The 72,089-nt window shown below is 43.0% G+C and overlaps 1 protein-coding gene across 1 annotated transcript; it reads right to left on the bottom strand.

The window, feature by feature from the left end:
• Positions 1–20,994: 20,994 nt before the first annotated feature.
• PHLDA1 (pleckstrin homology like domain family A member 1) lies at positions 20,995–39,553 on the bottom strand. The gene is made up of 2 exons (XM_082256492.1): positions 38,919–39,553; positions 20,995–21,985 (listed from the first exon to the last, which is right to left on the bottom strand). Exon 1 carries the CDS (start codon positions 39,457–39,459, stop codon positions 38,947–38,949), a length of 513 nt encoding a protein of 170 aa, XP_082112618.1. The 5' UTR covers positions 39,460–39,553; the 3' UTR covers positions 20,995–21,985; positions 38,919–38,946.
• Between the last annotated feature and the right edge of the window lie 32,536 nt (positions 39,554–72,089).

Genomic DNA, 72,089 nt, shown 5'->3' with positions numbered 1-72,089 from the left:
CACATTCTGCTACTCCTCCTGAGTATAGCGATACCACATGTCTGAAACTTTTACACAGTCTGGCGACATACAGAGACCCAACATCCAAGTAGCACCTCCAGGTGTTCTAGGAACATAAATTACACATATAATTTCATGTCGACCTTTTACACTTTTGAAGGCCCTGGAGCACCAGAACAATGGAAACGCCCACAAAATGTCCCCATTTTGGAAAGAAAACACCCTAACGTATATTCTATGAGGCATTATAAGTCTTTTAAACGTGTAATTTTTTTTCCACAAGATTTTGGAAAATGTGGAAACAAAATGAAAACATATTTTTTTTACACAAAGTTGTCCATTTATAAGATATTTCCTAAGATACAGCATGTACACACCAAAAATTACACCCCAAAATACATTCTGCTACTCCTCCTGAGTATGGCGATACCACATGTGTGAGACTTTTACACAGCCTGGCCACATACAGAGGCCCAACATCCAAGCAGCACCTCCAGGCATTCTAGGAGCATAAATTACACATCTAATTTCATGAGGACCTTTTACCCTTTTGAAGGCCCTGGAGAACCAGAACAATGGAAACGCCCAAAAAATGTCCCCATTTTGGAAAGTAAACACCCCAATGTATATCCTATGAGGCATTATGAGTCTTTTGAACATGTCATTTTTTTCCACAAGTTTTTGGAAAACGTGGAAAGAAAATGAAAACATATTTTTTTACACAAAGTTATCCATTTATAAGATATTTCTAAGACACAGCATGTACATGCCAAAAACTATACATTCTGCTACTCCTCCAGAGTATGGCAATACCAACATCCAAGTAGCACCTCCAGGTGTTCTACGGGCAAAAATTACACATAATTTCATGATGTATTACACTTTTGAAGGCTCCAAGACAATGAAAACGCCCACAAGATGACCCCATTTTGGAAAGCAAACACCCCAATGTATATTCTATGAGGCATTATAAGTGAAAATGGGCAGTGACAGTGTCTTCAATATATTTGAGGTAGGTGCTGGGTTGGTTTTCTGGTGACTTTTGATAGCAGATAAACAAATTAAACATGGCCATATGAAAGAGATGAAATGCAACTTTTTTATACCAATAACAGGACTTACGGGTTTATAAATATGGTTGCAGCATCTGGTCATTGAAATCCAACCCCCACCCCCCCCATGAACTGATTATAATCTTGGACACATTCAGGCTTTACAATGGGGCCGCGTCTTCTGTGAATCTCCACCAAGATGTCATTGTGGATGGTGGACATGATGTAAACATCTTTCTTGTCCCTCCACTTCAAGGCCAACACTTCCTCATTCCTCAGAAATACGGATTCTCCCCCGTTGTATCCTTTTTTTTTACTAAATTTTGTGGGAAGCCCTTCCTATTTTTTTCTGGATATACCCCAGGCCAGGGTTTTTTCACAGTACAGGTGACGAAAAAGGGGCAAGCTGGTGTAGTAATTGTCCACATATATATGATAGCCTTTTTTGAACAGGGGGTATGCCAGGTCCCAGACAATTTTCCCACTGGTCCCGATATATGTTGGGCATTCAGGGGGCTCGAGCTGGGAGTCTTTGTCTTCACATACGCGGAGGTATGTACATATCCAGTGGTTTTATTGCAGTTTATTCAGTTTCAACCCGTACCTGGCTCTATTAGTGGGAATATACTGTTTGAAGTGCAGCCGGCCAGTAAAGTGGATAAAGCGTTCGTCCACACAAATATTTTTGTCTGGGACATATACTTCAGCAAGTCGCTTTGAAAAATAATTTATTAGGGGGCGTACTTTATACAATTTATTGTGGTTGGGATGATCTTAGGGAGGGCACTGCGAGTTGTCATTAAAATGTACGAAGCGCATATTCATGTCACAGCAGGTCCTGGACATGACAGCAGAATAAATCGACATGTGGTGGATGGGCTGGGTGGACCAGTAGGCATGCACTTAGTTTTTCTTTGTAAGCCCCATATTAAATGTAAGGCCCAAAAACAATTTGAATTCGTCTAGTGTGAGACATCACCAATGGAACATACGAGCGTAGGATGAATTGGGGTTGGAGGCAATAAATTGCTCTGCAAAAAGATTGGTTTGGTTCACCATATACTGCAGCAAATCTTGTGGGAAAAATAAATAAAATAATCTAATAGCGAAAAATTAGTAGTGTTGGGCTGCACACCGGGCTGTGCGGTGAAAGGGGGGTTTATATGACCCTGAGCTGGCAGGTAACCATAATGGGTTTGCCAGGGCATCGGGAAGGTAGGTTTGGGCCCGGATTCTTTGGGTTTGGTTTTTTATTCCAGTGCTGATACTGGGCTTCCTCTTCCTGAGGTTCAGCTCTGTTTGTGTTGGTGCCGTTGGGGTGTATGGCACTGCTGGTGGTAGGCAGGTCTTCTGATCTTGTTGTTCTCCTTATTCTTTTAGGAGGGACTGTTTCCTCCTCTGATTCAGTCTCAGATCTACTACTCTCTACTGGCTCGAAATCCGAACCAGCTCCCTGCTGCTCTCATCATCCAACATAGTAAGGATTGCATATGCCTCCTCAGATGTAAAAAATATTTTGGACATGATGGCAGTACGGATGGCCTGTTGGACAAGTCACTCATGGGGGTATTGATGGTGGACCTGTGTGACAGGTCACCGATAGCAGTACTGATGGAAGCCTGTGTGACAGGTCACTTATGGTGGTACTGATGGTGGTACTGATGGCGGGCCTGTGTGATAGGACACTGATGGCAGTACAGATGGCGGTACTGAAGGCTTGTGTGACAGGTCACTAATAGTGGTTCTGATGGTGGCACTGAAGGCCTGTGTGACAGGTCACTGATGGCGGGCCTGTGTGACCAATCCAGATGGGCTGTGTGACAGATTCAAACAGATCCAGATGTGCTGTGTGACAAATCCAGACAGATCCAGATGTGGTCACTGATGGTGGGCCTGTGTGACAGATCCAGATGGGCTGTGTGACAGATTTAGACAGATCCAGATAAGGTGTGTGACAGATCCAGATGCACTGTGTGACAGATCCAGATGTGTTCACTGATGGTGGGCCTGTTTGAAAGATCCAGATGGACTGTGTGACAGATTCAGACAGATCCAAATGTGCTGTGTGACAGATCCAGATGTGGTCACTGATGGCGGGCCTGTGTGACAGATCCAGATGGGCTGTGTGATAGATTTAGACAGATCCAGATGTGGTGTGTGACAGATCCAGATGCATTGTGACAGATTCAGACAGATCCAGATGTGGTCACTGATGGTGGGCCTGTGTGACAGATCCAGATGGACTCTGTGACAGATCCAGACAGATCAGATGTAGTCACTGATGGCAGGCCTGTGTGACAGATCCAGATGGGCTGTGTGACAGATCCAGATGTGGTGTGACAAATCTCCGGTGACAGGTTCTCTTTATTGGGGGGGGGGGGGACTATGTGGTGCACAGTAAGGTGTAATGAGACCGTAAAAAAAAAGCAGTCACTCACAGATCCCAGCTCTCCTCCTCACATGGTCGGTGTGTTATATGGCGGGCAGGAAGTGGTTAAGATAATTCATAATTATTTACAATTCAGAAGACTGGAAAAACTTCCCCTGTATTGCACCTATTTGAAGTAAAAGTATGTTGGATTCAACTTGTGTGTTTTATTTAAAGTTAACCTGCCTGTGGATTCTGCCAAGTTAGCAAGGGGCCATACTGACCGCACAGACTTGCTCCATGAAAGTATGTCATTGCATATATCAGCATTTAAAACAAAACAACAATAAACACATTTCTTAATATATTACTTAGATATATTTGCAAACTACAAATACTCATTTTTTTAGTTTAGCAATTATTAGCATTTATTATAATAAAGGTGTATTTAATAAATTAAAACATAGGTGAGATACTGTACATACTGTACTGTACACTGTTTTATCTGCTAAGTGTTATTTTCTGTTCACAGTCACACGCTGCTAAACTACAGTGTATTTGATGACAATGATACTATGGTTCTATATAAAAGGTATTTTATAGCAGGCGTGTGATTTCTTTCTTTGCTCACAGTACAGTTAGGTTAATTATATTGATCTAAAAGCAAAGAACAATTCACCAACTGCAGTAATCCACAGCAGCCAATTAAAATCATCTTGCATTAATCAAATTATATTTAACTTATAGAATCTGATTTGCTTAACATCTCTACTCCTTTTCACTGTTATTAGGTAATTGCCTTAGCGTAACGATGATAGTAAAAGTAAACTTCCCCCATGGCAGCAGTCCCTAGACACAACACAAGCTATTGAGAAGGCAGCTCAGGCCTTGTTCCATCATCAATGGCCAACCTTTCACCATTGCAGTCCCATCATTATTATTAGAATTTTGGAAAGTCATTATATCATATCTTGGAAACTATTTATACCTGCTCTCATTTGTCTGCATGAACTGACCTTGAATTGTCAGAATACCTGTAAGAGGAGGTTTATCATTTGTATGTTGTAGTGATAAAAATAAACCAAACTCCTCGCTCTCCCATTCTTCTCTCTTTCTTCCTATCTAACATCCTCTCCTCTTGTTTTTCGCCCAACCCCCCTTACCCCCTCTTTCCTCTCCCTCCCTCCCCCCCCTCACCCGGATGCTCCCCTGTTCCCCCCAAGCCGCAGACCCGACCCCGCCCACGGGCTGGAACACTTACCTCCACTGACCCTTTCTGTGGGTTTCTTCGGAATTGCCCACCCCAAGACGGCCTACACGCTTATGATGGTTGCCCCCTATGCCGGATACAGCGTGTTCCCCCTTGGGGGTGTCCGGACATATGGGGGGAGCCACCACTGCCCTTGAAGGTGCCTTATCCGTTGCACACCCAACCGTGGTGGAGGTCGCAACGGTTTCTTGTTTACGTGTTATCCCCACGGCCCTGCACCAAGAGTATGGGGACCAAGATTGTCCTCACCTTACTAAACAATTTACACTGTCTGACTTGTGATGATCTTGTACATTCCTGTACTTCACTGTATGATTGTGTCGTGGTTTGTTCACTCAACCCTGTTCATGGTGCGTACTGTTGCTGTTTCCCTTGTTTTTCTTTTTGATGCACTTTGTACTGCCTAAAAGTGATGTTCACTTGTTATGTCGTTCCATTTTACCTCAATAAAATGTTTTGGAAAAAAAAAATAAACCAAACTTCCAAAACCAAGTATAAACTCAATAGTGCCAACAAATAGGTGAAATATCATTCCTCCTAAATTTCAGTGCACATATCAAAAATGTGAAACATTATATATATGTTTGTAGCACAATTCCCAGCATAGGTGCTGGCTGTGGGTCCCCCTGGGTCATCGGGTGCAACAAAAGTATCTTTAAACATGTTTCTTCAAGTGTGAGCACTGAGACAAGGACCAGTCCAGTATCTTTTAGTTTTTTTAGTTTATTTAGGAACTTGGATGGAGAAGGGATGAGTGGGATACTCCAACAAGTAAACTATACACAATTAGGCAGGGACTCTAGAAAATGCTGCTTAGCGCTGGTCAACACTGCCCGGATGCCTGCTAACGCTGACTTGACGCTGGTTAACACTGCCCGGATGCCTGCTAACGCTGACTTGACGCTGGTTAACACTGCCCGGATGCCTGTTAACGCTGACTTGACGCTGGTTAACACTGCCCGGATGCCTGTTAACGCTGACTTGACGCTGGTTAACACTGGCTGAATGCCTGTTAACGCTGACTTGACACTGCGACTTTGCCTTTGACTATCAAAGTCCTTTTTAGCTCCCGGAGCTGACTGTACACTTTGACTGCACTGCTAAACGCTTCAGGGCCCACACCGGCGCCCCCTTTACTTCCCTATCTTCAGGGCTTTAATACTTGGCACCCCTTTCACTGCCACAATCACTGGTTAGCTGGCTCCTGGATCCCCTTGACCTTCTGGAGTGGTCCCCTCTCTATTAGGCAGACCCTTGGGAAGATCTCAAGTACTCATGACACTGTTTTTCCTGGAGACCTCTGCCCCACAGCTCCACTCGGTCAGCAACTCTGGATCCTTTCTGCAGCCCAGCTCAACCTCTGGTTCCTAGGCCGACTGCCTGGACCCCCTTTACACTCAGGAGAGGAACAGCCGTCACCTCCTCCTGGGACTAATGCTCCCACCAAAAGAAGCTCTGTCACATGCTCCCTCAGGATTTATTCCCAATCCCAGGGTGCATTGCGGCAAACCCCGCCCACTGGGACAGTCATAAACCCTGGTGTGCTATTGGCTAGGTTTCCTCCACCGTCCAACAAGATCCCTCATTGGACACAGTGGGGAGACTCCCCAGACTCACCTGGAAACATGTGACAACTAGCTAACAATTCAGGCCCCCCCTGATAAGCAGACAGGGCCACATATACATTTTCCTAACTCGGAGGGTGCTTCACGTTTTTGATATGTGCACTGAAATTCCTTCTTTATTAAGTGAATCAATTTAGGAGGAATAATATTTCACTTATTTGTTGGCACTATTAATTTATACACATATGGTTTTGGAAGTGCACTTATTTTTGCTTATATTTTATCTCTATCCTGTATTCAGATTGTTTGTGTTACTGCATTCACACTTATTTTTCGCATGGGTGGAACGATCAGGTCCGCCTGTCAGTTGTTTTAAGCTTACCAGATCAGACCATCCATTACCCTCTATGGAGGGGCGGATGTATAAGGACATGTGTCCATTGACATCTGCTGACATCTGATCTGATCCTATCCACCAGGTCTGCTGATAGGGGGGGCCACCAGTCCTCCTGTAGGGGCCCCGAGCACACAGGTGGGGGGGCCCCAACAGCATGGGTAATTGGTGCGGTCGGGCAATTACAGAAGGAAGCCTTGTGAGGCTCTCTGCAGCAGCTGAAAGCCAGTTTCTCCCTCTCCTGCCAGCTTTCAGCTGCTGCGAGGAGAGACACAGACACATCACATCGTTCCTGTAATTACTTCTCCAACACTGATCTGATCCCCCTCCCTGTTCTAACTGCTTCTGATCCCCTCCCCCCGTGTGCCCCCCTTTTACTGTGCCAATCCCACCCCCCCCCCCCCCGCAGCGCTGCAGGCTTCCCTGACCTGTAAAAAAATATCAAATTGTCAAAAGAAATTTAAACATTGTAATAAATCATTTAAAAAAAATGTAAAATAAAATAATTGTAATTTTTTTTACCATTTTTAAAAAGTATATATATATATATATATATATTTTTTTTTTTTTTATGTAAAACACAATTAAGAAGGGCTAATTCATACAAGTTCTCTGTTATGTTTGTGCCCGCTGATAATAATTTTAGTGTATTTTTAGTGAAACTATTGTCTTGATATATTCGGAGGGGCCTGCCAGGTAGGCTGTACGGGGGGGGGGGCCTGCAATTTTTAACAGCAGCCATGCTATCCACTAAAAAGTGACGAATAGGGGATCTGTTGCCCATCCGTCTGGCGGATCAGATCAGAAGACAGTCAGATGTAAATGTATTGGTGGTCTGTTACCCATAGGTGTGCGCACCCTAACCACCCTGTGCAGCACAGATTCCCCCTACTGCCCTGGCTCCCCTCCCCCTTACCCCAACAGCTCTTCCGGCTTCCCTCCTCTCCTCTCCAGCCGGCTGTTGCTTTGGGAATGTTTTAGGATGAATGGGGAAAGGGGCCGATAAATATATTATTTGCCGGCCCCCTCCCTAGCTGAATGAACATTGTGAGGGATCAGTAGTGTGTGTTTGAGCTTTGGTGTGCACATCCTAATGCATTAGGCTGCGCACACCTATGCTGTTACAGTCCGACCTCCCATAGAGGAAAGCGTCTGTGTCCACTCTGCATCAGGGAAGCAGACATGGACCTGTCATCTGCCTGCTCGGCAGACATATACTCCGCTGGGCAAGTGTATTCACTGCTGGAGTCCACCTGTCTGAAAGGGGCCCTGGTGGAGTATTAATCACCAGTTTATCATAAAGTCATCTGGCATAAATCATTAAAAAGTATAAAAACAAAATGACAAGAAATGTAAACCAGATGGATTCTCGATACCATATCACGCCATACGTTGCGTTATGGTCATTGTTCATTCTGACATTGAAAGTCTCTCAGTTTGTTTTACTGTTCCAGTCATTTAGTGTATATTTACCTGGGCAAACATAACAATGAACTCTGTTTAGTCTGAGTAAACAGAAAAAATAAAAGCTCTTATAAAGTATAAGTTCACTGATAAGTCACCCAGTGAGTGACACAAAAGCTGCTATCACCAAAGTAAAGCCCAGACAGTGAAACTTCCTATTAATCTTTGACTACATGCGTGTGCCAAATACATCAGAGGAGTAGCAGTCTACACTTTGACCTGATAGCATTAGTATTACTGCAATAAACCGTCATTAAGACATCTTCGGGGCAGGCTTAGGTGTGCGCACAGGGTGTGCAGGGTGTGCCTGGGCACACCCTAATCACCTTGTGTGCATTAGCGTAATTGCTTTGTGTTTAGGCAGGGAGATGAGAAAGATCTCCCTCTTACTGGCTTACGCACTTCTCTTTTACTGTGCCGGCAGGGAGATCAATGTGCTGGGGCCATATACACGTAGACACACATACATGCATGTGTGTTTGAGCTTTAGGGTGCACACCCTAATGCCATAGGCTGCGCACACCTATGGGGGCACATAGGACCAGCTGATGTTTTGACTTTCCTATAATATCTTAACATTTTTAGGTGTCAATGTAAAGTTAATGACACCCCCAGATTGGTTCGCAGATCACAGTGCTGTGAACATCCATGAGATCCGATTCCAGTGCGAACCAAAAAAAGGGTCATGCGCCTGTTTGGTGCGAATGCAATGCAATTTCAGCCATACAGTTTGTATGGCTGAAATTGCATTGCACAGACATTGCATGTGATCTGCACAGCAATGCGGTGTGAATCACATGCGATGTCGGCTTTGCGCTAGTGTGAATCGGCGCTCAAACTGTTTGAAACTTCCGGGGCTCCAGGATCATCGATCATGTGACCACTGTCCGTAAGCAGGTCTCATCGATGACCAATCAAATAGTCCAAACCAACTTTGTTCTGGGAGCGTGCGATGGGCGTGCTCTCAACCCATAACCATCTGCCACCCAGCAACACATACACTATGATGTCAAAAGTATTGGGACACCTGCCTTTTTATACACACACACAAACTTTAATGGCATTCCAGTCTTAATCCATAGGGTTCAATATTGAAATGGCCCACCCTTTGCAGCCATAGCAGCTTCACCTCTTCTGGGAAGGCTGTCCACGAGGTTTAGGAGTGTGTCTATGGGAATATTTGACCATTCTGAGGTCAGGCACTGATATTGGACGAGAAGACCTGGCTCGCAGTCTCTGCTCTAATTCATCCTAAAGGTGTTCTATCGGGTTGAGGTCTGGGCTCTGTGGAGACATAGCAGAACAGCCTGGGAGGGCAGAGTGCCCTCCAAACTGGACTAATCCTCTCTAGGAAAGACCCAGAGCTCAGTGTGCTTACAGAATATATATGGTCTCCCAGCATACCATAAGAGCCTGTCTCTCTGGGATAGGCCAGGGCTGTATCAATATTCATGCCGCCATCTGCTTAGCTCCACACCTATCATCCAGAAACTTCTCAAACTCTCTGGATGCAGAGGGAGCTATCAGAATGGCAGAAGCTGAACACACTGAGCAGACCTGACTAACTGAAATAATCACTGAGAACAGAGAGCCAACTATGCTTTTACCTAACAAATAATCACAACCACACTGATTACAGTGTAGCAACTAAATTTACCTATCAAAACACATACTAATTCTATCTTTGCTGCATTTAGGTAGATTTGAGCATTTGCTGTATTTCAATTTTATTTTCTTCTCTCTTGATATTGTAAAGCGAGTCACATGATCTTTTCAACAACCTGAAAAAACATCTACATCTACTTGTGTATCTTCTATGCTCCCTCTCTCAATATGAGTCAGGGGGATTACAGAAAGCCAATATAAAATAAATTAAGTTACTTACACTAGTTTATTAAACCCTTCCCACCAGCTGTGCAAAATATACACTATATTGTCAAAAGTATTAGGACTCCTGCCTTTACACGCACATGAATTGAATGGCATCCCAGTCTTAGTCTGTAGAGTTCAATATTGAGTTGGCCCACCCTTTGCACCTATAAAAGCATCAACTCTTTTGGGAAGGCTGTCCACAAGGGTAGGAATGTGTCTATGGGAATATTTGACCATTCTTCCAGAAACGCATTTGTGAGGTTAGGCACTGACGTTGGACAAGAAGGCCTGGCTCACAGTCTTTGCTCTAATTCATCCCAAAGGTGTTCTATCGGGTTGAGGTCAAGACTCTGTGCAGGCCAGTCAAGTTCCTCCACTCCAAACTCGCTCATCTAGGTCTTTATGGACCTTAAAAAACAAAGTGTATGTGGGGTTTTGGGCACTAAAGCCCCAATAATTAGAGTAAGAGGAGCATATGGTGGGTAACATCCTGCAGGTCCCTTTTGAGAGCAACCTGGCGTCCTCCAGGTGTCACATTACCGGCAGCACCAATGGATTCCAATGCTTCAGGTCCCTAGGCAGAGGGAAGAGCCAAATATTACTAGGGAGACAGAGAGCCAATGCAGGATGGGTTGACAGGTGTGACGTCAGCGGCGCGTGTTCAGGGCACGCGTGCTCCTTCAATAGATCTGTTTGTCAGTGCATTCTAATAAAGTGTACCATTGCTTTTTTACTCTACACTTAGATTGGCGCTGCTCTTTGTGTTTGCTTCCTCCTTACAGAGCCCTTCCTATTCTGATGAGCTGGCTGCCACTACCATAGAGACTTTGAACTTACTGAACTTATTTGAACTGTTCAATACTATATCAGATCCCCTATATACAGTCAGGCGTCATGAAAACCCCTCTTTTTTAACCCCCTATTCACCCCAGTAACAAATGCCGCATAGGCCTATACAGCACTTGTCATATACACTCTTTACTGTATACAATGGTTCTATTGTAAACACGAATACAGTATACATAGCATACTGCCACTACAAAATACAGCTTAGCTTTCATTTGAATGAACCCAACTGTAATATACTGTACATTAGCTGCTTCTGTGATACTTTATGTTGTATGGTAAGGGATGCACAGTCCAATGTCTGAGATGTTTTTATACACTTTATACTATTTAACATGCCAAGATATACTGCCCTTTGCATTTTATTATAGCGACTACCCAAGGCAACCAAGTGCATTTTTGTTTACCAGAGTCAAATCAGTAAAAAAGGTGGTTTCTGGCTATGGAATAATGTGCACCATGCACATCATCAATGCTCTTTTCATCTCCCTATTGATTAAACACATTTGTCATATTAAAACTAATTTTTCACATGGACCTAAAGTACAGCTAGGTTCGGTATATTAGATCACCTGAACTGGAGTAATTCATGCTAGAATCAGAAAAATGATCAAATACAGTACTTACCTCAAAGCTGTAAGTACCAGGTCCCACGGGGTGCCACAGAACTAAGTTTATGTAGGTCTGCATTAAGTGATTGATATGTTTACCGCTCCTAACTTGCCCCCTTCCAGACAGCCTGGGTATGTAGAGGAACCCTAACCTTAAAGCCCAACTGAACCCTCCAGGGAAAGCTTTTCAATACATTCAGGTTGCATTACTGAATATATAATATATATAATCTGCTTTCCTACCTCTACTTTGCCTCTAGATTAGCACTGCCCTACCAGCAATCCTCCATGCTTCATGCACCATGTAAGTGAGAAAACGGCATTGCCTGCGTGACCAGCAGTCTAGTAAAAGCAGTCCATCATGCCCCCTGCCTGCTTCAGCAGGCTTCTAAGCAGAGCTTCATGGCAGATTACACACACAGTCTTTACCAACCAGTCAAGTCACTGCTTACTGCAAAGAGGAATTAGTACTGTGCAAGTGAGTGGAAATCTCCTCAGTAGAGAACTTTTTTAATAGGATAGGCAGTGAGAGGAAATCGCAAAAATGGGACAAGGTCAGCAAAATAATCCTGTTGGAGGTTCTATCTATTTCCCGCTATGTACAAAACTAAACAAGTTCCTATTGGAGTTCCACCTAAATCAAGATCCCCACCAAAAATCTTTAAAGACTATTCAGCATTAGCAAATTTAGTGTTAGCATGTTTGTTTAAAAAAGTTCCTCTAAAACAATTAACACAAAAGAAAACTAATTTTCATTGATACTTTATTTGAAATGGAATGCACTTTAAAAAATAAATCAATTCTCTTTGATATCATGAAAACTATTTACACAGAAAAAGTGGAAACATGACTGTACCCTTCTAACAGTAGGATGGCATGGAATTTTTGGTGAACGATTACAACCCCAAGGAACATTTTCGTGCTTCACTTCCATGTCATCCAAATTTACATATTGTGAATTAAAAGAAAGAACAGAAGAGAATGGGGCCTATCACACAGCCATAACATCTGACTGTACAGATATGAAAAGATAAATCCCATTATAAAATATGACTTTTTCTGCTGAAATAACTCAGATTTCCTTCTTCTTCCAGAATTCGTGATGTTACACCACCCACTACAGAATACATTTTTATAACAATTTGTTTTTGATGATTCATTGCTCATTAGACTTTATAATTCTGTTCCATAAATGGGATGGAAACCCCCAGCCATAAATATCAAGTACTCATCAGAGTAAGAACATAGAATAATATGTTCCCTGACAGATTGTCCATGGGAGGATTGGTGTCTTGGCTGTTATTTTAGCATTTGTTGGAACTGCTGTCAGGCTTGCCACTAATATCATTACTTCTATAAATGGATTATATTATTAAAGATACACACTGTAGACAGAATTCAAGTAGACGTAAGATATGAAAGACAGCATTGAAACTTGATTCCATTGTAGATGACATCAGCACCGATGGATGCATGAGCACAGTCTTCAAAACACTACGACAAGCCAGTACCAAGCACGTCACTGGAAAATATGTGTTACCCAGATATTCTGCCCTTTCTTCATTCACATGTTCTGAATGGCTCACTGTTCTCATTCTTTACATTTTGATGGTTCTAAGACTTCTGCTATATCATGAGAATACATTGTGAAATCATCAAGGCTTTATTATAGCTGAGACTCTGCCATTGAACAGCTACCAAAGTATGTACTGCCTGCAGAATGGCTGGGGACTTCCACAAATGTCAAGAAGATGGACATAAAAATGTTATATGCAATTTTGAACAATTCCCAGTTATAGCTAAACATATATTTTTTGTGTACTGAATAACTCACCATTATAACAAGACATTCACCCATTTATTTAAAGCTCTATCCAATGCCAATGTGTAAAGTAAAATCAATAAGCAAAGGAATCTTGCACATTCAAAGTAAAAAAGAAAAAAATCACAATCATAAAGAAAGCAAACAAAAACATGGCACACCATCATCCAAACTTCTATGTACAAAAAATATTGACAATATATAAAATTAAGTCAGAAATTAAAAAAAGCAAAAAAATAAAAAGATTTTTGCTTTTTTTTCCACTTACAAGAAAAAACTTTACATATTTCCATGTAGCCTTATTAATTCCTTCATCTTGTTTCTGGAACAACTACATGTCAACTAAAACATAGCAAACTGACACTTTAGCCTCGTGTCTATCACTAGTGTGCATTAATAAGCTCGAGACCTGATTGAGAGATCTGATTCAAGGTCTTTCCACAAGCAGCTTAATGACAATATATTCAAAATTACTTCAGAAGAGACAATTTGTAAAAAAAAAAAAAAACTTTAGTGCTGATCACAAGTGCTGCAGTATTTGCAGTGGTATTGCTCCACATTCAGGGTTATTAAGCAAAGCAATGCAAACAGATTTAGTGTAAAATGCCATAGCTCATAACAACCAGTCAAATATTAGTTTGCTGTAGTGCAATCCGATACAGAATGATTTGGAACTGGTGCCATGGGGTACTTCTTTTCACACTATGATTGCTCTTTCATACTTCTGCACATGCTGTAAAATACTGTGGCATAACCCTCATTACTATTACACGAGAGACATATAGCGGAGGAGAGTAAAAAGAACTCCAAGAAGTTCTTTAAGTATATAAACAGTAAGAAAGCGAGGCCAGAACACATTGGCCCCATAAAAGATGACAAAGGAAATATGGCCACTGAGGACAGAGAAAAGGCGGAAGTGTTAAATAATTTCTTCTCTTCAGTCTTCACAAAAGAATCGGGGGGCTACACGAACCTAGCTTGTATGGCCGAACTAAACAACACACCTCAGGAAATACCGCCATGGCTAACAGAAGATAGACTTAAAACTAAACTAGAGAAACTTAACATAAATAAATCACCGGGACCGGATGGCTTGCACCCAAGGGTTCTTAAAGAGCTCAGCCAGGTGATTGCCAGACCATTATTCTTGATCTTTAAGGATAGTTTACAGACGGGTATGGTGCCAGCTGATTGGAAAAAAGCCAACGTGGTACCAATATTTAAAAAGGGGCCGAGATGTATCCCGGGTAAATATAGGCCGGTCAGCCTAACATCTGTAGTCTGCAAGATTTTGGAGGGGATGTTAAGGGACCACATACAAGACTTTAGTAATGAAAACTCTATTATTAGTAGTAATCAGCATGGATTCATGAAAAATTGTTCTTGCCAAATCAACCTATTAACCTTCTACGATGAAGTGAGCTGCCACCTAGATAAAGGAAAGCCTGTGGATGTGGTGTATCTGGACTTTGCAAAGGCCTTTGACACTGTTCCCCACAAACGCTTATTGTACAAACTAAGGAAGGTAGGTATGGACCATAAGGTGAGTACCTGGATAGAGAACTGGCTCCAGGGGAGAGTCCAGAGGGTGATGATTAATGGGGAGTACTCAGATTGGGCGGGTGTGGAAAGTGGGGTTCCCCAGGGTTCTGTCCTGGGACCAATCCTGTTTAATTTATTCATAAATGATCTAGAGGAGGGGATATCGAGTACAATCTCAGTATTTGCGGATGATACTAAACTAAGCTTGCCAATATCTTCTATGCAGGATGTGGAAACCTTACAAGCAGACCTGAACAAAATAACAGGGTGGGCAACTACATGGCAGATGAGGTTTAATGTTGAAAAATGCAAAGTAATGCACTTGGGGGCCAGAAACCAGAAAGCAAGCTACTCACTAGGGGGGGAACCTCTGGGTGAGTCTAAGATGGAAAAAGACTTGGGGGTACTGGTAGACAACAGGCTTGGCAGTGGCATGCAATGCCAAGCCGCTGCAAGCAAAGCCAACAGAATACTGGGATGTATAAAAAAGGGGATTCACTCCAGAAATAAAGAGATTATTCTCCCGCTCTATAAGACTCTGGTCCGGCCACATCTGGAGTATGCTGTCCAGTTCTGGGCACCGGTCCTCAGGAAGGATGTGCTGGAATTGGAAAGAGTCCAGAGAAGGGCAACAAAAATAATTAGGGGAATGGAGGACATCAGCTATGAGGAAAGACTACAAGCACTGAACCTATTCCCTCTGAACAAGAGACGATTGAGGGGGGATATGATATCAATGTACAAATACTGTACTGGCGACCCTAGCATACGGAACAAACTATTCAGAGAAAGGAGATACAATAAGACACGTGGCCACTCACTAAAAACAGAGGAAAGGCGGTTTAACCTTAAAATGCGTAAGGGGTTCTTCACTGTCAGAGCAGTAAGGATGTGGAATTCTCTTCCACAAGCAGTCGTATCAGCAGGGAGCATTGATAGTTTCAAAAAACTATTAGATGGGCACCTTAGAGACCACAACATACAGGGGTATACAATGTACGGTTAAAAGCAAACACACACTCACATCATAGGTTGAACTGGATGGACCGATGTCTTTTTTCAAACTCACTAACTATGTAACTATGTAACTATTGGTGTTCTGCCATTTACTTGTGCCACAAACAGACCTTTTTTTTTTTTGTTTTCGATAGAGCCCTGTCAAGTTTTTAGGAAGATTCGCCCTCTCTATTTATCATGCCTACAATTATCAAAAGTAAAAAGAAAATCCCACGGGTTATCCCCAGAATAGTAATGGAGTGGAAAAATTCCATTGGAGACACTAGTTCTGGTGACAACCTAGGATTTCTTCACTTTGGAGGGATTTTCTATCGCTTCTGGTTTTGGTTATCGGACAGGAAGTGAAGGGAATCTCCCCAATTGACAACAATGGCAAAAAAACTGAAAGGGGTAATAACCCTCCATTACTCCAAAATGAGAATAAAAATGGCATTTTGTTCTACTTTAGCGCTACGGTATTGATAAATATTGATTATTAGCAGGGTTGAAATGGCTTTCCTGAAATTAAATCTGCTCCAGGCTCCCCCTGTGCTTTTCACATAACCAAACACCTAGCATTTTGTTGTGTATTCTATGCTATTCTTTACTTTGATCTTTTCTTTCTTTCAACAGAGATTGCATAACCAGTTGCCTAGGATTTGGTCCAATAGTCACGACTTCAGCAGCATCTTCAACGGTATTTCTTAACTCCTTTATATCTATCACATTAAGTCAGTTTACAAGGAACTTTTCAGGTTAGAAACATAGGAGCTGCCATCACTGACTTGTTTGATTTCAAGTACCCTTTAACTTGTGACAAGGAGCTGCCATCACTGACTTGTTTGATTTCAAGTACCCTTTATTTTGTGACAATACTTAGTAAATCACTGAACTGGAACAAGCAAGTGCATGTAAGACACTCGTAAACCTAGTATGTATTAATATTCTGGGTCACAGATTTATTAATAATAAAGCAAGGAAAGAGATGACAACTCTGGGGTTAAGCAACTAATGGCAGCTCCCTATATTCCCTTTGTATTACATTTAAAGGAAACCTGAGCTGACAGAAGCCTGAGGTTTGCTATTACCGACCTCTCTTTCTCAAAATTCTAATTGCATGCTGTCATGTTGATCTAATGTCTTTGCTTATCAAAAGTGCAATGTTAGTTTGTAAAGTCACTGATTTGACGCAAGAATACACAACAAGAGTCCTGACCTCAGTTGATCAGAGAATACACATTACTTTCAACATTAGAAACAGATTAGCAATGGCCACCTGTATGGTTTTCTCAGAAAAGATTTTGTCCAGCCTTATTTAGATAAAATAAACCCATCTAGGTCATCAATTTACATTGAAATGATTTTAGCTAACTTTAGTGCGGATACATAAATTTTTTTGGTTTGAAGAAATAGTTATTAGTTTGACTATGTTCTCTCTAGACCAATGTTTCTCAACTCCAGTCCTCAAGTACCCCCAACAGGTGATGTTTTCGGACTGTCCATTATTATGCACAGGTGATTTGATCAGTTTCACTGCCTTAGTAATTACCACAGCCATTTCATTTGAGGGAAATCCTGAAAACATGACCTGTTGGGGGTACTTGAAAACTGGAGTTGAGAAACATTGCTCTGGACTGATTCCTGAATTAGAGGGTCAGCCTTCATTATAATCAGTGGAGTAAATCTTAGTGTTCTAATGAGGAAAGCTACAGTGCCTGCAGAGGATTTAGGGAGAATATGCCAAAAATGCAACTTCTATTGCAGGAGATACATAATATTTGAGTGTAGACTTCTGAGAAAATCATTGAGCTAATTACACAAGCAGGAAATTAGATTTCTAGGGGATGAACTATACACACATTTTTTTGACTGTTTTAGAAAATTACAGAAAACAGCAGATTAAAAAAAATAGATATAATTACAATAAATTACAAAATGGAGTGTGCAGCAAACATATATGTTATATTTACCTTTTTTTTTAATAAATCCGGAGTTGTCCTTTCATTGAAAAACTGAGTACAGGTCTGGTGCAAGTTATATTCTTTTGTTTTGCTAAGTGGATTTCTGCATATATCTGACAGGTCTAAAGCCGGCCATACATAGATCGGAATTCGGCTGGTTCAACAGGAACTGAACAAATTTAGATCCATGTATGAGCAGGCTGATTGTACACAAGTCCATCTATCAGTTGACTTATGTACAACCAGCCTGTTATAAATTTCTTTCTCATTCTGCGCCGGTGGCTTCAGCCAGGGGTGCTCATCAGTTTATTCTGACAGCAGGGAAGTCTCCCCACAGTCAGAATACAATAGCTGAATGAAAAAAAAAATACATGCATGGCCAGCCTAAAGAACAATACAGTACTACTAAAGACATGTATAGAGTCCTACAGAAAAATATTAATCAGAAATATTGAGCTCTCGAATTTCATCAATCAATTAATATCTCTACAATTGTGGAAATTCCAAATAACCTATTAAGTTTCCTTTAAGGAACCATTAACACATTTTAAAGTGTAAATTTGGACAGCATTACCCTATTATCTATCAGTATGGCAGACAGGAGGTATTGCTTTTCTAATTAATTTGAAGCCAAGTTGTCCAGACTGCACTTATTAAAATGCTTTTGTGGTTGAAGTAGTTGTAGGAGGATTTGGGAAACATGTTGCTATGACTAACAAACTGAATCAAAGATGGTATTTATAGATGATGTCTGTTTTATAATAGCTATGTAAAGTCCCACTAAATGAGACACAGTTAACACCGTAATTAAAAAGATACAAGATAACAAGATAAAAGAAAAAAAAAATACATATTACGTACCGTTAAATATTCATTAGTGACCTGTTAACTATGTAACATAAATACACTTTTTCCATTTGAATCTGCTGATGTACTTCCCAGTAACAGAAAGGTTATTTCTAAAACAGCCTAATCCGGGTAAAGATGGGTTCTATCTTTGTTCCTGGGGTCTAATGTGCCTGTGTGACTGTGTGACACCAGACCAACAGACATTTTTACCTAATATGTGGTTCTGGTGCACTTTCTGAAAGTGCACGAAAACCACAGGACAAAATAGAAGTCTATGGCAAAGCGCAGGTAACCCACATGAAAACTGCGGAGACACTGCAGGGCACCCATACTGAGGGAGGAGTGCACCAGATTGGTGTGAAAGAGGCCTTAATCTCATTCGCCCCCTTCCTACCCTTCTTTATACTGTATAAGTGCTAAGTAATTTATTGTTTGGGAAGAAGGTGGAAAGTTGGGTCCCAAAACATTACAGAAACATAATTGCACAAGAATATAAATAATTTGGCAGCTATAATAGTACCCTAGGCTTTTATTGGTTGATAATCACAATTGTGCTGCCATGCAAATTGAATATGTACTTAATCATTAAGTGAAATACGCCTAACTTCCAAAATTAAATTTTATCCTGTTCTTACTAAAAGCAGCTTTAGAGCAGAAAAAAAGTTAGTTCATATTTCTGCATTCAGAGCCACTATACTGTCAAGTTGCTATATAATCAGTAACATTCAGCTAGTTATGTGACATAGCTCATATACAACATAATAAGACTGGTAAGAATTAATAAATATATGCAACTTAGGTATATATTTCCCTAAAAAGGACAGAAACAGAAGTGGTTAAAATTTTGTATTGTAATGCATTAAAACTTAAATGCAACAGCAATTTTTTGTCACTACATCAGAGTATTTGGAGGCGTCACAAAAAGAGCCTAGGAAATCAAATTTGAAAATGTCTCAAGATTATATAATACTTTCCTTTTACTGTGTAAAAATGTATGTGTTCCCACAGATCAAAGATTACAAATTATGAAAACAGGGCATATATGTGGCCAGTCCTCGTCATGGGAAACTTTGTATGGCTGGCAAAGCTATACGAAGCTGTGATTTCACAAACCAGTAAGGCAGGCCATAAACGGTGTGAATTTCATGGTTGCAGGAAAGAAGTTTGCACGATTCCCCCATCAACAAAGACAGGGGATGGTTTACTAAAACTGGAGAGTGCAAAATCTGGTGCAGCTCTGCAGAGAAACCAATCAGATTCTTATTTTTTTGTCAAAGCTTAATTGAACAAGCTGAAATTAGAAGCTGATTGGCTACCATGCACAGCTGCACCAGATTTTGCACTCTCCAATTTTAGTAAATCAACCCCCACGGTTTTGACAGGGGAATCCCTCCTGCCTAGACATTGCCTGCTCCCAGCGGGGGAATCCCTCCTGCCGGAAAAAGACAGTGATTATTGCTAGCGGCTATAGTAACTGCTAGCCATAATTGCAAATGAATCTGGCAGGTTGGTTGTACCCAAGTTGATTGATCAATCAACTTGGTTCAATCAGCTTGCCCACACACGGTTCGAATCTCGGCCGGTTCAGCAGGAGTAAGAGTCTTTCTTCCCATGCTTCATTGGTCAGTCAAGTTACAATACTGGGAATGATCAGAACTGACCTGCATTCACTTATTCTCAATTATGGTAAAGCAGAGCAGGCTTAGGACATCAAAGTTTTCTAGGCGTTGGAGTCAGGAGGTCGGCCAATTTACAATCTAGAGCAATACCACCATCTGAAACTAAAGTCAATTTGTTCATAAGTATTATATTTAGAAAAATAAATGGCTCTGCCATTACAGTCAGTGGAAATGCATGCTTACTTAGAAATGGCACACTTACTTTTTTTCTGAACGAATCAGTAGAAAGATACCTACAAATCTGATCATACACCAGTAAAATTTCATTACAAATGTTTTTTTTTTCAGAATGCTTGTTCGATTCTCTAATGGTTAGTGGGGTCAAACAGACATTTGTTTTTGACCATAGTCAAAGAGAAGATTGCAGGGTGGAATTTTTTTTTTCCAACAAATAATTTTCTAACTGTGAATGTGGTTTACATTTAGGAAAAATGGTACATATTTCAACCATTTAGTTGACTGAATGAAGGCAAGAAAGAATGTTCTGACAAGAGATCTTTCTACAAATGTTCAAACAAAAATCTAACCATGTGAGGCCAGCTTAAAGCATGATATTGCTTGTTATGGTCATTGGTGATACAAAAGGTTCATGTGTCAGTCAATCACATTTGAGAAGTCCAATTTCATTCCATAAACAAATGAACACAATTATAATCTCTATTCTCACCCCCTACCCCTTCCCATCACCTTTATCTAGTGGGAGTCAGTTACATAATGCAATTTATTTAACAAGCTTTACCACTCATTATATGAACAATGCTCATAGACACACAGTAACAGCGTTTTATACATCATTTATATACAAACAGCAATGTACTCCCAAAAATGAAGCTGGCCGCTTTGATTCAAAATGGCCATACGTTGTACGTTTGGAACAAGTGTAGTATTAGCCATCCAGCTACCAATTATGTATTCAGATTTAGATTTCCTTTTCCCTGCTGTTTCAAAGCAAAGGCTTCTTGATTTTAAATCTGACATTTACAAAGATTGAGGAAAAACAGACATTTGCCAACGAATCAAGAGTGCTTATACGTGAAGGTCTCTCAATCTCTTTGGGGCCAATAGATGTGACAAGCTGGTAGCAAAGACAGCGGCTAAAGATGCAAATCCTCCTGACAACATAGAGACAGAAAGCATCAAATGGGAATTATCAGCCTGACCAAACAGAACCATCAGATCCCTTTGTTTGATTTTATCCTCTGCCCGACTTGTATCACGCTGGATATTCTGTCTTGCAAGTCTGCTCAACGGTAAAAAATACATTTTTCATATGGTTTAACTTTATGTGTGGAGCTCAGCAGAAAATGTTGGCATCCTCCATGGTACAAAAGGCAAAAGAATTACAACCTTTGCTGTGCCTCCTTCAGTGTTGTAAAACAGTAACACTTTCAGCACAGAAAACAACAGGCAAGATATAGGTGATGTAGGCAGCATTATTTTGGACTGATTTCCTCTTAGGCAGTCATGTTTGGCAGATAAAAAGGAAGAGAGAAATAAATACATTGCAAAAATGACAGTACATCATGTCCTGACCAATTTTTCATTTGACATCATATGGTCCATGGATAACTGCAGACCTTCAAGCTGCAGGAGATGTCCACAGTCAAATATTGCCATTCCCAACCTTCTGAATGTATGTGATGAATTCAACAACAAAGACTTCTTGTACCAAGTAAAGTGCATCTTTATTCAACCTGAAACAGAGAAATAGGTAGCTGGTTAGTGAGATTTATAAAAGCACACAAACATTACGAGATCTACCCTGGAACTTCAAAAGGAATCATTTTTTTTTCAATAGGATGGGTTGGAATCTTTGTAGTGTTTTTGTTGATGTTTTGTGGCTTGTTGTGGAACTTTTTACATCACTGAGTCCCATTTCCCTCACTATCATGTTGACCATCCAAAATTAGGGAAATCCCCCCAACAGGAACTCTTTACAAATTAGAAAGAGGTTCTATCTCTTTCCCACTCTTCTCAAAACTAGAGTTCTATTAGAGTTCTATTGCTTCAATTTATTCGCACTTTAGCTGTAAGAGCCCTTTCACACGGGCGGACTGATCAGGTCCGCCAGTCAGTTTTTCAGGCGGACCCGATTGAACCCTTCAGTCTTCTCTATAGAGCGATGGGTGTCAACAGATATGTGTCTGTTGACACCTGCTTACATCCAATCCATTCCTGCCCACTAAATACAGACAGATGGGGATCTGTTCCCTATCTGTCTGGTGGATCGGATGATAGGTGTAAACGGACAGATGGTACGTTTACATCTGACCGCCCATAGATTAGAGCGGGCTGTGTCTGTGTCCACTCTTCATAGGCAGAGCGGACACGGACTAGCCATCGGCCTGCTCAGCAGGAATCACGGACAGATTCCCTCCTGAGCAGGTGGATTCCAATGAAGTCCACCCCATGCGTAAATGGCCTAAGAGGCAGTTTGAAGACAGTTCTGACACCTACCAAATACCCCAAAAATAAAACCCCATGTACGCTTAAACACATTAAAGTGTATGTCTAGGTTAAAAACATATTTAGTATACACTTGTAATTGCAACAGCAATTGTCAATATATGGCAGGTGATTTGACACCAGGTGAAAATGAAGGAAAAAAAGCTAACAAAATAAAATTAACGTAGCCACCAGATCTAATAATTGGTAAGCTGCAATATATTACGTTTTTTGTTTTTGGGTTTAATACTGCTTTAAAGATAAAAGGTGTTATAATACCTTACAACAAGCATGGAACAACCCTGAGTTTTTTATACTAAGCGTTGGAAAATATATATGCACATAAAAACAGTTGAATAAGAACTACAGGCAGCTAAGGTTTTATGAAAAACCTTGACTTTTCCTAGAAAAGTCTAGCTTGGACCCATCCCTTCCTTGGGCTCTTTATCTTTGTATGTTTTATTAGAAAAGATAAAATTTGCACTTTACTGGACTAAAAAATGTTTTAAAAATGTGCCATTTTTAGTCTTAAAGTATTTCGCCTTTCAAAATCAAAAAATGCATGCACATATTTTTTCAGGTTAAAAATTGTACATTTATTATTATTGTATTACTGCAGCCTGCAGAACATTACACTCATGATCAGCTGCTTGTAGGTGCAATTTCAGGCTCCTGCACAGTTGTCTTCTTCTAGCTTTCCGTATCCCCATACAGGCTTCCAGTTACAAGGCTAGAGGAAGAATGAACGAACTACAGACGAGCTGAGCACCTTCACAGCCCATTTACACCACAAGTCCGTCTGCTGCTGTGGCAAGCAATACCTGTAATTTTTCATTCACAGGTCTGTGAATGAGTGATGTGGCAGTGGGGGAGGAGTCTGGTACAGGGGCGCTGTTTTCAAAAAGTGACAGCGGGTGGGGGAGAAGATCCCCTGTACGCTGTCACAGAGCGGGGGAGCACTGATGGCGGCAGGTGGGTACATAGAAGCATGTTACACACTAAATATGGGTGTACCATGCTCCTAAAGCTAAACTTATCCTTTAAGTATATTAAAGAATCTATATATGTCAAAATACTTTACATTTCCTTTAACAAACACCATGGATCAGAGCTAGAAATGACATGTATCAGTTTACAACTTCTTCTGCCTTTAAAAAGACATATAAAGAGAATATAAAATGAGCTATTCAGCCTCAGCTGTAAATTCCAAAGGATGAGCACAATAGTTCTGAGCAGATTTTAAAGACCATTAAACAGAAAAGCTGATAAAGTGAGTATTTATAGTAAGATGTCACAGCATATGCTTACAATATGGAGGATTATTGTAGATAATTTCATCAAGCTTCACCTGCTAAAGAATTGCATTCTCCATGAAAATAAGCCAGTTACTAAGCAAACATTTAACCATTTGAGGGTTTTGAACAAATAAAATATGTCCTACAAAAAAATTCAATAAAGTTCTTACATACATCCAGCTCCCCTCACCCCACCACTAATACTGGCAATTACCGGCTGTCAAAATGACAATCGCTTGTATTTCACATGGTATCATAGTATTTACTTTATATCACAGAGCAGGAGCAGCTTTTAAAATTAAGTCACTTCTATGTAAAATGACACTTGCAGATAGTCTGCAAGTGTCATTGAGTAAATGCAATGAATCAATGCATGGTTTCATTGTATTTACTATTTCTTTTATATACAGATCAAAGGTGTGACCTTTGCTCTTCACATGACATCACTTATAGAAACTTTGTAAGTTATTTTTTTAATATAATTTCTATTAAACCCCTTACTTTAATCTTATATATATATATATATATATATATATATATATATATATATATATATATATATTTCTTTTTTCATTTTTATTGGTTTTGTTAGTTGCAAAATTGGAAAAATAACTGCCATGCTTTGAACCAGAAACATCATTTTAGTGGAAATTAAAATGGGAAAAATTATAGAATAAAACTAACATTTTTTACTTATAATAAAACTACTTTTTTAAAACAAAAGCCAGTCATAAATGGTTATAATCTCGGCTGATTCAGCCGGGACCGGCCAAGATCTGATACATGTTTGGCCAGGCTGATTGTACCCAAGTTGATACATTGACTTGTAATAACATACAGTTAAACACTCATTTATTAACTCATTTATTATCAAAATATTTATTTATTTTATTTAGTTCATGCTTTTTCTAGGCTACTCCCTAAAGTATAATACCACCAAACCTATACATATAGTTCCAGCACATTACTAGATCTCAACCAGTTGTACCCCATGAGTACTTTTGATTCATACAGCACGTTTATCATAATAAGAATTTGGTAAATAATAAAATATACATAAATAATAAGGGACACTGATAATAAATCTACTCAAATCAAGAGGTGTTTTAGATTAGCTGATCAAAACCATGAGGAACTCTGTGGACACTAGCTTTTATAAAGGGGTTACACACTTTAAAGAGACACTGTCACTGCAAATTAACAATATCTCTTTAAAGCCTACCCTTATACACACCTTAACAATGCTCTTCCCCTGCTCATTCCTCTGCCTCAGCCACTGCACAGTACCAGGCATTAATGGTTACCTGGGGCCACGATATCACCTCTTTCCATTATGTGACCGTTTTTATATTTAGGAATTGGCTGCTAGAGGCACTGATTAATGGGTGGAGGTCATATTATCCCCAAGGCAGGAAGCATGCATATATAGTATATTGTGGACGCTGCGATAGAAGGAAGAGCAGCAAAGAAGCATTGTTAAGATGAGTATAACTGGGTCAGGGGTTAGCTTTTAAGGAAGGCATATCCCTTTGCCAAGGATATAGGGTCTCCTAAATAAACATTGGATTTGATTACTTACAGCTCATATATATGCATTGAGCAACCTTAAAGTAGAACTATAGGCAAAACTTTTTTTCATTTTGGATAGAGTAAGGGAGGGTTATAACCCTGTTGGGTTTTTTTTTCTTTTTGCCACATTGCTCCATTGGGGAGATTTACCTTCACTCCTGTCCCATAGCCAAAACATGAAGTGGGAGGAAATCACTGCAAATTAAGGGAATCCCTTGGGGTCCCCCAGGACACCAGAACTAGTGTCCCCATTGTAAGGTTTCTCCTCTATTACTTGTCTGGGGACAACCCAAAATTGGGGGATTTTCTTTTACTTTCACTTTCAAACAGGACAGATAGACAGGTAGAGTCTCCCTAATGGGGGCTCAGACAGCAATAAACACTGACAGGTGTTCTAATTTATCTCCATTCTGTCCAAAACGAAATAAAAAGTTTTGCCTTTAGTTATATTTTAAGGGACATTTTCTTGTTTAGATTCCAGGCTCCATCTACCACACCTCCCAACTACCCCAGATTCCACGGGACCATCTCGAGATTTAAACTAAATCCCAGCCTCCAAGGGATCCAAGCTGGAGTCTCAGAGCCCAGTGCCAGAAGTTCAGGCACATGGCTCTGCTAATTCACACCACAGGGACCTGCTAGCACTGGGCACCCTACGAGGTGTCCTCAGTTCCTGGCACTGCGATTGCCCACTCTAGTATTGTGAAAGGCAGCCAGCAGGGAGAGATGCCGGCCGCCTTACACGATATTACACATAAGAGCCAAAAAAAGCTTTCTCTAGACTCTTTTCTAGGCTCTTCCTTCACTCTGTCCTTATCATCCACAACAGGAGGAGGAACCTAGGAGGAGTGACATCTATTTGGATAGAGCCGTTCTGATCTGAGGTCTGTAATGGCAATGAGAGATTTACACTGAGGGGGAGTGCCCTGGGGGGATTACGCTCTAGGGAGATCACTGAGGGTATTACGTTGAGGGGAGTACACTGAAGGGATTACAATGGAGGGAAGTGCTCTGGGGTTATTACACTGAGGGTATTACATTGGGGGATTATCCCGGGGAGGAGTACACTGAGGGTATTAAATTGGGGGGATTACACTAGGAGGAGTGCATTGGAGGGAATACAATGAGGGCAGTCTACTGGAGGAATTACACAATACACTGTGGGTATTTTATCGGGGGCATTAAACTGGGGGAGTACATTGGAGGGACTACACTGAGGGTATTACATTGGGGGATTACACTGGGAGAAGTGCACTGGAGGAATTACAATGAGGGCAGTACTCTGGAGGAATTACACTGTATTATATTGGGGGGAGTACACTGATAAAAGTACAATGAGGGTATTACATTGGGGGGGGGGGTTAAACTGAGGGTATTACATGGGGGGGATTACAGTGGGAGGAGTGCACTGGAGGGATTACAATGAGGACAGTACACTGGAGGGATTACACTGTGGGTATTATATTGGGTGGATTACATGGGGGGGGGGGAGTACACTGGAGGGATTACAATGAGGGCAGTACACTGGGGGGATTACACTGGGAAAAGTACACTGAGGGTATTACATTAGGGAGATTACACTGGGAGGGGTACACTGAGGTTATAATATTGGGGGAATTACACTGGGGGGGGGGGGAATACACTGGAGGGATTACAATGAGAGCAGTACACTGGAGGGATTACACTGGAAAGAGTACACTGAGGGTATCATTTTTTATCATTTTATTTTGTCACTGACTATGACTCTGCCCATTCACAAAAGGAAGGAGCTGGTAAATTACATATTTACCGACCCCTTTCTGGTTCTCCTTTTGTGACACATCCCCTGCAGCAGCCGGCAGAAGAGGGAAGGGAGCACATTGGGGGGGCCAGGGGAGCACACAGGGGCTCAGAGACAGTAGAACACAAGTGAACTGGATAGGAGGAGTGGCAGGGGCAGCATACAGAGGGACCAATCTACTCCATTTTCCTCCTGCAGCTACAGGAGGAAAAAGGAGGACAGGGCCCGGCTGCAACTGCAAGTTGCAACCCCTGTAGTTACAACCCTGCAATGAGAGCAGTATACTGGAGGGGTTACACTGTGCACTGTGGGTATTATATTGAGGGGATTACACTGGGGGGGGGGGGGAAGTACATTGGAGGGATTACAATGAGGGCAGTACACTGGTAAGAGTACACCGAGGGTATTACATTTGGGGGATTACACTGGAAGGAGTACACTGAGGGTATTACATTGGGGGGATTACACTGGGAGGAGTGCACTGGAGGGATTACAATGAGGGTAGTACACTGGAGGGATTACACTGTACACTGTGGGTATTATATTTGGGGATTACACTGGGAAGAGTAAAAGGGTATTACATTGGGGGGATTACACTGGGGGGAGTACACTGAGGGTATTACATTGGGGAGATAACACTGGGAGGGGTACACTGAGGGTATTACACTGGGGGGACTGCACTGGGAGGAGTGCATGGGAGGGATTACAATGAGGACAGTACACTGAAGGGATTACACTGTGGGTATTATATTGGGGGGATTACACTGGGGGGGGGGGGGAGTACACTGGGGGAACTACAATGGGGGAAGGACACTGGGGGGGGGTTACACTGGGAAGAATACACTGAGGGTATTACATTGGGGAGATTACAATGGTAGGGGTACAGAGAGGGTATTACATTAGGGAGATTACACTGGGAGGGGTACACTGAGGGTATTACATTGGGGGGGTATTACACTGGTGGAGAGTAAACTGGAGGAATTGCAATGGGGGCCGTACACTGGAGGGATTACACTGGAAAGAGTACACTGAGGGTATTGCATTGGGGGGATTACACTGGGAGGAGTGTATTGGGGGGATTACAATGAGGGCAGTATACTGGAGGGATTACACTGTACACAGTGGGTATTATATTGAGGGGATTACACTGGGGGGGGGGAGTACATTGGAGGGATTACATTGAGGGCAGTGCACTGGTATGTGTACACACCAAGGGTACTACACTGGAAAGAGTACACTGAGGGTATTACATTGGGGGGATTGCACTGAAAGGAGTACACTGAGGGTATTACATTGGGGGGATTACACTGAGAGGAGTGCACTGGAGGGATTACAATGAGGGTAGTACACTGGAGGAATGACACTGTGCACTGTGGGTATTATATTGGAGGGATTACACTGGGGGGGGGGGTACATTGGAGGGATCACAATGAGGGCAGTACACTTAGGGGGTTACACTGGGAAGAGTAGACTGATGGTATTACATTGGGGAGATTACACTGGAAGGAGTGCACTGGGGGGATTACAATAAGGGCAGTACAGTGGAGAGATTGCACTGTGGGTATTATATTGGGGGTATTACACCAGGAGGAGTACACTGAAGGGATTGCAATGAGGGCAGTACACTGGGGGGATTACACTGGGAACAGTACACTGAGAGCATTACATTAGGGAGATTACACTGGGATGGGTAAAGAGAGGAAATTACATTAGGGAGATTACACTGGGAGGGGTACACTGAGGGTATTACTTTTCGGGGGGGGGTCACACTGGGGGGGGGGGGGGAGTACACTGGAGGGATTGCAATGAGGGCAGTACACTGGAGGGATTACACTGGGAGGGAAGGACACTGGAGGAGGGGGGGGGCACAGTGGCCTAGGGGGGAGGAAGAATTATTTGTGCTGGGAAGAATTATTTTGCGGGAGGAGTAAGAGGATATGTGCTGAGAGGACATTTGGAAGGGGGTAGTGTTTGGGCTAGATACACACATAACAAAAGTGTTTAGATATTGCTCCATCCATGAAATAGGAGCTTTCATCTGTGATAAAACTGCCTGTGATGTCATTACTTGGTAGTTTGCCCTGCAGCATTTATAGTATAGAATGAAGACGACTATGTCAAAACAAATACCATCTAACCAACACAAATATAGAATGTTATCCAGTATCTCTTTACAACTTCCTCTATCTTCAAAGAGGATATTTAAAGAAAATACCAGATGAGCCATTTATCTTTAGCTTTGACTTTTTACAGAATGAGTACAAACTTTTGTAAGCAGTTTAGAGAGATCATTAAAAAGCAAAACAAATAAAAGTTGTACAGTATGTACAGTATGTAGTACTATAGTAAGACATAACAACATATACAATAGGGAGGATAGGAGTAGTTAAAGGGCACACTTTAACCTGCTTAAGAACTATATGCTTTATGAGACTGAGCTAGGCAGTAAGCAAAAAGGTACTGAACAATTCCCGTTAATGAGCTACTAATGCAATCAAACAGTGCAGAAGTGAAAAAGATGTTCCTGATTAAGCCTGGTTCACACTGATGCAATGTGGGAAACACAGTGATTCCTGTGTGTTCATGCAATCTGAATTAAGGTGGGTTGCTTTCTTCTCACAGTAATGCCTGATCCCCAAAGGACCATTCACACCAGAACATGGTAAGGGAAACTCATATTCCATGCGCGCTTCCTGCACCATGTCCAAAACGGACTGCAGCAGCGATCTGCAGTGTGTGTCAGTGTTAACTTAACGACACCATAAAGGCAGGTTGCAAACACAGTGTGTTTACTCCAACTGGATCCCATGGTACATGTGATTCTTTTGCAGTGAGTTTCTAAAAGTAGTAAATGTGCTGCTTCTGGTGTGTTTTCAAAATGAATGGACTCAAAATCACACAGCACTGAACCATATGTGAATTGCACAGGAATGAGCAGCACATTCCTGTGCGATTCCTGGTGTGAACTGGCCCTTAATGTTAGCACAACAGCAATTTCATTTCTCTTTCATCTACAGCAGCCATTCTCAACCAGGGTTCTGTGGAACTCTAGGGTTCCTCTGGAGTTTGCTAGGGGTTCCTTGAGCTGTGGCTAAATGATCTCCCATCTGATGGCGTTTGCATGGTTTTGGGTCCAACACCAAAGTCAGCTAAATTACACCAGTGATCCTTTTAGCTATCTGTAAGGCCCCTTTCACACACTCCGTCCGACGGATGGAGTCCGTTTATCTCAGCGGGGGATTGATCCGCCGATCTCCCGCTGAGCAGGAGGATGACAGCTGTGTCTTCGCGCTGTGTGCAGAGACACAGCTGTCAGGTCCTCATGCATCTCTATTGGGGAAATCGGATGGCAACGGACCGTCCGAAAATAGGGTTTCTATCCGTCCAGATTTGACGGATCGGATGTGAGCAGACATGTCTCCGCTGACATTTGATGCCCCATAGGGATGCATGGGGGGACCATTCAGATCCGCCAAAAAAACGGACAGGCGGATCTAAACAGTCCGCCTATGTGAAAGAGCCCTAAGAGAAATTTTTCAAATTGACCACTAATATAGGGAAATTCTTCCTACTGACCTCCAATGAATTATTTTCAGCAGCACTTCCCCAACACCTGAAAATCATTTTGAGGATTTCTCTGAAAAATATTGCAAACAGCTGATCTACTGTATAGTAAATCAAAACAAAGAGACTCTAAGCAGTTCTGCCCCGCCACCACTCCAACCCTAGGTGCCAGAGAAGAGCCATTCATGCAAGCTTAGTCGTCCATGGCCAGAAACAGAAAGAAAATCCAATGTACTCGGTATATCATAAATGTCCTCATTGTTTGTCAGAAACCGTCCACTGAAATGGTAGTGACAGCCTCTGCCCTAGGACCACCCACTCTAACACATTTCACCCAATCAGGGTTTAATTGTAGAGATACAGTTAGGCCCTGATTGGGTGAACACGTTAGAGGAGGCGGCCCTAGGGCAGAGACTGTCACTTCCATGTCTGTGGATGGTTTTTACAATAAACAAGAATATTTTTCATGACATTTAATTTTCTAGGTCACAATTTAACTGTATCCCGTGCTCTTTTGCCCACATCTTGGTTTTCTTTGGGGTTTTTTTGGTAAATGTAACATGTAGGCCCCTTCGACTTTTTTGTTATTCTGATACCACTATACCAGTGATGGCGAACCTTGGCACCCCAGATGTTTTAGAACTACATTTCCCATGATGCTCAACTATACTGCAGAGTGCATGAGCATCATGGGAAATGGAGTTCCAAAACATCTGGGGTGCCAAGGTATGCCATCACTGCACTACACCCTGGAAAGGGCTATATGTTAATTCAATTATTTGTTTAAAAAAAGTGTTCAACATAAAATATAAGTATACAGCAACACACCAAAAAATGTTTTCAAGTTATCAAAGGGGTTTATTTTACTAATGGATAGATGTCTGTTCACTTTGAAGGGGCTATGGGCTCTGCATTGGACTTGAGGTCAGAGGACCTGCGGAGGCCAGAGCATAGGGGAGAAGAGGCTGTTGGGAGTGGACTTACAGCCCGAAGGAAGCCTGCAGGAGGGGAAGATTGAGGAGGTAAAGCTGCTTTTTGTGGTTCCCTAGACCTAAATGACCATTTAATCCTGGGGTCCTCAAACTACGGCCCTCCAGCTGTTACAGAGCTATACATCCCATGAAGCATTGTAAAACTTTGACATTCACAGACATGACCCGGCATGATGAGAATTGTAGTTCCTGAACATCTGGAGGGCCATAGTTTGAAGACCCCTGATTTAATCCATGCTGTATGGAGCCAGCCCTATTGAAAGGGAGCATTCTCCTTTCCCTTTTTTTTATTTCCTTCACACAGAATTTGGGTATTGAAAATGACTGCAGGTTCACTCTATTTATTGACATACACTCTGCAAAGTGAACAGTCGCCAATCCTTTAGTAAATGAACCCACTTTCTAGGTCACATACTATTGCCCTCATATCTGAGGCTCCCCTCCATGCAGATAACAATCCATCCCAGAAGCCTCCTAATAAATCAGCTCCGATTTACTACTATATGAATTTGTGTCCCCGTGTCAATGACATGCACACAAAAGTGATACTGACATTTATTTTCCCATATCTCCCAGTGTCACAGTTATCTGCCTGATCATTATCTCATAACTGCAGCTTACAGCCAAAGCATAATAGATTAGAGTTGTAATCTTCTGAACGTCACTGGGACTGCTGGATCCAAGTTTTATGATGGAACTATAAATGTATACAAGAACCAGATTGCAGATTTGGCTTTATTTATATACTGAATTGTCTGCAGATTCTCAAACCAACGTAATTACTTTTTTCCAAAATAAAATTGATTTAAAGTGTATGTAAACTCCAACAAAAAAATTTCTCTGCCTTGTTCCCCTAGGTCTGGTAAATATACCATTGAAGTGGGTTTTATTATATCTGTTCCACAAGTAGAAAACAAAATTAGCTGTTCAGCCAGCCAGAAATCATGTGAACTCATAGCTTCCCGTGCTATCTACCTCTGGACTGTTATCAGTCAGCACTGTTACCTGCTACCTCAGTGGACTACAGAACACCTCCCGTTATGGAGAAGAGAGGGAGGTGTTATGCAGTCCTAGCCCAGTGGGGTTGATTTACTAAAACTGGCGAGTGCAGCTCTGCACAGAAACCAATCAGCTACCAGGTTTTTATTTTTTCAAAGCTTAAGTGGTTGTAAAGTCAGAAGGTTTTTTTATTTGAATGTATTCTATGCATTAGGATAAAAAGCCTTCTGTGTGCAGCAGCCCCCCTCAGCCCCCCTAAAACTTACCTGAGCCCCATCTCATTCCAGTGATGTTGCAGGACAGTCTTGGCTGCCCAAGACTCTCCCTCCTCATTGGCTGAGAAGGAGGCACTGCGCCATTGGCTCCCACTGATGTCAATCAAATTCAGTGAGCAAATGAGGAGAGAGAGGGGGCGGGGATGGGCCGCAGCTCTGTGTCTGAATGGACACACAAAGTTTTGGCTCAGCTCGGGTGCCCCCATAGCAAGCTGCTTGCTGTGGGGGCACTCAACAGGAGGGAGGGGCCAAGAGCGCCGACCTAAAAAGAGGAGGATCTGGGCTGCTCTGTGCAAAACCAACCGCATAGAACAGGTAAGTATAACATAAAAAATAAATAAATAAATAAATAAACAGACTTTACAATCACTTTAATTGAACAAGCTAAAGTTAGAAGCTGATTGGCTAACATGCACAGCTGCACAAGATTTTGCAATTCTTCAGATTTGGAAATCAACCCCACTATTATGTAGCGCACAACCCCTGTCCTAGGGTGACAACGCTGCTCAGAACAGTTGTCATCCTAAGACAGGAGGTTAGTTATTGTCAGGAATACCAGATTAACCCATTAGCGCCAGTGCCTCCCGGACTTTTAAGTGGTTTCAGATGCCAAGAGGTGGGCATTTCGGTCATGTAAGTAGCAGTCAGGAGCTTTCTGTTGCCTGCTGGTATCTGTGCCAGGAGCGCGTAAGGTGCATGCTCTCGTCACAGTATTACGTACATTTTGTTACGCATATATGCGGCCTCTCGCTGCTAAGGCCCACCCGCCGAGAGGTGGCATATATGCATACGGCTGGCGTGAAGAGGTTAAAATAAAGGAAAAAAGTGTAGAAGAAACTAATGCAGCCACCACATCTCAGGACAGGCAAGCTGCAATATACATTTTTGCTCTTTTTGTTCTCTCTTGCCATTTCAAAAAGGTCATCAAAAATACCAATAAGGCATTTACAGCCTATGTCTTGAAATCTAAAATGGATAAACTAATGTCACAATCTAGATACCAACTTTACAACTTTAAGGCCCCTTTCACACTGGCGGACCGTTCAGATCTGCCTGTCCGTTTTTTTTGCCTCATGTATCTCTATGGGGCATCGGATTTCAGCGGAGACATGTCCGCTGACATCCGTTCCGTTCCGTCAAATCTGGACGGATGAAAACCCTATTTTCCATCCATCTAGCTGATTGGATCGGATGAGAATGGACAGACGGTCCGTTCCCATCTGATTCCCCCATAGAGAACAGTGGGACCTGACCGCTGTGTCTTCGCACACAGCACTGAGACACAGCTGCCATCCGCCTGCTCAGCAGGGGGATCGGCGGATCGATCCCCGGCTGAGATAAACGGAGTCCACCGACGGACTCTCCTGTGTGAAAGGGGCCATAAACCATAAACATTTTACTGATCATATAGGTGAGATTTTTCAGTAACAAAAGTTGCAGCATAAATATAATCGGCAAAACGCTTGTCTTTTGAATGTGTAGAATTGTAGTTCTATATGCTGCTTTTTTCACTTGTAAGCATGTCCTCAAAAGCCAATTCTTCCATTTTTGGTTAGAGATCTGAAGGTATTGCATGTTTACGCACCTGTGTGCATGTCCCCATTGAAAACAACACACCTGAATTCAGATCTGTAAACAAAAAACACTTTGAAATGCCTTTTCTTACACCCGTGTGAATGAGGTTCTACATATGGTTTTTGTATCAAAGCCCCTAATGGATAAATAAGGGCAGAAGATTTTATTTTAGTTTTGGATAGAGTGGAGAGGGTTTAGAACACCTGTCAGTTTTTACTGCTGTCTGTGCCTCTGTTAGGGAGATTCACCTGTTTACCATTATCACTGAGAGTGAAAGTGAAAGAAAATCCCGAATTTTACATAGTCACCAGAACAGGATGAAAACTTCCCATGAGGACACTAGTTCTGGTGACAACCAGGGATTTCCCCACTTTAAAAGGAATTCCTCTCACTTCCTTGTTTTGGCTATGGGGAAGGAAGTGAAGGGAAATCTCCCTAATGGGACACAGATGACAAAACAAAAGCCTGACAGGGGTTCCAACCCTCCCTAAGGCTGATGACACATGGGCAACCTTAGCGAACCTGCTGTTGACAATTTGTCAACACTGGCAGGATCACTAACGCTCCATTCACACCTAAGCGTACTGCAGCGACACCTGCTGCACCACTTTTTTGTATAGCTTTTTTGTGGCGGCGCTTTTTTGGAGCAGCACCATTTATTTGAAAGGGTGTCCCTCTGCTCCACAAATGCGCCAAAGAAGCTCATGTACCAAATTTTGGCACAGAGCCAGGAGTAATTTGCGTTGCGATATTTGCTACAATTTTATCACATTTTGTTGCGTGACAATTGCTGCAAAATCACACCGGGTTTGGGGCGCCATTAAGAAATCATGGCATTGTAAACGCGCCCAGTGTTTTACCGCGATTCTGGAATCTTAGGCAGAATTGTGCGATTCTGCCTGTGGTTCTGGAATCGTGGTAAAACACAAGATGCGTTTGCAATGCAATTACTTTTGTTTGGAAAGTCTGAACCGGATGTGGAAAGTTGTGTACACAATATATGAAGACTGAATGATTGTTCCTTGCATGGAATTTTCTTCCGATTTTCTCATAGCGTGTACCCCACTTTAGGCAGCCCATATATTCCATTGTATATGGAATATATTGTATATTCCAATCATCCTATTCCCCCATCCACAAATTCAAAGTGGTTAGGGGAATACTCTTGCTGTGCTGATGAAGCCCACTGTGCTGTCAGAATACAATGATCAGTGCTGCTGGCTATAGCTGGCAACGCTGATTGATCAGGAAAAACGCAGCAGCAGAAGTTCTGTACAATCACCCTGGTTGTACAGAACTTCCTTTGCTGGGTTTTTCCTGATCAATCAGTGTTCCTGTCCATACATGGATTAAAATTAATTTGATCCATGCTGAACCAGCTAAATTTTATTCTATGTATGGCCGGGTTAAGAGAGGGCTCTAACCCAGTTGTTTTTTTATTTTATATCCCATCAGGATGTCATCCTTATGGAATGGTTCCCACTTCCCTCTGTAGCTGAGGGATGTCACTCCTGTCACTGGTGATTGAGATTAAAGCAGGGTATACACACCACAAATTTCACTCACTGTGTACCTCTGTCTGTTCAACAGAAGCCAGTCTAATGATCGGATTCTGTCAAATGATCTTGCTAGAAAACCAGCATTGGATCAGTGCTTGCAGGCAATGGCTGCAGCGCTGATCTGTGTATTCTGACAGGGGGTGAAGCCTCAGCTGTCAGAATACAATAGTGCAGCAGGGGGTATCCCTGCATCCACATCATTTGCGTGGATTCAGAGACCTGTCAGTTTTTTTTTTGTTCAACATGCTGGTTGAATGAAAAAAAAAACATTATACAATACTCTGTGTAGTCTGATAGGGGGGAAGCCTCCGCTGCCAGAATACAATAGCGCAACAGGAGGGATCCTTGCACCCACATCGCTTGTGTGGATTCAGAGACCTGTACGTTTTTTTTCAATCTGCCGATTGAATGAAAAAAAAAAAAAGGACTTGAGGTGTATACCCTGCCTAATGCTGGCTATACATTATACAATTCACTTGTACAATCTTCCTTTCAATTTACCAAAACCATGTAATATCTGGTCAAACCAAAACACTTTCATATTGTAAATCTAAAGGAATTTGGATTAGAAAATTGTATAATGTATGGCCAGCTTAAGGCTAGTTCACACTATGCAGGTGTGGGACTGTGTGCAATTGCATGCCTCTCCGCACCCGCATCAAAAACGCTCTGCTGTTAGCAGACACACTGGGGTGTCAATAATTCTCCCCCAACACAAACAGGGTTCCCCTGTGGCTGTGTTTTTGGAAAAGGGGCAGGGACCTTTTCCTTTTGTTTCCGAAGGTACAGCAGCCTGTGCTTGTGCAAACACATCCACTGGGGAACCGGCATAGTGTGATCCTAGTCTTACCATCGTTCAGGCCAGCGACAAAGTGACATCTCGCTGCGTGTGGCTACAGAAGCAGTGATTCCATAGGAACAGATAGGCAGCTGTTTCAGCAATCTGATTTTGATAAACTGTCAGCATCAGGATTGCTAGGGGCAGAATCACTGCTGTGACATCAGCCTTATGCCTGTTACACATTATAAGAAAACCGTACACATTAAATGAAAATCAATCCTTTTTTCTGTTCACGTACAAGTAAAATTTGGGAGTTTGTTCCTTCAAAAATATTTGTTTGTTAAGTCTGAATTGGGTGCCGAAAGTTGTGTACACACTATATGAAGGCCGAATGATTGTTCCTCGCATGTCATTTTTCTTCCGATTCTCTCATAGCATGTACCCCACTTTAGGCAGTCCATACATTCCATCATTTTTTTTTTTTTTGTTCAATTAAAAAAATAAATGAGCCTATTCCCCCATCCACAAATTTGATGTGGTCAGCAGTGATGGCGAACCTTGGCACCCCAGATGTTTTGGATCTACATTTCCCATGATGATAAACTACACTGCAGAGTGCATGAGCATCATGGGAAATGTAGTTCCAAAACTGGGGTGCCAAGGTTCGCCACCACTGGGTAAGGGGAATCCTCCTGCTGTGCCGCTGGAGCTTTGAATATGATGATCGGTGCTGCTGGCTGTAGCCGACAGCACTGATTGTTTAGGAAAAACCTGGCAGGGGAAGTTCTGTATAATCACCCTGGTTGTACAGAACTTCTGCTGCTGGATTTTTCCTAATCAGTGTCCCTGTCCATACTACTGTGCTGCTGGAGCCTTGAATGCGATGATCGGTGCTGCTGGCTGTAGCCGACAGCACTGATTGTTCAGGAAAGACCTGGCAGGGGGAGTTCTGTATAACCACCCTGATTATACAGAACTTCTCCTGCCGGATTTTTCCTAATCAGTGTCCCGGTCCATACTACTGTGCTGCTGGAGCCTTGAATGCGATGATCGGTGCTGCTGGCTGTAGCCGACAGCACTGATTGTTCAGGAAAAACCTGGCAGGGGAAGTTCTGTATAACCACCCTGATTGTACAGAACTTCTCCTAATCAGTGTCCCGGTCCATACTACTGTGCTGCTGGAGCCTTGAATGCGATGATCGGTGCTGCTGACTGTAGCCGACAGCAATGATTGTTCAGGAAAAACCTGGCAGGGGAAGTTCTGTATAACCACCCTGATTGTACAGAACTTCTCCTAATCAGTGTCCCTGTCCATACTACTGTGCTGCTGGAGCCTTGAATACAATGATCGGTGCCGACAGCACTGATTGTTCAGGAAAAACCTGTCAGGGGAAGTTCTATATAACCACCTTGATTGTATAGAGCTTCTCCTGCCGGATTTTTCCTAATCAGTGACCCTGTCCATACTACTGTGCTGCTGGGTGCCTTGAATATGATGATCGGTGCTGCTGGCTGTAGCCGACAGCACTGATTGTTCAGGAAAAACCTGGCAGGGGAAGTTCTGTATAACCACCCTGATTGTACAGAACTTTTCCTAATCAGTGTCCCTGTCCATACATGGATTAAAATTCATCCGATCCCTGCTGAACCAGCTAATTTTTACTCCATGTATGGCCGGCTTAAGAGAGGGCTTTTTCTTTTGTGTCCCATCAGATGTCATGAGCCTCACTCTATCCAAAGTTTATCATTTGATTGTGGAGCTTGTAGCGATTGTGAGCTCTGTGGCCCAGTACCTGGAATGGTGTGGATGGAATGGTTGGACTATGCAGAGTTAGAGCTGCTCCTGATCCGATGTCCATGCTGTTGGACCAGATGTTGCTGTTTCTGTCGGGTAGATTTGACAGCTAGGATGGCTTGTCTGTTCTTATAATGCACCATCTGAAGGGTGATCTCCGCATTCCATCCCTCATCCTGCGGGCACCGAAAATCAATCTCCCGGCCCTCGGCCATCACCACCGTGAAGTAGACGTACTTGCCTTTCCTCTCCACACAGTCCACCGTCTTCATATTAGAGAAGTGCAGCTCCTTAATGCGGGCCGGCTCTGGCGGAGGACTGTGCTGCTCCAGCTGTTTAGGGGGGATAAGGAGCAATCCTTCCTCGGTCAGCAGACAGCGCTTCTTCTTCCACAGCTGCAGCAAACCATCGCTTCTCTTCTCTAATACTCCTTCCTTCACCACCTTACAGCTGCTCTCCAGCATCCTCCCAAACCAGCGAGTGCTACACCACTTCAACACCACGATGCAATGAGACAGGAGGACCTGCAAGGGAAGCATGAACAGTGAGCAGTGACAATGCCCGCCAGGCTGACTCTGTCAGGATACAGTGGGCTCAGTGTGACGGCATCGAGCAGCAGCTGCAATCCCCTTCACTATATCATCATCCCTGCCCGCCCGCCTGCCTGCCCCGCTACTCTCACATGGATTGAACGCTGGCGCCACCTGCCGGACGCACTCATCTATTGCACTGTCAGTGATTGCAAGAGCATTTCCAGTGTAGCGGCCAGCTTTCCATTTCTTTCATCTTCCCATAAACCTGACTGTAATAACCCCTTAATGTCTGAGCTCTGCCTGCTACACAATGATGCCATGCGGGAAATGCATACCATTCGCTGGGTTTCTTCGCAGCGCAATGCTTAGCGTCCATGCGATCTGCTGCGGGTGTTTTTAGGCTGCGTTCACATTGATGCGGTGTACCATGTCATTTGTACAGGAATCACACTGAATACCTGTACAAATGAAATTCAGCGCGGGGACAACAATTGAGCCATACATTAACCACTTAAGCCCCGGAAGATTTTACCCCCTTCCTGACCAGGGCCTATTTTGCGAATTGGCACTGCGTGACTTTACCGGACAATTGCGCGGTTGTGTGACGCTGTATCTCATCAAATTTGACGTCCTTTTTTCCCACAAACAGAGCTTTCTTTTGGTGGTATTTGATCACCTGTGCGATTTTTTGATCATGCGCTATAAACAAAACAAGAGCGTAAATTTTGCAAAAATAACAATATTTTTCACATTTTTTTTATATGAAATTCCCCAAAAAAATTAAAAAATCAAAATTTTTTAACATTTTAGGCCATTTTTTTTTTTTTACCATATGTTTGGAAAAAAAAAAAATTGCAAAAAGCGTATTTTGATTGGTTTGCGCAAAAGTTATTGCATTTACTAACAAAGGGAAAGATTTTTGTCATTTTTGTTGTTTTTCTTTTTTTAACGTGTAATGGCGGCGATCTGCGATTTTTTTTGCGGGACTGCGACATTGGGGCGGACAGATCGGACCCTTGACTGGCATTTTTGACACTTTTGGGGGTACAGAGTGACATCACTGCAGTAATCAGTGCTATACATATGCACTGTTACAGTAAAAATAAAACTGGCAGTGAAGGGGTTAACTTTTTTTGAGAGGGAGGAGTTAAGTGTGTCCCTAGGGGCGTGTTTCTAACTGTGATTGGCTGTGGCTTGATGTGTAAGAACAGAGATCAACGGTCCTACATAGCAGAACCGTTTGATCTCCATTTTTACACAGGGAAGAATGACAGGCGGCTTTGTTTACATTAGTTGCCTGCCTTTCCCCCGGTGTAACGGACGATCGCGAGTGCCCGGCGGACATCGGGTCCGCCGGGCACACGCGCAGGAGAGTCCGTGACCGAGCGGGAGCGCGCCTCCGGTGGCGCGCACTCGCTCCCTAGAGCCTCACAGGCTAGCGACGTAGCCCTACGTCGCTTTGCCTGTGAGGGGCTGACCGCCGCCGTAAATAGCCGTGCGGCGGTCGGCAAGTGGTTAATGGGGTTGATTTAGGCTCTGTTCACACATATGCAATGCGGGAACCCTGCGAATCCACTGCGGGTTCCAGCATCGCATTCAAATCGCAGGCAGTTCAAACTGCCATATGTGAATCGCTGGGGGTGTCAATACAAAGTTAACAACACCCCCAGATCAGTTCGCATATCGCAGTACGAACTGTTAGTTCGGACATGCATCGGATCGCAATGCGATGCAGGAATCCTGCGAATCCGCCGCGGGTTGTGTGAACACCCATGCGATCCAATTCTGGTGTGGACCAAAAAAAGGGTCCTGTGCAACTTTGGTCCTATGCGCAATGCGAATTCCGGCATGCAATCTGTATGGCTGAGTTTGCAACGCACAGACATCGCATGTGATTTGCAGAGCAGTGCGCTCCGAATCACACGCAATGTCTGACATCACATATGTGTGAACCGGCACTTACTAAAGGCAAGTAGACTGTACATTTTACAAAGTGCAGTTGCTCTAGCATAATCCTATGTTAAACTTATTGCAATCAAAACTTGTGTGCTATTAGTATCACTTCTGAGAAACGATTGGAAGTGCAGAACGTAGAAAAAGCTAAACTGCTGCTTTCTCCAACTGCTGAGCTTAGGGAGAATTTTATACTACATCTGTTAGTAATCAATCCCAACCCTTCAGCCTGTAACATAACCTAAACTGCATGTCATTTCTGTTTTACTTATTTTCTAATGCTAGGGCTGTAATTCACAAAGGCCATATGTCCCTCTATCTCAGCAAACTGTGGTCACTTTAAGGATCTGATCGGTTTAACAGGCTAATCTGGAAAAAAAACAAATATGCCTGAAATATTTCCGAGAACTTTAGTGGCATGGAAATGTATTCCCCCTCCAAGAGCCCTCCCTGTAGACCCAGCAGAATTCCTGTATGTTGTTTATGTTGCTCAGCAGACAAAGGTTAACCATAGACATGAGATTATCATTACCCATTCTAAACAAGAGGGTTACACACACTGTGACCTCTGCAGGGACCCCCTGGCCCAAAATTCATGGTGTGAAGTTTATCGTCCCAGACAGATTTTACTGTTTATATGACTTCCCTGAGATAGGGAAGCATCTACAGTTACAGTACAGAGCAATTGTGTGGTTGTTGGCTCTTCCAACGCCAATCTCATGTCTATGGGTAGCCCAAGAATTATTTCTTCTTCCAGCACCAATCTCATGTCTATGGGTAGCCCAAGAATTATTTCTTCTTCCAGCACCAATCTCATGTCTATGGGTAGCCCAAGAACTATTTCTTCTTCCGGCACCAATCTCATGTCTATGGGTAGTCCAAGAATTATTTCTTCTTCCAGCACCAATCTCATGTCTATGGGTAGCCCAAGAATGATTTCTTCTTCCGGCACCAATCTCATGTCTATGGGTAGCCCAAGAACTATTTCTTCTTCCGGCACCAATCTCATGTCTATGGGTAGCCCAAGAATTATTTCTTCTTCTTCCAGCACCAATCTCATGTCTATGGGTAGCCCAATAATTATTTCTTCTTCCAGCACCAATCTCATGTCTATGGGTAGTCCAAGAATTATTTCTTCTTCCAGCACCAATCTCATGTCTATGGGTAGCCCAAGAATTATTTCTTCTTCCAGCACCAATCTCATGTCTATGGGTAGTCCAAGAATTATTTCTTCTTCCAGCACCAATCTCATGTCTATGGGTAGTCCAAGAATTATTTCTTCTTCTTCCAGCACCAATCTCATGTCTATGGGTAGCCCAATAATTATTTCTTCTTCCAGCACCAATCTCATGTCTATGGGTAGCCCAATAATTATTTCTTCTTCCAGCACCAATTTCATGTCTATGGGTAGCCCAAGAATTATTTCTTCTTCCGGCACCAATCTCATGTCTATGGGTAGCCCAAGAATTATTTCTTCTTCCAGCACCAATCTCATGTCTATGGGTAGCCCAAGAATTATTTCTTCTTCTTCCAGCACCAATCTCATGTCTATGGGTAGCCCAATAATTATTTCTTCTTCCAGCACCAATCTCATGTCTATGGGTAGTCCAAGAATTATTTCTTCTTCCAGCACCAATCTCATGTCTATGGGTAGCCCAAGAATTATTTCTTCCTCCAGCACCAATCTCATGTCTATGGGTAGCCCAAGAATTATTTCTTCTTCCAGCACCAATCTCATGTCTATGGGTAGCCCAATAATTATTTATTCTTTCAGCACCAATCTCATGTCTATGGGTAGTCCAATAATTATTTATTCTTCCAGCACAAATCTCATGTCTATGGGTAGCCCAAGAATTATTTTTTCCAACATAGTGGTAGCCATGATATCAAGTTAACCTTCTAGTTGGCACTGCAAGTAATTTTCCCAATAAGAAGAAAACAGACATGTATGAAAAATGTATCTAATCCTCTGACTTTAATGATGTGAAGGAATCATCTTTGAACACTTTTATTTTCTTAGAAAATTCTTTAGTCCCCGTTCACACTTGAGCTTAAAATATGTAGGCAATGTTGATTTTTTTTTTTGTGTTTTTGCTTCTTGGTTTTTTTTTATGTGTTTTAGAAGCAACATGTTGTACAGGAGCATCTTTAGGACAAGGTCACACGTTTTTGGCCATTTAGACTTTAGTAAAGGACCTCTTGAAAAAGGTGTGCAACGTCTGTTTTCGCACTTTTTTGCCCAGTAAAGCCTTGTACACACGCATCGAAATTCGGCAGGGAATTTTCGTCCAACGACCGATCTGCCGAATTTCGGCTTGTTGGTATGATGCTTCCGACAACCAACTCCGACTTTTCGGCCAAAAAAAATCTGGTTAGCAGGCTATAAAATTTTTGTCTGCCGTCAAAACACAGCCGATTTTCGTGCAGTCAGTACAGATTTCGACAGAGAAAAATCTAATGAGCAAGTCTGGGCATGCTCAGAGATGAAAGAACACAAAGAAAGCAAACCAACACATGACATAACTTCTGAAGTAGAATTTTGTCGGGCGAGAAAATTCGTGTGCTGTCTAGGCACATCCCAACCAACAAAACACCACTCTGGACAAAAGACGGACGATCGGTCGGCCGATAATCAGTGCGTGTGTACTAGGCTTTACTAGGCTCTTTATTTAAAGTCTATGGAGCCAAACTCACTAAATTCTGCCTAAAAAAAAAAAGCTCAAGTGCTTTTTCGAGTGCAAAGATTCAAGCTATATGTGTACAGATATAATTTAAACTATTGGATTCTAGATGTTGAGCATTGTTGTGCATACGGAAATGTGCAAAAAAACGCTCAGGTGTAAATGAGGTTTAAGTGATAACAAAATTCTTTAAGTGGGTGTTAATAGGAAACATATAGTGGGGTTGATTTACTAATACCAAAGAGTGCAAAATCTGGTGCAGCTCTGCATAGAAACCAATCAGCTTTAAGTTCTTTTGGTCAAAGCTTAATTAAACAGGCTGAAATTAGAAGCTGGTTGGTTTCTATGCACAGCTGCACCAGATTTTGCACTCTCCAGTTTTAGAAAAATAACCCCATAATGTCCTCCAATAAAACCCAATTTTTTGCTAAATGCCAAGCCTGTGATGTTTATATAAAGATCTTTGCTTTCAAACAAGTAGCATATGTTTCCATAACATTTCTTTTTTTTGTAACACTACAGCCATCTAACTAGGATCTACTATGTGTAAGCATTTCCAAACTCCATTAACGTCACCTTGCATGCATTATGAGATCAGTTCAATAAAACCCCACATTTGTGTCTTTATAGCTGAGTTACTAATGCATTGAAACCAAAACTACTACTTCTCCTGCCCTGTATGTTTCATTGGGTAAGTTATGCTAATAAAACATGACTAGGTATGAACAATAGAATTTATGGGATACTTACTTGGCAAGCTGCTCAGTTTGTGAATTCCCAACAGGCGGATGTATAGATATGTATATATACCATTAATAACAATGGAAGCCAAATCTTATAGCCAACGATGAAAGTTAAAAGCAGCACAGCCTTCCTCTTGTGTGTGACTGCAACAGCTGCAATTCTGCACTATGGCTATTGAACTAACTCCCGCCCACTGCTAGCACAGAGAAAGCAAACCCTGGGATGTTGCAAGATGCTTTAAGCCACAAGATTGGAAGTGGAGAGGAAGGAAGAGAAGGAGGGGGTAGAGTGGTAGCAGTCCTATCATAAGCCACACACCATTCATCATTTCTACACATGGCTTTATTAGACTTCCATGCTGAAAGCAAACTGTACAAGGCATATGGCATGTGTACATTGTGTTCATATTTGCTGCTGGCTGAAAGGAGACTTCTCACCAGTATCTTTATTACAGAGTAGAAAACCTTTACTATGAGAGCGCTGATCTCCGTGAAAATCATCCTGGCTTTATGGGAAAATTCCTTTTTATTATTAGCTTTTACATCCAGACAAATGTCTCTCTCTTAGATCACCTGCATATTTTGAATTTTTAACTATACAGTCCTACAACTATGATTAGTATGTAAACAGCAGTTAACTACTTTAGCCCCGGAAGATTTGGCTGCTCAATGACCAGGCCCTATTTTGCGATTCGGCATTGCGTGACTTTAACGGATAATTGCACAGTCGTGCGACGCTGTACCTAAACTAAATTGATGTCCTTTTTCCCCACAAACAGAGCTTTCTTTTGGTGGCATTTGATCACCTGTGTGATTTTTATTTTTTCCTCTATAAACAAAAAAAGAGCGACAATTTTGAAAAAAGAACAATATTTTACACATTTTTTTATATGAAATTCTCCAAAAAAAATGTAAAAATCAAAATTTTTTAACATTTTATGTCAATTTGTTTTCTGCTACATATTTTGGTAAAAAAAATCGCAATAAGCGTATTTTGATTGGTTTGCGCAAAAGTTATTGCGTTTACTAACTACGGGAAAGATTTATGTCATTTTTATTGTTTTTTTTTTTATTCGCGACCTGCGATTTTTTTGGCAGGACTGTGACATTGTGGCGGACAGATCGGACCCCTTACTGACATTTTTGAGACTTTTGGGGGTACCAGTGACATTACTACAGTAATCAGTGTTAAAAATATGCACTGTTACTGTAAAAAATGACACTGGCAGGGAAGGGGTTAACTGTACTGGTGATCAAGGGGTTAAATGTGTCCCTAGGGGTGTAATTCTAACTGTCAGGGGGCGTGGCCTGTGAAGTAATCACAGAAACATGCGATCCTATACAGCAGGATTACATAGCCTCTGTGATCACTTCAGGGAGAATGACAGACGGCTGTGTTTACATCAGCCGTTTGTCCTCTCTCTGCTGCGGGAGATCGCGAGTGGCCGGCGGCGATTAGAGCCGCCGGTCACACGCGCTGGCTCCCCAGCTAACGAGCGCCCCCTAGAGTCTCCTGAGCGAGATACATAGTACTACGTCACTTTGCCCAGGAGTGCCTGACTGCTGCAGTAAATGTGCGGTGGGTGGGGCGGAAGTGGTTAAAGAGGGAGTAGCAACAAGAAGCCCTGGAGAACAGTAGTCCACCAATAGGGTAACTTGGAAACAGAATTCTAGTTCCTGGAGCCCAGATGAGCCTCTGATTTCAGGAAAACCTATCAAACCCATTTCAAGAATGGGGAAATCACCATTTAGGCAGGGGGTGTAGATAAGCGGAAAGATATGGGGGTCCAACCCCACCCCCAAAAAGGCATCCATTTGCACTATAAAGCCCCAAGCAGCAGATGCTACAGATCTCCATTCTCTAAGAAAAAGTAGAAGAAGAAATGCTGGCTACTAATCCAGCCTTCTAGCCGCCCACTTTCCCAGCGGTGGCGGCAGCTGTGCAGGCAGGTCCCAACCCCCCCATTCTCATCCAATACCTGCAGTGTCTGTATAAAATGTATATTTTATGATGATTGCATTGAATTTTGTAAAGGTCCTCTGTTTAGATGATTGTCAGACTTCATCAAACATTTTTGCCCCATTTTTTTGCCCTTCCTTTCCTTTATTGATATACTAAATGGTCACTAGATGGTGCTCTATTTCTTCAGGTTGTTGTGGATTGATGGGCTACCATACGGACGCCTGGGACACCGTGGGGCAGATTATTTGGAAATACATGTCGTTGCCAGTGCTCTCTTCTGGCAGGTGTCCTATTTAGAACATTCTAGTGTGCAAACTGTTTCATCTTGAAATTGCAGTTTTTCAGGTCTATATGGTGACTGGTTGTCATTCATCTCCTGGCAGGACTTGGACTTCCAATATGGTGCCCACAGACTCATGGCATTTGTGCATGACGTCATGTCCGGTGCCATTTTGCGCATGCGCGGTGGGTCTATTTTGGCACTCACACCTCCGCCGGCACAATTTGATGCCGGGGAGGTGGGGGGAGACATTTAAGGGACCCAGGAATGACGCTAATTAGCCTTTGCATGCTCTGGAATAGGGAGGTCTTTTTTTGCCCCACAGGAGACATTAAGTAAGGTTACTTTGTTATGCTAAACAATTGTCCTGTTCAGATCATTAGCTGCTTTGAGAAATTAATCTCTCACCTTGATTTTTGCAGACTCCACAGGGGTTGAAGTGGCCACTTTGTAGCCCTAATCATCACTTATTTGGAGAAATCTTAAAGATCATATTTTGCTAGTAGAACATTAGGATTGATGGGAGTTCTGACAACCGCCCCTCTCATTTACAACTGCCCCACTTTTTTAAGGGTATGTATTGTCTTTGGTTCAATAGGCATGCACATTAGTTAAAACAATCCTTTGTCATGTTCCCTCTCAGGCATCCAATTCCTTTGGTGGTCTCTCCCAGTGGTATGCTGATATCTTCCTAACAACACCTAGGCTAAAAAAAATGTCTCCTTTATGTGCTTGATACACCTTATCGCTTGATGCATAGAAACTGGACTACTCTTTCCAGAGGACCCTATCCTATGTAAGCATCATTGTCTGTACACTTAGGACTCTTTCACACGGTCCGCCTCCGTAGGCGGATCCGTGTTGCTCAGCGGGGATCGATCCGCGATCCCCGCTGAGCCGGCGGATGACAGCTCCGTCTCCGCTTGCAGAGCGGAGAGGGAGGTGTCTCAGCCCCCGCTGCCCTCTATGGGGGATCGGATGAGAGCGGACCGCTTGTCTGCTCTCATCAGATCCGATCCGCTCCGATTACTGAACGGATGGAAAAATAGGGTTTCCATCCATCCAGATTTCACTGACAGGATCGGATGCGGATGGCAGCGGGTGTCAGCGGAGGTGTCTCCGCTGACAGCCGCTGCCCCATAGAGCTGCATGGAGGATCCGATCAGATCCGCCTAAAAAACTGACAGGCGGATCTGATCGGATCGCCCGTGTGAAAGAGCCCTTAATCTGTTGATGTAGATTTTGCACTGTTTCTTTTTGTACTTAATTGATATGTGTATTTTTTGCAGTGTTTCAATATGCAACATCCATAATTATCTCCTGAAGAAGCTATTTCATAGCGAAACATGTAGAGTGAATTGCAAAGACTGCACAATATATGTAACAATAATGTTTCTTTTATTGTTTATTGTTGAATATTTTTAACTTTGTATAAATAAAATTGAGTTTTTTTATAAAAAGATTTTTTCTCTTTTGTATAGCACCTAAATAATTCACTGTTTTCAGTAGCTTGTCTTTCTAATACTGTACATGTAAACTAACTGAATTACATTTAGTTTGATCAGGCACTGTGTGTCAAGGTCTTACCTGGCCCTCCTGTTGGCAGCCATCTTAGATATGTGCAGACTGTTGCCTCCTATAAACACTGATTGCATCATCACTTGCCTGCTGCCTTGGCGTCGCACAGTGATGATGCTGCACACCTGACTATATCTATCACCTGATGGGTTGCAGTCCTTGCCCTTGCGTTTGTGCTCCAAGGTGCATGTCTGCTAGCAGTCGTCTGTTCTCCGTGTTCCTCTGTGTATGACCTGGCTTGGCTGACGACTCTCCTGGCTCTCGACCCCGCATTGGCAGAAGACCCCGCATCAGTAGACTACCCGCTTCTAGACTCGACCCAGGCTTGGATAACAACCCGCTTCTGGACTTGACCCCGGCTTGGATGACTGCTCACTTCTGAACTTCACCCCGGCTTGTTCCTGCTCTCACTTCCTCACTCTTGCTTTGCGTTTATTGTGTTTGCTCCATTAAACTGTTTTATTTTACCTGCATCCCCGTATGGTCTGGTTTCCTGGCACCCTGACACTGTGGCAGAGAATTACTAAAACTGGTGCACACAGAATCTGGCGCAGCTGTGCATAGTAACCAATCAGCTTCTAGGTTTTATTGTCAACACTTAATTGAACAAGCTGAAGTTAGAAGTTGATTGGTTACTATGCACAGCTTCACCAGATTCTGTGTACACCAGTTTTAGTAAATCCCGCACTGTGTGTCAAAACAATAGTCATTTTTATTTAAAAAAAAATGCTTTTTTTTTACCTTCTTTTATTCTTTGTTACAAGTCAGTACTGCTGATACCCTGCAGCTGTTTTAAAGCAATTTCCTGTCTACATACATTATAGTACATACACTCCAGAAATAAACGCGAGGCATTCTAAGGATAGGTTTTCATGATGGAGACAACACTAGACCATGCCATTGTAATGTGTACTTATAAAGGCTTCTTGTAGTTTACCATGTGACAGTCAACGTGACAGTGTGGCAATCAAGAAGAACAACTGGGGAACAGGAGCAGAACAGTTGTTTCTCTTCAACTGTAGGTGCATGAACAAGGACCTCCATGGCAGGACCACCAGGTTATTATATTAAAGAAAGCTCTATTTTTAAAATATTGACAGTGATTTTGAGAGACAATAATAGGTTAAAGAAGAATTATCACTACAAACTAAAATCATTTTGATCCCCCAGGAGAGCCAGTGCACACAGCATTTGGTTGTGATTAGATCCATAGCTGTACCCCTGGCTGATGCCCAATTTATGTCCATTCCTATGTGGGGGTAGCCAGCACTGAAGCCACTGCCTCTTTAGTCTGTGTGCTGTTTGTTTCTTATTCTGAGTAACATAGTTTGGATCAGATAATGCAGAACAACAGAACTCATCACAGGCACATTACTCCGTGCCTGTCAATTCATAATTCATAATACAGTATATACAAGGCGTATAAGTACAGTGTAGATTGGTGCACTAACTTATGTACTGTGTGAGCAAGGTGCAGTGTGGTGTGGCAGGCAGTAAACACACAGAGTTCAAGTTAGGCAATAGCAAAATATTGTAACAAGGACCAACACAACTCAACTAGGCCAGGCAGATAGGCCTGCCCGTCCAGAGGCACTTACAAACTGTAACAGCGGTCTGTAGACTTAGAAGATGCCCACAGCATCTGCAATGAGATGAAGAATGCGGCCTGGCAAAATGAAATGCTTCCTGAAGTGAGGTAGACGTAGCACCTGCACTGTCCATACTCCTCCAGAATGTTCCCTATCTCTAAGCACTATCCCTGCCAGACAGGGAACTTGTCCCTACACTAGCCACTTACATAAAGCACCCCAAACCCAGAGGCCAGAATCTGAAATAGACTTTGTCTGACCCAAGATGGCCACTGAAGTCACATAGGGTGCCAGCATCCAATTGGACAGCTGTCCCCTATGATCGCAGGAAGTCATAAAGGAACTAAGTTCCTCACAACTTCCTTCCCCTCTTGCATTGCCGCTTCAGTTGAGCACTACTTGCAGTGGAGAGTACAGACTGCTCCTGCCTACAATTGTATTGTGCTATATACTGCGCAGAGACTAGCCTTGTTCTAGTACACAAGGAAAAGATAAGTGTCTACTCCCGCTGCAAGTGTACAGCCTCACCTGTGTGCTGGCTCCTCTGTGTTCTGCTATTGTCTTCCTATACCTTTCTCTGTATCTCAATTAGTGATCGACCGAATATCGGCAAAGCCAATATATCGAGGGCCGATATGCACTTTGCCCGATATATCGGAATCGGCCTTTTGATTTACCGATATTGCAGATATTTTGGGAAAGTGCTTGTACTAAAGTGATGCCTGCAGCTAGAGGCATCACCCCGGTACCGGTGTCCATAGCCAACACTTGGCTGTCTTGTAATGACAACCGATGCGGCTGCGAAGCCGTTCGGCTGTCATTCCAAGAAGCGGGAGGGTACGCCCCCCCTACCGCCGCCTTCTGCGATTCGCCCGGGTCTCCTGTCCCACCGGGAGACCCGGGCATCCTACCACCTTCACCGCCTGAACGGGTCTCACAACAAATAGACAATGTCTAGAACTATCTTCAGTGTAAAGAAAAACAAAAAGTCCTGGAAGTGATAGTTTGGTCCCCACAGAGGCCTGATCTAAACATCACCTAGTCTGTCTAGGGTTACATGAAAAGACAGAAGGATTTGAGGCAGCCTACATCTGCAGAAGATAAGTGATTAGTTCTTCAAGATGTTTGGAACAACCTACCTGCCGAGTTCCTTCAAAAACTGTGTACAAATGTACCTAGAAGAATTGATGCTGTTTTGAAGGTAAAGGGTGGCCACACCAAATATTGATTTGATCCGGAATGTTAGGGCCACGAAAGAATAAAATAGAGAAGTGGCCCCATGGGATTGTCATCCCTGACACCCATTTGTTTTATAAATAAATTTTACTTTTAATAGAGGTCTATGTTGATTAAGTACATGTCTCTCTATGGCTGCTTTGCTGGTTCTTTTTGTTTTCTGTTTCAGGTGACAAGATGCCTGCTGTTGCTAGGAAGATTTACCTCAGCTGCTGAGCACTGTATTGGTGACAAATCTTTTGGCGGGAAACATCTAGCCAATGAGTGTACTTATATCCTCTCCTGTCACTGGGCGGAGTCAGCATTTACCTCAGGTCTGTCAGCTGGACTCACCGCTGGGATTCTCCTCAGCCTTCCTTCTGGATATTTTAACCTGCTCTCAGCCCAGAATGGATATTTTACTTCATGAACTACCTCAAAGGACAAATTCCCCTGGAGGAAGGCTTGCCTCTGGTTTTTTTATTTTTATTTATTTTTTTTTTTTCTTTAACTGTTTCCCCCCTCAGTTTTTAGTGGTGACAGCTCTATCATCACTTACATCTGTGGACGGTCAGTATTGTGCCTCTCATTCCTGAAGTACCAGGGCTACCCTGTATACTGATGGTGATAGGTTACCTGAGGCCAGCTAGGGAACTTTTCATCTATCTGTAGGCAGACCAGAACCTGCGGCAAGACCATAGGAGCATCACATCACCACTGGGACCGGGCGGCCATTGGGACTTGGCAGGGACCAGAAGAGGAGGACCGCTGAGTGGAAGTGTCAGCACACAGGCCAACAGGGCAGGAGCTACCATGAAAGAATATGCAGGACAATGAGGCCCTAGTCTTCTTCAGACACCCACAGAGACCCTGTTCCTTCCACCATGAGCCAGGTAGGCAGCAGGTCTGAAGCTGCTACCATGGCCTGACAGCGTGATCAACACCTCTCCAACAGGACCTTCATCATCATCATCATCACAGGCTAGGGGTGAGTGAAGGCTCTGAGGGCTGGGAATGTACACAGACATCACTGTTCTGTCTGTTTCAGTCTCCTCAGTGTCAGTGTCTTCCCTGCTTAGTGTGCTCTTTAGTCACCCCTTCCTGTTCACTCTCCCGTCTCTAGTGCTTTAAGTTACATTTCACTTATCACCTTTCTGACCTGTGAAATGTTTTATTGTGTGTTCATTTGCAGCAATTATTGCAGGTACTGCGCTAGACTAGTTAGTGCTTCTTTCCAGTATACAGCATGTTAGGGTTCAAGGCTGTCATTGTTATTATATCAGTGATTGTTAGGGGGGATTATGTGGTTATATATATGCCTAGCAGGCTAATCAGTCAGTTTATCCTCATTGGCTTGTCTAAGGGTTGAATTTACTTCCTTTTCAGAAATTAGGGCGTTTAAGGGTTGTCAGTTTTACATCTGTGAAGGAGTTGCCTGATGTTGTGTTTTTATATCTATAGAGTTTTCCCACTTTGTTTTATTAGGAAAAGTAAAAGAGCAGTGCACATATAGTACAAAATGTGTCACAGAACGTGGCATGTAGGCATGATTGTGTTTTATCATTTTCAAAAGAAATTTATGAAGAGAGGATCCTGCCTCATATAGTTCCTCCATTTGGTTTATTTAGGTTATCGCCTCTTGTCTGTGATTCCTGAAGAGTCCAATGAGTTTAATCATTTGTCAGTTTCTAAGTGTTCTTTTTCTTTATTGATCTAATGCTGATAGCCTATTCTTATTGATATATCTAAATCTACAGTATATTTTTCTCTTTTTGTGATTAGACCATTTGGGCCAGATGCCCTGTTAGTCAAATCTGACATTACATTTTTTTTTTTTTCTTTATTCTTTGCTTTTGGTCTGGAGCTTATAACTCCCTGGTCATTATCTTCCCGCTTCATTTCAAATGTATTTTCCTGATAAGCAGGATGAAGATTCAATTGTGAAGCTAAATTACCCCTTTGGGGCTCAGCCACAGAGATGTGCATTCTCCAATGCTCCTTCTCAATTCAGTACAGGGCTCTGCTTTTCTTTTAGTAAATCACAGTGCATTTCTACTATAGTGCTACAAGGAAGTTTGTTCTCAAAGCCAGAGTCCAGTAGGCATGGGGAAAGTGATCCCCTGGTCTTCCAGTTTGATGGTTAATGCAACATATCATGTCCCTTTGTCTGCTGAATCACAGTTCTGCCTTGTTTCACGTTTATTACCTGGATGTTGGTATAGGATATGCCAGGAGAGAGTTTTAGACTCCTACAAAAGACAATGTACCACCTTATCGGAAATTAGTATACTGTTTATGTGATTCAGTTTTTGTTTTTTTTTTTTTTGGTGTTTGTATCACACATTATGCCTATGAGCAGAATTTTACTAGTGGGATGGGTGCTTGTCATCTCAGGCCTTTAATTCCCTTATTGACACCATGTTGGTTATGTTAGAAGGTTAAAGAGTATCTACTGGTTTTGGCGCAAATGTATTTCAACTTAAAATGTTAGCTCTATGTGGCAGGTCAGAATTTGTTTTAGATTAGCATTTTCTGTTGTCTACAAATGCAACAGAATCTATTGAATGTGGTCATTTCTGCTCTGGTAAATAGTGTTCAGCATTTTGACCAGACTATTGTATTTTCACAGTATCCCTAAGAATTTTGTTCACTTGGGCTCTTCCTTGTTGTTGTGGATGTGGCACTTTGGTACCAGCAGTTCAGCTTCCAGAACCTCTTAGTGATGATTGTTAGAATAGCATTGTTATGCAATTAACTGTCTAGGATATCGGGTCCTTCTTGGCCTTCATTTTATATTTAGGTTAAAATAAGAGATTTTCAGGGTAGCAAAACATTTAATAGCAGATGCTTTGTTTGCCTTGTTCCAAGTGTTTCAGGACACCAGTTACCACCAGTTTGTTTTTTGCATGCAGTTATATGCAATTTGAAATTCAATTCCCTTGCTGAAACAACCTACATTATCTATGCCACTGGTTGCATCTCCTTTTAGGACTTTTCAGATCTCTTTTGACCTTCATATGACATGTATCAAAGTGGTTGTTTCCACTCTTCTTCATCAAAACTGTTAGTTTGAGACACAATGACTTTGAATATAATTCTCGCTTTTGGTAAGAAGTCCTGAAACAGACTTTAGAAGCTATGTTTATATGCTGCTATTGGGTCACAAATTGAATACATGTCATGTAATTTCACCACTGCTATGGAATCAATCTCTTCTTCTGCATATAAAACAGAACTGCTTTCCCATTCCGTTCAGTCTGGTTAGTTGAGGTAATTTGTAAACTTGCTGGTCAGTGTTTGCAGAATCGGATTAGCAAGACAAAGATAGGTAGTTATCACTTCTTGCATTAGGCCATTCGCATTGCCCAATAGAGCTGATTCAGCAATTTTGACTATTCGCAAGGCTTTCCTTTCTTTTTCTGTTCCATGTAAATTGCTCTCCTCTATCAGAATCATAATTTAAATCTGTTCATAAAAGATGTTGATGGTGCAGGATATGCAGCTGCTACATAGGGAGTGCATCAGGACATAGATGGGTGCCCTGCTCTTTATGTCTGTCCTGCTCTTTGCATTTATTACGCGCGTCCCCATCTTTTATAATATTAATATATAAAATACATTAATAGTATGAATAGTTGATATTCATATGTTTTCTAGTGCAGAGGATTTTATTTTTCCTCCTGTTAAAATTACAGCTCTCCTGCAGGGTATATGGGGATGCTCATGTTCCCTATTTGCAAGTGAACTGGGTTGGATATCCTTGTTGTTCACCTGGAAGGGAATGATTTAGGTGGATTCAAAATATTAGACCTTCTAAGTAAAAGGGAACCGTTTTGTCTACAATTAATGGTTTTCTTGGCCTGGGCTTCAGTTCATGGTAAAGTTACCACAAAATGTGCATTAATTAATATGCTGATTTCCTGTATACTCATTATTAGTGACTTTATTTTTCTCTGTTGTGAACTGAAGAGTTTCATCAGAGATCTAGCAGTGTTTGGCATAGAGCCCAACCTTCATTCCTTTGCGACCAAATCCCTCTGTCTCTCATGCAGTTTCAGTTGTCTCTCGTTTTGGTCTGATGTATACATCTCTATACAAAATGTACAGTTTTACTGCCAAAGGTGTTATGCTGCACTAAAATTTTTATCCAGCCTCTAGATTACTGCATTTGTTATTTTGGAGGGCCATTATTGTTGAAAAGTACAGGTAAGAAAAAAGCACTTGTTTTGTTTAGTCAATTATTTTCTGCATATTAGATCTTTGAGGTCCCTGTAACCAGGGATGTGTTCTTTTCTACTTACTGTGTAAAAGGGTGTCCCTCTTTAGAATTTCAGAAATTTGGGAGGTATAGTTTTAGTAAATTTTCTCCAATATTGGTAATTGCATTTTCAGTGCTGGATTGTAAAGAGTGATTGTTTAGGCCACGGTGGTGGGGTGGGGCCAGGTTGATAACCTGGCTTTTGGGTAATGTCGCCCACTTTGTGGGTGGACAGTGGTTGGTAAACTGTTATTTGGTTGGTATAAGATATTGCTGCTTGAGTCTTAGTGACTAAGCATGTTGGTCTGTTAATGGTTAACAGCGGTTCTGTTTGGTATTAAAAGTTAAAGTTCATTTCATAATTAAAATTGTTTTAAACCCAATAAAGGGGCCGCGGCCTAAACTCTTCCACAATCCTTGTTGTGTGTTTATTTTATATTTTAGGTATGTTCTTATGGTATGATGGGTGTTAATGGGGTGTACAATCCCATGTTAGGGCCACGAAAGAATAAAATAGAGAAGTGGCCCCATGGGATTGTCATCCCTGACACCCATTTGTTTTATAAATAAATTTTACTTTTAATAGAGGTCTATGTTGATTAAGTACATGTCTCTCTATGGCTGCTTTGCTGGTTCTTTTTGTTTTCTGTTTCAGGTGACAAGATGCCTGCTGTTGCTAGGAAGATTTACCTCAGCTGCTGAGCACTGTATTGGTGACAAATCTTTTGGCGGGAAACATCTAGCCAATGAGTGTAACCTTTTACTTATATCCTCTCCTGTCACTGGGCGGAGTCAGCATTTACCTCAGGTCTGTCAGCTGGACTCACCGCTGGGATTCTCCTCAGCCTTCCTTCTGGATATTTTAACCTGCTCTCCCACCCTCCCTCCCCCTTTGTTATTTCCCCTCGTCGCGGTCCACCTTTATGTGGGTAACGTCGCCCACTTTGTGGGTGGACAGTGGTTGGTACGCTGTTATTGGTATAAGATATTGCTGCTTGAGTCGTAGTGACTAAGCATGCTAGTCTGTTATTAACGACAGTTCTGTTTGATATTGAAAGTCAATCTTTTTGGGTAATGTCGCCCACTTTGTGGGTGGACAGTGGTTGGTAAACTGTTATTTGGTTGGTATAAGATATTGCTGCTTGAGTCTTAGTGACTAAGCATGTTGGTCTGTTAATGGTTAACAGCGGTTCTGTTTGGTATTAAAAGTTAAAGTTCATTTCATAATTAAAATTGTTTTAAACCCAATAAAGGGGCCGCGGCCTAAACTCTTCCACAATCCTTGTTGTGTGTTTATTTTATATTTTAGGTATGTTCTTATGGTATGATGGGTGTTAATGGGGTGTACAATCCCATTACTATACTATACTTTACTATACTATACTATACTATACTATACTATACTATACTATACCATATATTTTATTTTATTTATTTTATTTTTTTAACATACTATAACAAAAAAAAGCATAGAAGATTTTTTATGAAAACAGTGTACCAAATAGAAATGACATTAGAACAACATTAGCAGGATTAAAAGGGACAGGTATGTGAAGGTATCTGTAAGCATGACAAACTACATCATAAAACACCGAATCATGCTGCTTTATAATGAAATAAATGACAGGTTGTAAAATACCAATCATTATTTAAATATGAATATTTATATGGTGTAAATCATTAAAGTAAATACCACATTTGAGAGTGGATTTTATATTTTGCCAAGCTCATAAACCCTGGTGCGCATTTTCACATGCATCCTGTTTGACAGTTTTTTTATATAGAGAAAGGTGCTCACTGGCCTCTTGTGTTTTACTGTGTCATGACATGCCAGCCATCTCACTTCAAAGCTTTTGGCATTTAAATCCAGGAAGTTGCTATAGTTATTTCTTTGAGCTGGCTCCAACTGGATGATTGAACAACGAGACATGCGCTATTATTAGGCACTGAACCCTTAACCCCTTTCTGTTACCACATGGGACTCACAACATCGAGCCTCTTGCTGTGGAAAGAAATCACAGGATTGCCTTAGCTAACCATCTGATTATACATTTTGTATGCTCACAGAGCTGTTTAATCGATTTGGAAACAGGCAATCGTTGCTATTATTGTCATTAAAGCAAATTTTGCATGCACAATATGTACAATAAATCAAAAAATATATTTGAAGTGTATGTAACCAAAAAACAAACCATTTATTAAAATCTCATGACATTTCCGGGAATATGAGCCTTCTTAACCACTTGCCGACCGCCGCACGACTATTTACTGCGACTGTCAGCCCCTCACAGGCAGAGCGACGTAGGTCTACATCGCTAGCCTGTGAGGCTTCTAGGTCACGGACCCCCCCCCCCCCCGCGCGCGCGTGTGCCCGGTGGACCCGATGTCCGCCGGGCACTCGCGATTGTCCGTGACACCAGAAGAAAGGCAGGCGGCTGATGTAAACAAAGCCGCCTGTCATTTTTCCCTGTGTAAGTATGGAGATCAGACGGTTCTACTATGTAGGACCGTTGATCTCTGTTCTTACACCAATAGCCATGTCCAATCACAGTTAGAAGTACGCCCCTAGGACACACTTAACCCCTCCCTCTCCAATACAGTTAACCCCTTCACTGCCAGTGTCATTTTTACAGTAACAGTGCATATGTATAGCACTGATTACTGCAGTAATGTCACTGGTAACCCCAAAAGTGTAAAAAATGTCAGTCAAGGGTCCGATCTGTCCGCCGCAATGTCGCAGTACCGCAAAAAAATCGCAGATCGCCGCCATTACTCGTTAAAAAAAAAACAACAAAAATGACAAAAATCTTTCCCTTTCTTAGTAAACGCGATAACTTTTGCGCAAACCGATCAAAATACGCTTTTTGCGATTTTTTTTTACCAAACATATGTAGCATAAAACAAATTAGCCGAAAATGTTAAAAAATTTAGATTTTTACATTTTTTTGGGGAATTTCATATAAAAAAATGTGAAAAATATTGTTATTTTTGCAAAATTGACGCTCTTTTTTTGTTTACAGCGCATGATCAAAAAATCGCACAGGTGATCAAATACCACCAAAAGAAAGCTCTGTTTGTGGGAAAAAAGGACGTCAATTTCGTTTAGGTACAGTTTTGCACGACCGCGCAATTGTCCGTTAAAGTCACGCAGTGCCGAATCGCAAAATAGGCCCTGGTCAGGAAGGGGGTAAAATCTTCCGGGGCTTAAATGGTTAATGTTTGCACAGTATATTTTCCCCAAATAGTTGACAGTAGTCATCACATGCTGGCATGCCTCACCCACGTAGCCCTGCAAGAGAATGATGGACAGCTGATCCAGCCCAGTGTTAAGCTGTAAGCTCTCATAGCAGTGTCCGGATACAGCGTCTTCAGCTGCGCTCTTGAAAATAGCGCTGTGCAGGACTATTGTGGTCACCTGACCACTCTAAAAACTATCTACAAAATAGTTTTCCACTCATTGATCCAAGTGCTTAGATTAGCTTTGTTTCAGCTGATCACAAAGGTTAGGCTTCTCTCCCATTGGCTAAGTCTACCTTTCAAATAAATGTGCAGTTATTTTGTTTTTTACAGGAGCCTGCAAAGCATTGAACCCGCAATCAGTGGATCGCAGATGCAATACCAAGCCCCAGCAGACTCTTCCTCCAGCTCTCTGCCTATAATAAGTTATTGGCTCTCAGAAGGAGAGCCGCAGGAAAACGTAATGGACTACAAGCGCCGTGATCACTGCTCTCATGTTCCGTTGAGAATTACAAGTCTGTTGGCTACAGTGCCAGATAAAATTTGTAGTTTATTTATTTACAGATCATTGTAATAGAAAATGTGGCCTGAACACAGAATGGGTGTCAACCATGGGCTGGGACCTAGACCCCTTAAGGACCGCCCGCCACAGTTTTACTGCGGCAGGCTGGCCCTCCTGCGCGAACCGATGTAGCCCTACGTCAGTCGCGCGCCTGCTGCTAGGGGCAGCGGGGACTCTAATTGCCGCCAGCCATCCGCGATCGTTCCCCGCTGAGAGAGAAGAACAGTCAGCTATTGTAAACACAGCGGACCGTTCTTCTCTCTGGAATGATCACAGAGGCTATGTGATCCTTCTATATAGGATCACAGGTCTCTGTGATCATTTCAAAAGCTCATCCCCCCCACAGTTAGAAACACTCCCCTAGGCTTACATTTATTATTATACAGGACTTATATTTAACTCCTTGATCACCCACTGTGTTGACCCCTTCCCTGCCAGTGTCATTATTACAGTAACAGTGCATATTTTCTGCACTGATTACTAAAGTAATGTCACTGATCCCCCCAAAAGTGTAAAAAATGTCAGTTAGGGGTCCGATCTGTCCGCTGCAATGTCGCAGTCCCGCTAAAAATCGCAGATCGCTGCCATTACTAGTAAAAAAAAAAAAATTACATAAATCTTTCCCGTAGTTAGTAGACGCAATAACTTTTGCGCAAACCAATCAAAATACTCTTATTGCGATTTTTTTTTTTACAAAAAAAGGAACCAGAAAACAAATTGGCCTAAAATGTTAAAAAAAATTTGATTTTTTAATTTTTTGGGGAGAATGTTATATAGCAGAATGTGAAAAATATTGTTTTTTTTGTTTTTTGTTTTTTTTCAGAATTGTCGCTCTTTTTTTGTTTATAGCGCAAAATATAAAAATTGCAGTGGTGATCAAATACCACCAAAAGAAAGCTCTATTTGTGGGGAAAAAAAGGACATCAATTTTATTTAGGTACATTGTCGCACGACCGCACAATTGTTCATTAAAATAACACAGTGCCAAATCGCAAAAAATGGCCTGGTCATTAAGGGGGCAAATCCTTCCGGTCCAGAAGTGGTTAAAGAACTCCATAAAAAGGATTTTATGGTTTCCATTATCATTCATTAGGGATAAAGGGTCAGAAGTTATTCTGAGACTCCATACATCTGGGAATGAGTAATATATTATATATATATATATATATATATGTATGTATATATATACACACACACAAAATAGTTCATATGTGAGTCCCATAAACAATGTATATAAAGTGCCACATAAGATCAATGAAAAAAAAACTGTGCAAAAAAAGTTAAAAAAAACTGTGCAAAAAAACACTCATAGTCCAAATTGTCTCATAGACCATACAATATCTGTGCAATCAAATGAGAAACAAAAAAAAATGAAGAACTTCCTCCGATCCACAATATCTTCAGAAGTGTGAAACACCCCCGCAGTGCCCTTCACCTTCACTACCCCTTGTAGGTATTCGCTCACCTAAAACTGTGGACCTCACTTATATGTGAAGTCATATGCGCTTTGTAAGTAATGACTCAAATCCCTCTTCATTCCATGAAGCTGAACATCAGTGTTCCCAAGTGTGTTCTCAACAGCCGATAGACCAAGGAAGGAAGCGCAGGCATCCAATAGTGCAGACTAGGGTTGAGCGGACACCTAGATGTCCGTGTTCGACGGGTTCGGCCGAACTTTAAAAAAAAGTCCGGGTCCGTGTCCCGGACTTTTACCGAACTTTTCCCGGACACCGAACCCCATTGAAGTCAATGGGGACCCGAACTTTAAGGCACTAAAATGGCTCTAAAACACCAAAGGAAAGGGCTAGAGTGCTGCAAATGGCAGCAAAACGTAATTAAGAGCATGGCAAGTGCTCTGCAAACAAATGTGGATAGGGAAATAACTTAAAACAACAAAAAAAAACAGAAAAATAAAACAATGTTCTTCTTCATCTCTGAAGGACGAGGCCCATATGGAGTAGGAGGGAGGTTGAGGTGGTGGTGGATGTGGCGGTGACATAGGCGTGCGCACAGGGTGTGCTGGGTGTGCCTGGGCACACCCTAATCACCTAGGGCACATAGCATTGCCAGTGAGGAGATGGGAAAGATCTCCCTGGGACCTGCTCTGCTCTATTTCTCCTTGCCTACAGGTACATGGCCCCGATACATTACTCTCCCTGCTGGCAAACACATGCATGTGTATTTCAACTTTGGGGTGCACACCTTAATGCAATAGGCTGCGCACACCTATGGGCGGTGTAGGTGGAAGCGGCGGTGGAGGAGGACCAGGGCCGGATTAACAGCATCATGGGCTTGGTGCTGAGGATTTTGAAGGGCCTTAAGGGCCGTGCCTTGCCATGCACCCAGAGGAGGAAGGGTGCAGCCATGCATGCCTAATTCAACATGGGATGCTGTCTCTGAAGCCCATAAACACATCCATGCATCGCCAACTGTCCCTCCTTGTCCGGCCTTCACGCTGTGTGGGGAGGTTCTGAGGGTGCTGCCTGGGGAAGCGAGCATAGAAGCCAGACTTCTGTGTTTACAAGTGACAGAAGAGCGGTAACAGTGAATATGGCCAACCCGGGGCCTATATAAAAGGTAGGGGCCTGGAGCTGCAGCTCCAATAGCCCCTACATTAATCTGGCCCTGAGGAGGAGGACGAGGTAGCCAACACTGCTTCTTTTCAAAAATTTTAAATGAGGGTACACCCCAAAAGAGTGAGAAAGAGCAAAAATGGAACAATGGGTGGGTAAGGTCGGTATCCATTGCTATTCTGCATAAGGTACGGAAAAGTCCCGTGGGATCCATGCCTGGTTCATTTTAATGAACGTGAGCTTGTCCACATTGTCTCTGGACAGGCGGCTGCGCTTGTCTGTTATAACGCCCCCAGCCGTGCTAAATACCCGTTCAGATAATACACTGGCTGCAGGGCACGCCAGCACCTCCAAGGCGTAAAGGGCAAGCTCAGGCCATGTGCCCAATTTGGAGACCCAGAAGTTGAAGGGGGCAGACCCGTCATTCACTACATGTAGGCGTGTGCACACATACTGCTCCACCATGTTGGTAAAATGCTGCCTCCTGCTAAGACGTTCCATCTGAGCTGCTGGTGCTGCTGTTTGTTGTGGCGTGCTGACAAAGCTTTTCCACATTTCGGCCATGCTAACCCTGCCTTCTGAGGTGCTGGCGGTGCCCTGGTTGCGTTGGCGACCTCCTCCTCTGCCTTGTGCTTCCACTGTGGCCCCGCTGTCAGATGGGAATGCCAGCAGCATGGCGTCTACCAGCGTGCGCTTGTACTCGCGCATCTTGCGATCGCGCTCCAGTGAGTGAATTAAGGACGGTACGTTGTCCTTGTAACGGGGATCCAGCAGCGTGGCCACCCAGTAATCAGCACAAGTTAGAATGTGGGCAACTCGGCGGTCGTTGTGGAGACACTGCAGCATGTAATCGCTCATGTGTGCCAGGCTGCCCAGAGGCAACGAAAGGCTGTCCTCTGTGGGAGGTGTATCGTCCGTGTCCTCTGTATCCCCCCAGCCACGCACCAGTGATGGCCATGAGCTGGCCTGGGTGCCACCCTGCTGTGAACATGGTTCCATCTCCTCCTCCAGCTCCTCCTCCTCCTCATCCTCCTCATCCTCCAGAACTGTGCCCCTGCTGGACAATTGCGTCCCTGGCGTTTGCGTGTGCAGGAACCCACCCTCGGAGCCCCTTGCGAATGACTGCCCTGAAAGCCTTGGAAATGTTACCTCTTCATCCTCCTCCTCCTCCTCATCCTGTGCCACATCCTCTTCCATCATCGCCCGAATTGTTTTTTCAAGGAGGCATAGAAGTGGGATAGTTAAGCTGAGAACGGCGTCATTGCCACTGGCCATGTTGGTGGAGTACTCAAAACAGCGCAACAAGGCACACAGGTCTCGCATGGAGGCCCAGTTATTGGTGGTGAAGTGGTGCTGTTCCGCAGAGCGACTCACGCGTGCGTGCTGCAGCTGAAACTCCACTATGGCCTGCTGCTGCTCGCACAGTCTTTCCAGCATGTGCAAGGTGGAGTTCCACCTTGTGGGCACGTCACATATGAGGCGGTGAGCGGGAAGGCCGAAGTTACGCTGCAGCGCTGCCAGGCGAGCAGCAGCAGGGTGAGAACGCCGAAAGTGCGCACAAACGGCCCGCACTTTCTGCAGCAGCTCTGACATATCGGGGTAGTTTTTAAGGAACCTCTGCACCACCAAATTCAGCACATGCGCCAGGCAAGGGATGTGCGTCAAACCGGCTAGGCCCAGAGCTGCTATGAGATTTCGCCCGTTATCGCACACCACCAGGCCGGGCTTGAGGCTCGCTGGCAGCAACCACTCATTTGTCTGCTGTTCCATGCTCCTCCACAACTCCTGCGCGGTGTGTGGTTTGTCCCCCAAACAGGCAAGTTGTAAAACTGCCTGCTGTCGTTTACCCCTGGCCGTGCTGAAGTTGGTGGTGAAGGTGTTACGCTGTCCGGATGAGGAGGCGGTAGAGGATGAGGAAGCGGAGTAGGAGGAGTTAGGAACAGGAGGCAAACTGAAGCGCCCTGCAATCCTCGGTGGTGGAAGGACATGCGCCAAATTGCTATCCGCCTCAGGCCCATCCGCCACTGCATTTACCCAGTGTGCCGTTAGGGAGATATAACGCCCCTGACCGTGCTTACTGGTCCACGTATCCGTAGTTAGGTGGACCTTGGCACAGATGGCGTTGCGCAGTGCACACCTGATATTTTCCCCCACTTGGTTGTGCAGGGAAGGGATGGCTTGCCTGGAAAAGTAGTGGCGGCTGGGCACGACGTACTGTGGGACAGCCACCGACATAAGGTTTTTAAAACTGTGCGTCTCCACCAGACGGAATGACAGCATTTCAAAGGCCAATAATTTTGAAATGCTGGCATTCAGGGCCAGGGATCGCGGGTGGGTAGGGGGGTACTTCCTCTTCCTCTCAAGTGTTTGGGAGATGGAAAGCTGAATGCTTCCACGGGACATTGTGGAGATGGTTGTTGGTGACCCAGGTGGTGGTGTTGCTGACAGATCGTCTGTTTGCGGGGTGGCAGGTGCCGGTATCACTACAGATGTGGCTGGAGCGGCCGAGACTGCAGCAGAAGAGGAAGCAGGATGAGCCAGAGACGTTTCTTGGTTTTGAAGGTGTGTACTCCACTGCAGCTCGTGCTTTGCACTTAGATGCCTGATCATGCAGGTTGTGCTCAGGTTGAGAAGGTTTATGCCTCGCTTCAAGCTCTGATTGCACAGGGTGCAAACCACTCGTGTCCTGTCATCAGCACATTTTCTAAAGAACTTCCACGCTAGAGAACTCCTTTGAGCTGACTTTGGTGCGCTCGTTCCCTTGCTGCGTTGGGCAGTAGCGGGCGTAGTGTCTAGGGCACGGCCGCTCCGCTTCTGCACCCTGCTCCCTCTTCTGCTGTGCTGGTGGCTCTGTGCGACCACCGCCTCTTCCTCCAAACTACTCAGGTCACCTGCATGACGTTCATTCCATGTGGGGTCGAGGACCTCATCGTCCTCCACATCATCTTCCACCCAGTCTTCACCCCTGCCCTCCTTGTCGGTCTCCACAATGCTGAACGCCGCAGCAGTTGGCACCTGCGTTTCGTCATCATCGGAGACGTGCTGCGATGATCCTTGCATGTACTCATCTTGAGAAATAAGTGGTTGGGCATCGCTGCACTCAATCTCTTCCACTTCTGGGGCAGGGCTAGGTGGATGGCCCTGGGAAACCCTGCTGACAGAGTCCTCAAAAAGAATAAGAGACTGCTGTATGGCTTGGGGCTCAGACTGCTGGCCTGATTTGCAAGGGGGTGAGGTGAAAGACGGTTGCACATTGGCTGCAGGTGCCAACTCTGACCTTTCTGCAGTAGACTGGGTGGGAGACAATGTGAAGGAACTGGAGGCACTGTCAGCAGCAAACCAATCTACTATCGCCTCAACTTGTTCTGGCCTCATCACTTCTAGGGGCGTTTGATGCCCTACCAAATACTGATGCAGGTTCTGTCGCCTACTCACACTTGAGGAAGGTGTTTCACTTGTGCGTGTAGCTGGCACAGATCGACCACGTCCTCTCCTTGCAACAGGAGCTCTACCAGCAGCACCACGACCCAGGCCACGGCCCTTATTTGACGGTCTCCTCATATTTCTGTAATTTAAGATCTTGCCCTAGAAAGGTTTTTATTGAATAGCGGAATAGGAAATATGATCCAAAAAAGTGTATGTATCTCGCACGTACAAAACCACACTAGGCCCCAATTACTATTGTTTCTACCCCTAAAAGGATGGATGAGGAGTAGGAGGAGTATGGAACAGACAGCACCCTCAAATCTTCAGAAGTATGAGATGAACCCCAAAAACTTGGAAAGGTGGATCTCACACGTACCGACACAGACTATCCCGCAATTCAATTGATCCTCAAAGGTTTTTATTGAATAGCGGAATAGGAAATATGATCAAAAAAAGTGTATGTATCTCGCACGTACACAACCACACTAGGCCCCAATTACTATTGTTTGTACCCCTAAAAGGATGGATGAGGAGTAGGAGGAGGAGTATGGAACAGGCAGCACCCTCAAATCTTCAGAAGTATGAGATGAACCCCAAAAACTTGGAAAGGTGGATCTCACACGTACCGACACAGACTATCCCGCAATTCAATTGATCCTCAAAGGTTTTTATTGAATAGCGGAATAGGAAATATGATCAAAAAAAGTGTATGTATCTCGCACGTACACAACCACACTAGGCCCCAATTACTATTGTTTGTACCCCTAAAAGGATGGTTGAGCAGTAGGAGCAGGAGTATGGAACAGGCAGCACCCTCAAATCTTCAGAAGTATGAGATGAACCCCAACAACTTGGAAAGGTGGATCTCACACGTACCGACACAGACTATCTCGCAATTGAATTGATCCCCAAAGGTTTTAATTGAATAGCGGAATAGAAAATATGATCAAAAAGAAAGTGTATGTATCTCGCACGTACACCACCACACTAGGCCCCAACTACTATTGTTTGTACCCCTAAAAGGATGGTTGAGCAGTAGGAGGAGGAGTATGGAACAGGCAGCACCCTCAAATCTTCAGAAGTATGAGATGAACCCCAAAAACTTGGAAAGGTGGATCTCTCTCACACGTACCAACACAGACTATCCCCCAATTTAACTGATCCCCAAAGGTTTTTGATTAAATAGCGGAATAGAAAATATGATCCAAAAAAAGTGTATGTATATCACACGTACACAACCACACTAGGCCCCAATTACTATTGTTTGTACCCCTAAAAGGCTAGATGAGGAGTAGGGGGGGTATGGAACAGGCAGCACCCTCAAACCTTCAGAAGTATGAGATGAACCCCAACAACTTGGAAAGGTGGATCTCTCTCACACGTACCAACACAGACTATCCCCCAATTTAACTGATCCCCAAAGGTTTTTGATTAAATAGCGGAATAGAAAATATGATCCAAAAAAAGTGTATGTATATCACACGTACACAACCACACTGGGCCCCAATTACTATTGTTTGTACCCCTAAAAGGCTAGATGAGGAGTAGGGGGAGTATGGAACAGGCAGCACCCTCAAACCTTCAGAAGTATGAGATGAACCCCAACAACTTGGAAAGGTGGATCTCTCTCACACGTACCAACACAGACTATCCCCCAATTTAACTGATCCCCAAAGGTTTTTGATTAAATAGCGGAATAGAAAATATGATCCAAAAAAAGTGTATGTATATCACACGTACACAACCACACTAGGCCCCAATTACTATTGTTTGTACCCCTAAAAGGCTAGATGAGGAGTAGGGGGGGTATGGAACAGGCAGCACCCTCAAATCTTCAGAAGTATGAGATGAACCCCAAAAACTTGGAAAGGTGGATCTCTCTCACACGTACCAACACAGACTATCCCCCAATTTAACTGATCCCCAAAGGTTTTTGATTAAATAGCGGAATAGAAAATATGATCCAAAAAAAGTGTATGTATATCACACGTACACAACCACACTAGGCCCCAATTACTATTGTTTGTACCCCTAAAAGGCTAGATGAGGAGTAGGGGGAGTATGGAACAGGCAGCACCCTCAAACCTTCAGAAGTATGAGATGAACCCCAACAACTTGGAAAGGTGGATCTCTCTCACACGTACCAACACAGACTATCCCCCAATTTAACTGATCCCCAAAGGTTTTTGATTAAATAGCGGAATAGAAAATATGATCCAAAAAAAGTGTATGTATATCACACGTACACAACCACACTAGGCCCCAATTACTATTGTTTGTACCCCTAAAAGGCTAGATGAGGAGTAGGGGGGGTATGGAACAGGCAGCACCCTCAAATCTTCAGAAGTATGAGATGAACCCCAAAAACTTGGAAAGGTGGATCTCTCTCACACGTACCAACACAGACTATCCCCCAATTTAACTGATCCCCAAAGGTTTTTGATTAAATAGCGGAATAGAAAATATGATCCAAAAAAAGTGTATGTATATCACACGTACACAACCACACTAGGCCCCAATTACTATTGTTTGTACCCCTAAAAGGCTAGATGAGGAGTAGGGGGAGTATGGAACAGGCAGCACCCTCAAACCTTCAGAAGTATGAGATGAACCCCAACAACTTGGAAAGGTGGATCTCTCTCACACGTACCAACACAGACTATCCCCCAATTTAACTGATCCCCAAAGGTTTTTGATTAAATAGCGGAATAGAAAATATGATCCAAAAAAAGTGTATGTATATCACACGTACACAACCACACTAGGCCCCAATTACTATTGTTTGTACCCCTAAAAGGCTAGATGAGGAGTAGGGGGGGTATGGAACAGGCAGCACCCTCAAACCTTCAGAAGTATGAGATGAACCCCAACAACTTGGAAAGGTGGATCTCTCTCACACGTACCAACACAGACTATCCCCCAATTTAACTGATCCCCAAAGGTTTTTGATTAAATAGCGGAATAGAAAATATGATCCAAAAAAAGTGTATGTATATCACACGTACACAACCACACTAGGCCCCAATTACTATTGTTTGTACCCCTAAAAGGCTAGATGAGGAGTAGGGGGGGTATGGAACAGGCAGCACCCTCAAACCTTCAGAAGTATGAGATGAACCCCAACAACTTGGAAAGGTGGATCTCTCTCACACGTACCAACACAGACTATCCCCCAATTTAACTGATCCCCAAAGGTTTTTGATTAAATAGCGGAATAGAAAATATGATCCAAAAAAAGTGTATGTATATCACACGTACACAACCACACTAGGCCCCAATTACTATTGTTTGTACCCCTAAAAGGCTAGGAGTAGGGGGAGTATGGAACAGGCAGCACCCTCAAACCTTCAGAAGTATGAGATGAACCCCAACAACTTGGAAAGGTGGATCTCTCTCACACGTACCAACACAGACTATCCCCCAATTTAACTGATCCCCAAAGGTTTTTGATTAAATAGCGGAATAGAAAATATGATCCAAAAAAAGTGTATGTATATCACACGTACACAACCACACTAGGCCCCAATTACTATTGTTTGTACCCCTAAAAGGCTAGATGAGGAGTAGGGGGAGTATGGAACAGGCAGCACCCTCAAACCTTCAGAAGTATGAGATGAACCCCAACAACTTGGAAAGGTGGATCTCTCTCACACGTACCAACACAGACTATCCCCCAATTTAACTGATCCCCAAAGGTTTTTGATTAAATAGCGGAATAGAAAATATGATCCAAAAAAAGTGTATGTATATCACACGTACACAACCACACTAGGCCCCAATTACTATTGTTTGTACCCCTAAAAGGCTAGGAGTAGGGGGAGTATGGAACAGGCAGCACCCTCAAACCTTCAGAAGTATGAGATGAACCCCAACAACTTGGAAAGGTGGATCTCTCTCACACGTACCAACACAGACTATCCCCCAATTTAACTGATCCCCAAAGGTTTTTGATTAAATAGCGGAATAGAAAATATGATCCAAAAAAAGTGTATGTATATCACACGTACACAACCACACTAGGCCCCAATTACTATTGTTTGTACCCCTAAAAGGCTAGATGAGGAGTAGGGGGAGTATGGAACAGGCAGCACCCTCAAATCTTCAGAAGTATGAGATTGTGTTCACTGTACCCCACAAAGATTGAGTTCACTGCACCCCACAATGATTGTGTTCACTGCACCCCACAAAGATTGTGTTCACTGCACCTCACAAAGATTGTGTTCACTGTACCCCCCAAAGATTGTGTTCACTGCACCCCACAAAGATTCTGTTCACTGTACCCCACAAAGATTGTGTTCACTGCACCCTAAAAGGATGTTGTTCACTGCACCCCACAAAGATTGTGTTCACTGCACCCTAAAAGGATGTTGTTCACTGCACCCCAAAAAGATTGTGTTCACTGTACCCCCCCAAAGATTGTGTTCACTGCACCCCACAAAGATTGTGTTCACTGCACCCCAAAAAGATTGTGTTCACTGTACCCCCCAAAGATTGTGTTCACTGCACCCCAAAAAGATTGTGTTCACTGTACCCCCCAAAGATTGTGTTCACTGCACCCCACAAAGATTCTGTTCACTGTACCCCACAAAGATTGTGTTCACTGCACCCCAAAAAGATTGTGTTCACTGTACCCCCCCAAAGATTGTGTTCACTGCACCCCACAAAGATTCTGTTCACTGCACCCCACAAAGATTCTGTTCACTGCACCCCACAAAGGATTTTGTTCACTGCACCCCAAAAAGATTGTGTTCACTGCACCCCAAAAAGGATTTTGATCACTGCACCCCAAAAAGGATGTTGTTCACTGCACCCCAAAAATGATTTTGTTCACTCCACCCCAAAAAGATTGTGTTCACTGCACCCCACAAAGATTGTGTTCACTGCACCCCAAAAAGATTGTGTTCACTGTACCCCCCAAAGATTGTGTTCACTGCACCCCACAAAGATTCTGTTCACTGTACCCCACAAAGATTGTGTTCACTGCACCCCAAAAAGATTGTGTTCACTGCACCCCAAAAAGGATGTTGTTCACTGCACCCCAAAAAGGATGTTGTTCACTCCACCCCAAAAAGATTGTGTTCACTGCACCCCACAAAGATTGTGTTCACTGCACCCCAAAAAGATTGTGTTCACTGCACCCCAAAAATGATTTTGTTCACTGCACCCCAAAAAGGATTTTGTTCACTGCACCCCAAAAAGGATGTTGTTCACTCCACCCCAAAAAGATTGTGTTCACTGCACCCCAAAAAGATTGTGTTCACTGCACCCCACAAAGGATTTTGTTCACTGCACCCCAAAAAGATTGTGTTCACTGCACCCCAAAAAGGATGTTGTTCACTGCACCCTAAAAAGGATTTTGTTCACTGCACCCCAAAAAGATTGTGTTCACTGCACCCCACAAAGGATTTTGTTCACTGCACCCCACAAAGATTGTGTTCACTGCACACCAAAAAGGATTGTGTTCACTGCACCCCAAAAAGATTTTGTTCACTGCACCCCAAAAAGATTGTGTTCACTGCAGCCCAAAAAGATTGTGTTCACTGCAGCCCAAAAAGATTGTGTTCACTGCAGCCCAAAAAGATTGTGTTCACTGCAGCCCAAAAAGATTGTGTTCACTGCAGCTCACACACAGAAAAATGGATGTGGATCACTGACACCTGCCTATCTCCAATCCCACACCACACAGCAATATCGATTGTAGTTTGTAGAACACAGTTTCCCTAAAATTCAGCAGACTCTGTCCCTAACAGGATTGAGAAGAGATCGTAGATCAGGATTGAGTGCAGATTCACCCCACCCCCCACACAGCAATATCGATTGTAGTTTGTAGAAGACACTGACCCTATAATTCAGCAGACTCTATCCCTAAAATGCCTACAACTCGCCCTGCCTAAACACTCCGACCTGTCCCTCAATTCTATCCGGACACAAATGGTTTTTTCCTGCCTATCTTTCCCTAATCAGCAGCCAGCACATTGATGTGTGCTCTGTCCCTTAGCTAAGCAGCAGAATGACGCTGCTGCGGCGGCTGCCTCGAACTTATAAAGACTTGGTCACATGCTTCAGACGGCCAATCACAGCTACTAAGACATTTGCAGGCATGGCTGGGATGGCTTAAGGCACACCAGTTAAACGATTGTTGATTGGCTGTTGAAAGCCCGCCATGAAAAGAGCGCCAAAGCATGCAAAACCCGGAAATAAAACGACCGAACACGGATTTTTACCCGAACATACAGTAAAGTGTCCGTGTCCGTGTTCGGGTAAAAAAAATCCAATTATTCGGTACGAACACGAATAATACAGTCCGTGTTCGCTCAACACTAGTGCAGACCGCTTAATTCATATTTATTATTAAAAACAAGTATTGTACTGACATGTAATTCATAAAATCAGGCATGGTAAAATCAGGCATGGTAAACCATGCATGGTGTAAGCATGATATGTGACCATAGCCAAATACAGGCAGCATAGATACAGTGGAAAGAGGACATGTAGGCAAACAACCGAGATGTCCATAGAGGGCAGATGATCCCCCAGAGTAAGGGAAGAAATGACTGACCTTGTATATTCAAAGTAGG

The sequence above is a fragment of the Pelophylax lessonae genome (genome assembly GCF_965119305.1).
Source record: "Pelophylax lessonae genome assembly, chromosome: 4".
Classification (NCBI taxonomy): Eukaryota; Metazoa; Chordata; class Amphibia; order Anura; family Ranidae; genus Pelophylax; species Pelophylax lessonae.
The sequence above is the reverse complement of the archived record's forward strand: the minus strand, read 5'-3'. Positions and strand labels throughout refer to the sequence as shown.

What these genes read in the sequence shown, in the direction of transcription:
- PHLDA1 (XM_082256492.1), bottom strand. Translation starts at nt 39,459, where the DNA reads ATGCTTCCCTTGCAGGTCCTCCTGTCTCATTGCATCGTGGTGTTGAAG.